The sequence below is a fragment of the Periophthalmus magnuspinnatus genome, chromosome 3 (assembly GCF_009829125.3).
Source record: "Periophthalmus magnuspinnatus isolate fPerMag1 chromosome 3, fPerMag1.2.pri, whole genome shotgun sequence".
Taxonomy (NCBI): Eukaryota; Metazoa; Chordata; class Actinopteri; order Gobiiformes; family Gobiidae; genus Periophthalmus; species Periophthalmus magnuspinnatus.
This window is the reverse complement of record NC_047128.1, coordinates 14,228,417-14,283,683: the sequence shown is the minus strand read 5'-3', so window position 1 is coordinate 14,283,683 and position 55,267 is coordinate 14,228,417. Positions and strand designations below refer to the sequence as shown.

The 55,267-nt window shown below is 39.9% G+C and overlaps 3 protein-coding genes across 3 annotated transcripts; 2 read left to right on the top strand and 1 right to left on the bottom strand.

Moving 5' to 3' along the window:
* The first annotated feature begins 21,488 nt into the window (after positions 1-21,488).
* On the top strand, positions 21,489-34,225 carry e2f8 (E2F transcription factor 8). Its single transcript, XM_033991824.2, has 13 exons — positions 21,489-21,537; positions 24,677-24,886; positions 25,373-25,526; positions 27,298-27,630; positions 28,169-28,330; positions 28,565-28,702; positions 29,363-29,554; positions 30,295-30,376; positions 30,695-30,971; positions 31,066-31,338; positions 31,740-31,860; positions 32,255-32,661; positions 32,862-34,225. Exons 2-13 carry the CDS (start codon positions 24,725-24,727, stop codon positions 33,021-33,023), a joined length of 2,463 nt encoding a protein of 820 aa, XP_033847715.1. The 5' UTR covers positions 21,489-21,537; positions 24,677-24,724; the 3' UTR covers positions 33,024-34,225.
* Positions 34,226-36,520: 2,295 nt separating this feature from the next.
* On the top strand, positions 36,521-40,077 carry csrp3 (cysteine and glycine-rich protein 3 (cardiac LIM protein)). Its single transcript, XM_033987618.2, has 6 exons — positions 36,521-36,563; positions 38,214-38,325; positions 38,726-38,891; positions 39,010-39,136; positions 39,397-39,490; positions 39,956-40,077. The coding sequence occupies exons 2-6, from the start codon at positions 38,214-38,216 to the stop codon at positions 40,018-40,020; spliced, it is 564 nt and encodes a 187-aa protein (XP_033843509.1). The 5' UTR covers positions 36,521-36,563; the 3' UTR covers positions 40,021-40,077.
* A 483-nt stretch (positions 40,078-40,560) lies between these two features.
* On the bottom strand, positions 40,561-54,531 carry zdhhc13 (zinc finger DHHC-type palmitoyltransferase 13). Its single transcript, XM_033991664.2, has 17 exons — positions 54,447-54,531; positions 51,644-51,825; positions 49,907-50,029; positions 49,220-49,297; positions 48,080-48,224; positions 47,782-47,846; positions 46,770-46,932; positions 46,276-46,401; positions 45,708-45,841; positions 45,129-45,229; positions 44,725-44,849; positions 44,309-44,371; positions 43,915-44,008; positions 43,597-43,680; positions 42,813-42,970; positions 42,461-42,558; positions 40,561-42,318 (listed from the first exon to the last, which is right to left on the bottom strand). The coding sequence occupies exons 1-17, from the start codon at positions 54,468-54,470 to the stop codon at positions 42,186-42,188; spliced, it is 1,896 nt and encodes a 631-aa protein (XP_033847555.1). The 5' UTR covers positions 54,471-54,531; the 3' UTR covers positions 40,561-42,185.
* Between the last annotated feature and the right edge of the window lie 736 nt (positions 54,532-55,267).

Sequence of the window (55,267 nt, the reverse complement as noted above, 5' to 3'; positions counted from 1 at the left end):
AGATTAACTAGACATTGCCCTACAGAGATATAGGAGAATGGGAGGGCATCTGACACAGAGATATAGGAGGATGTTTTCTTTCATTATTAAACGATGTTTTTTCAGTGTCAGACAGAAGCTCATATTTAAAAGATAAGGACATGAATGAACGAGTGAGGTCAACTACAGGACAAGAGATTATTGACTAAACCAGGACTAAACCAGGACTAAAGCAGGACTAAACCAGAGAATAAACCAGAGACTAAACCAGAGACTAAACCAGGACTAAACCAGGACTAAACCAGGTCTAAAGCAGGACTAAATCAGAGACTAAACCAGAGACTAAACCAGGACAAAACCAGGACTAAACCAGGACTAAACCAGGTCTAAAGCAGGACTAAACCAGGACTAAACCAGAGACTAAACCAGAGACTAAACCAGGACTAAACCAGGACTAAAACAGGACTAAAACAGGACTAAATCAGAGACTAAACCAGAGACTAAACCAGGACTAAACCAGGACTAAACCAGGACTAAAACAGGACTAAACCAGGACTAAACCAGGTCTGAAGCAGGACTAAATCGGGACTAAACCAGGACTAAACCAGAGACTAAACCACGACTAAACCAGGACTAAATAGGACTAAACCAGAAGAAACAGGACAAAACCAGGGACAAAACCAGGGACAAAACAAAGACTAAACCAATAATAAAACTGCCGATGTTGCTGTATTTGCACCCCATAAAATCAAATGGTTTCCAAATTTTCACAAGCGATAAACCTCTAATGAAATAAACAGGTTAAATTGGAAAATCAATATCATTTATGAGAGGTTTGAGAGCCCTGAGGGAGTCCAGTCCAGATTTGGTCATGTATGTGTTTTTGTCTGTAATCCCAAAACACTGTACCTGATTATTCACAGCGATGAGTTTAGACCAGAGCTAACAACAACTAGCATGCTAATCACATACTTCCTGATTCACTAACAATTAGCTGCTTATACAATATATGTGTACTGGGGCAAGGCACATTTGCTCAAAAACATGGAATAAATATTTGTAACTGAATTAAAAGTTAATTGTTTTCATTCATGTTCTAGAGTTTGATGATATCCTAATTTCATACGGAGGCTTCAGATTCACTGTTTTTGAAAGAAATCTCCTAATGTCAGATCCATAAATGTTGAACCTTCTCATTATTCGTTTGGGATTAGCTCCACAGACTTATATTATAGTCACATTAATCTTATGGCTTTAAGTCCTTTCACCTGACAACATCACATCTTTGGAGGTGAATAATGGCACCCTTTTCTGAAGCTATTACGAAAGAATAATTTTATTTTTGTTTATTTAAACTGACAGAGAAGATGTTGAACTTTCTGTCAGTTTTTCTTTCATGTGGATAGGCTCAGTAATTACCATTACGATTAATCATAAACCAGGTCAACACATCTGCAGTCTGACAGTTAAACAGCAAACTCCACCTGAGAATTCTGACCAGTCCCTAAGGATGTTGTTTTAATTCCACATATTAAATTTTATATTGCTTTGACCTCCTCCAATGACCTCTCGCTAACGCCTCGCTGTTGAATAAATGACCAATCACAGAGCACCTTGTCCCCGTCACTGGGCGGTTTATGATCCAATATCACAGGTCAGAGTTCACACAGTGGGTATTTGATAAAGTCCAGAGTGAAGAATTGGTTTAATATAAAATGTCTACAAAGACCCAGAGGCTACAACCCCATTTCAGATTTATTTTTGGTTTAGTCTTGGTTTGGTCCTGGTTCAGTTTTGTTTTAGTCCAGGTATAGTCCTAAAAACTGATCTTTTTTAAAATCATTTTTATTTACAGACATACAATGAAAAGCAGTTCAGTCCTTGATTAGTTCTGGTTTAGTGATGGTTCTTTTTCACAGTGTTATCTCTCAGTGGTGTTGTGTGAATACAAATTGGTTTATGGTTAATATCTCTGTACCCACTGGGCTTATTAAAATTTAACAAAAACTGGCTAAATCACTTTATTATTCAGTAACTGACCCATGTGTCTCTGGGTAAAACCTGCATTTGACCCATCCTTCAGTGCCTCTGTTATATTTAGAGTCATTCATGCATGTTTAAGCAATCCCTACTTGCTTATTTTTAAGATGCCATTTTGCCCGTTTTCAGTCCCACTGCTCTGGATGGAATTAAAATGTTTATAGGATTACATGATTATCAATTTATCAAATAATAAATAAATAACTAGAGGACATATGAAGGTGATGTCTTGCTAAAGGGCACAACGGGACGACTGCGTTTGAACCTGTAACCTCTTCATTTCTCAGAGGTATTTCACGCTCTCGTCTCTGTGAGGTAATCGGTGTAAATGGGTTTGATGAAGACACAATATTCATAATTAATTTTCCTCATTAGTGACGATCCCTCAGGACTGATCTCTCTGAAGGCTCCATGTTTGAATTAGTCATGAGAACCCCACAGGGAGTCTGGGGCTAGTCCTGGTCTAGTCCTGTTTCAGTCCTGGTTTAGATTTGATTTAGTCCTGCTTTAGTCCTGCTTTAGTCCTGATTTAGTCCTGATTTAGTCCTGATTTAGTCCTGGGTTAATCCTCATTTAGTCCTGGTTCAGTGCCTGTTCAGTCCTGGTTTAGTCCTGGTTTAGTCCTGGTTTAGATCTGGTTTAGTTCAGGTTTAGCCCCACTGGTTCAGTCCCTGTTCAATCTTGATTTAGTCCTGGTTTAGAATAGGGATGCACCAATACGATACTGATATTGAATATTGGATGTACTAAGGCTATTTACAAGCTGACTTTGGCCTTGAACGTCTCATAATCTTTGAAGCTGTTCAGTTAAGTTATTTGATGGCTAAATAACAGTTGCATAACACAGTTTAATCTTTTGTGCAAAAAGGTAACTGTGTTTGAAGGAAATAAGTTCCATTATCTCTCCCTGCGTTGATATCAGTTATTACTGGGTACCGGCAGATACGTGGAGTCAAAGTATCGATATTGATATCGGCACTGAAAAAGCTGGATCGGTGCACACCTAGTTTAGATCTGGTTTAGTCCTGTTTTGTTCTGGTTTAGACCTGGTTTGGTTTAGTCATGGTTTAGTGTAGTCCTGATTTAGCCCTATTTCAGATAGGGTTTAGCTAAGTTTTAGTCCTGGTTTAGACCTGGCTTAGTCTTGTTTTAGTCCTGCTTTAGTCCTGCTTTGGCCCTGTTTTAGTCCTGCTTTAGTCCTGCTTTAGTCCTGCTTTGGCCCTGCTTTATTTCTGCTTTATTCCTGGTTTAGTCCTGCTTTAGTCTTGTATTAGTCCTGCTTTAGTCCTGCTTTGGCCCTGCTTTATTTCTGCTTTATTCCTGGTTTAGTTCTGGTTTAGTCCTGGTTTAGTCCTGGTTTAGTCCTGGTTTAGTCCTGGTTTAGTCTTGCTTTAGTCCTGATTTAGTCCTGCTTTAGCCCTGCTTTAGTCCTGATTTAGTCCTGCTTTAGTCCTGGTTTCACGTCGTCATATACTTTCAAGGACAGAGAGGCACTAACAGGTTTATTCCCCTGGGACATTTTACACAAATACACCACAGCAGAATACATTAACATTTATTGTCTATGGGAATTTAAATAGAGATTTTTACACAAATGTTATAAGGTCATATCTGAAATGAATGGGTGGAGGGAAGTGCCTGGGGAGGGGGGTTCTGATTTAGTCTTGGTTTAGTCCATAATTTATAGTCCATGCTTTAGACCCAGTTTAGTACAAGTTCAGTCCTGACTGAGTCCCTTGTCTAGTCTGGGGTTTTGTCCCGGTTTTGTACTGGTTTAATCCTGGTTTAATTATGATTCAGTCCTGGTTTAGTCCTGGTTCAATCCTGGTTTAGTCTCCTTGATCATGATGGAATATAAATGCTTGTTATGATAAATGACCCGTGAGGCACTTCCTGGAAGCTACAGCAGGGGATTGTGGGAAACGCGGTCTCTGAGCTCAGCTGTTTCCATGGCGACCTGCTTCATGTCACGGCTATAAAAGGTAAACGAGCTGTGATTTCCTGTTCGCTGTTTGACAGATGGAGCAAAGGTGACAGTATAAATGCAATAATAGAACACAATGGGAATTTGAGTCATGAAATTACTTGAATTACTATGAATACATGTATGAATATATGTTTTTATTTGATTCAAGGTGATTTTCTATTCAAATGAAGTGTGAAAATGTATATTAAACCATTATAGGCAACAAATAATACTTTTAGAGAGAGAGAAAAAAGTACATTTTGAGTCAGTTATGATAGTAGACTAGTATTAGACAGGGTTTAGTATCGAATTAATTCCGGTTCAGGTCTGGTTTAGTCCCAGTTTAGTCTTGGTTTAGTCCTGGTTCAGTCCTGGTTTAGTCCATGTTCAGTCCTGGTTAAGTCCTGGTGTAGGCCTGGTTCATACTTGGTTTAGCCCTGGTTTAGCCCTGGTTTAGCCCTGGTCTAGTCCTGGTTTAGTCCTGGTTTATCCCTGTTTTAGTCCTGGTTTAGACCTGGTTTATCCCTGTTTTAGCCCTGGTTTATCCCTGCTTTAACCCTTATATTGGTCTGGTTAAGCCCTGGTATACTCCTGGTTTAGTCATGGTTCAGTCCTGGTTCAGTACTGGTCCAGTCCTGGTTCAGTCCGGGTTCAGTCCGGGTTCAGTCCTCATCCAGTTCTGGTTTAGTCCTGGTTTAGTCTGGGTTCAGCCGTGGTTCAGAAATAGTTCAGTCTTAGTTCAGCTCCCATTCAGAACTGGTTCAGACCTGGTTCAGACTCTTGGTTTACATAAAACTCCTTTGGTGTATTTTCAGTTGGACTCGGGTCATTAAGTCTGGTTATAATCCTGGACTGGCTCAGAGCTGGAAAACTGCACTCACAGGTTTAAAATAGACTTTACTCCAAACTCAAGGGTCAAACTCAGAGCAGCAGCAAGTAAAACATGTGTGTACTTCAGCTGCACATTTAACAGCACAAATCCACTCACCTAGTGTAGTGCCAGCTAAGTCAGTTCTTGTGTTAAAGAGGGGGTATTTTACTTCTTTGGGGTATTAACTGATAACTCATATACATATTTAGATCACTGTGTTATCTTTATGTGTTATCCCGCTAATTAAACTACTGCACATCGCATCAGGTTCGTGAAGATGTTGTATACCGTTTTGTGTCATGCTTTTGTATATTTATGTAAAATTGTCACCCAGGAGCATGGGTGATGTAGGCTTGTGGGAGAAGCATTGTACAACCTTGTACAGCTAACCATAGTTAGGGTTTGAATAGGGCCCAGGGGAGATCACTAGATTACTCAAACATGCATGGATGACATCTAAACCCTCTTCAGGCATGTTTTTAATGAGGGAACATTATAATAAAAAGTTAATTTTTGAGTAATACTTCCTCTTTAAACAAAACTCAGATTAAAGACTAGCTAGAGTAAAAGAGCTTCAGACAGAGCAGTGCCTCCTGTTAAAAGCTTGTATCAGAGACGTTTGTGGGCACTGCGGCTGTTGCAGGTGAAGTCTGGTTTCTTACAGCTGTGTCTGACGTCAAGTGAAGTTTTAATTAAAGAGAGAGAGACGAAACCACATGAACCCCTCCCTACACATCTGTCACGGTTTAGTCCTGGTTTAGTGCTGGTTTAGTCCTGGTTTAGTTCTGGTTCAGTCAGTAAAGTATATTCTTTACATTATAGACTAAAGAGTGTAAAGCCTAAAGCCTAAAAGAGATACTTCTGGGGAGAGGGAGTTAAGTGCTTAGACAGCTGCCCCTCCATTCACCTTTAGATAATCAGGAGACAGTTAGGCATGTCAGCACTAGTCACTTAATCCATATTTGTGATTCTTCAAGTTACACTGTCGTAGTAACTAAAGACACAGTCCTAAAGTGAATGGAGGATTGCACTGTAGTTTGGTCAGTAATCATGTATAAAGCCCTGCAGGCCTGGTCAGCTAAAGATCAATTAGTCAACTAAAAATAGGGTGTGGCAACAGCTCTTAAAACTATTGTATCTCTATGTATCTGACCCAAACTGCACTCACAAGACTACACCTGCAGGGGGAGTTCATGTAAATACTATTTATGCAGAAAAATGTACTAGGAAACAATATATTTATATGTAGAAATGCAAATTAAACTCATGATTCACTCACATATGCTCACGCCATACCCTTTACTTTCTCCTGTTGTTCCAGATAAATCCTTATCATCTAAATAAAATGATTAGTCGACTAATACACATTTTGATGGACCATAACTTGATTAATCGACTAAATGAATGTTCTCACTCAAAAGGAGGTTTCATTTCAGAGTGTATTTGGCTGTGTGGGAGTAACATGATCTCTTATGGGGGGTCTGTGTCTGTGGTAATTACAGACCAGAGTGGATTAATGAGAAGGCCTACAAGGCAAATATTTAAAAGAATATTGGATGTTACTATCCAGTATCATTTCAAAACATCACAAACTTTAGTCAAAAAGTTTAGAGTTTAGTCCTGGTATAGTACTGGTTCAGTCCTGGCTTAGCCTTGGTTTAGTTCTGGTTTAGGCCTTGTTTAGGCCTGGCTGAACTTCTCTTACCCAGATAGACTAACCCAGATATGAGCGTCTCTGGATAAGTGGTACAACAAAGTAGGTTTAATATTGGATTTTCTGAATGAAGCTGTATTACAGAATACGGGGCGGGGTTAGAGTCCGCCAACCAATCAGAATGATAGAAAAGGTATGAACTTGTTGTAACCGGTGGGGTTGGGAGGACCAAAGACGTGCAGACTCGGGGCAGATTTACAGTGTTTATTTACAAAAATTGTGAAATACAGTTCAAACACAATAATAAATCCAGCGGGGGACAGGAGCCAGAGTCCAGGGCAGGATCCGGGAGCGGAGCGCATGGTACGGCGCTGGAGCAAGGTGCAGAGGACGAGCCGGGGTCCAGGAGTGTGGGCCACAGAGGCAAAGACCAGTAGACCACAGCCAGGGAAAGGAGCAGGGTGCAGGGCGAGGTCCACAGGTGTAGTGTGCAGGAGACAAGGTGAAACAGTACCATACCAGGTCGGGGAAGCCAGGCGGGAGCGGAGCCGGCAGTGCGGGAGCTGGAGCAGTGCAGGAGACAGGATCTGATGATGATACGCAGACGATCTTGCCCCGAGTGTCTGGTCCTGGCTCCACTTATGCTCCGCAGCAGGTGGAGGTAATTGCGCTGATGCGTTCCAGGTGCGCGCAGGAGGAGCCAGGAACTCCGCCCCGCTCCAGGCTCAGACAGGTGAGGGGAGGGGAAAGCACACAGGGAGACAGAAATGACAGAACTACAAACTTAACACACGAGGAACTGTCAATCAAAATCATGAAATAAAAATAAAATAATAAAGACCAAGGCAAATGAAACACGTCTGCTTTATTTGAAGACGGCACTTAGCCACCAATCATGCCCATATGTTACACCACAAAGAAAGTAGAACCTATTTGAATGTCAAGTCATGAAACTATGACACCATCATACAGCGCCATGGACTGAATGAGCAGTTGTTTTATTTTTTTATTTTGCAAATTATAATATTGAGTATTTACATACTCAATATTATAATTTGCAAAATTAAAAAATTTAGTGTAATGCAGTATAGGGCTGTCAGAAGTATCGAAAATTGGATCCTAATCAATACTAAAAATAGCACTGAAACTAGATACTCGTTTGAGCAGGTATGGAAAAAAGTCCCGTTCACAGGAAAGAAATGGACCTTTCCCGAATAGCTTTACAATGATCTTGAGCTGTATCGGAACAAGTGTAAGACACACAGACTAATACACACCCAGGGACCACTATGGAATCTACCTGGACGGATGAGGGATTACACAGATATAAGGACACATGGGAATATAAAAGTACTACCATCTATTGTCTAAATTTTTTCATTATCATCGTGGTGATCGAAAACAACCTGCATAAGCTGAAGGTGTTTAAGTATCATTCCTCTTTATAAATCCATGTGCGCTTGTATAAAAGACGCTGTATTCATTTGTTCTCTCTCAGGCCCCTTGCATGTGTTTAAATGTATACAGTGTTCATATGGTTTGTACATGTTTCCATGAGACTAAATGTATAAACAAGATCAGATTTAGAAAAATGAAAGAGTGTTCTTGATTAGAGAGAAGAAATACACCCACTGAACATGTGTGGAGCAGAGAGGGTCAACTGGAGTCTAACCCACAACCTCCTGGTAAGAGGGAGGAGACAGGATAACCTCTCTGCCATAGTAACACAGTGAAGCCATGCCACTCAGAGAGCAGGAGTCTCACCCAGAACCTCCTTATTGAGAGAAGGAGACAGGATTACACCAGGTGCCCTGTCGGGTCACATTAGGGCTGAGTTCTGGTTTAATCCTGGTTCAGGTCTGTCCTCACGTGCCTCCGTCTGGACTTGGGTCACTCTGTAAGACTCTAATGTAATTAGCACAGAGATCAAGTTCAACTACATTACTATAAATGCTGATACTGTTAAAAATAGTGCTATGCTGTAGCCACAGCTGCCCTGGTGCAGATTGACAGACTATGGGTGAAATGTCTTGCCTAAGGATTCAACAACATTTTGCAATTCATTGCAGCCCCACTATGGCACCTAGTATTCCCAGTGGTCCCATACTATTGCAAAAGTTAGGCAATTTAATCAAAGTTTAGTCAAGACTCAGGTCTAAAGGTCAGTGATCAGCTTGGGCCTTTTTAATGGAGATGTCTACAGCCAGTCCTCCGTCAGTAAAACATGTGGAGCAGAAGCAAGACTTTGGACGAAGAAATTTGACTATTGTTTGTGTTAGATGGCACTAATTAAAAGTCTGTATGATTTATGTCCAGTTTATGTTCACACTGAAAGCCATTTGTATTGTGTTGTTGAGATTGCCCTACTAGGTTATACGCTGCTCCTTCTTCAAACACTACTACTTCAATGACAGTGAAAATGAGCACTGCTGCTAAAGAACAAACTACAGCTGACTTTTGCTTCACTGACATATGCACCATTAGATTACATCGCCATCAAGTGGCCACTGCAAGAAATGCATAGCACAGCATATCTATAATATGGCATAAAACTTGGCCTGTCACAGTAACACACTGTGAAGTGTGATATTTTACTGAAGTAAATATAGATGAGAAACGATAATATTTAAACTAATTAATGCCACGGACATATTGACCCTAAAGCAGAATTAACCCATAAAGTTTGTTTTAAATGTGCAATATGGTTAAAAAAGAGCACCAGTGAATAAATAGAAAACTGCAACACTTAGTTTAATTATTTGCATCTATAATGAGTCATAAAGGTTCGCATATTTTCTATCTAAACTGAAACTAAACCAGGTCTAAACCACTGACCAGGGCTAGGTAAAAACAACAAAACCCATATTAAGATAAATAAATAGTACTAACCCAGTTTCAAACCAGGTCTAAATCAGGACTAAATCAGGTCTAAACCAGGTCCAAGGTAGACCAGGACTAGGCCAGGATTAATCCAAGATTAAAGCAAGTGTAACTAGACCTATAAACTCAAACTAATCTTGGGCTAAACCAGGTCTAAAACAGGTGGTTTCGGATTAAGGCTGAACAATTTGGGAAAAATATCTACTGTATTTTCTGGACTATATGTCGCAGTTTTTTTTCATAGTTTGGCTGGGGGTGTGACTTATACTCAGATGCAACTTATATGTGAAATTATTAAAATATATAAATTCTTCATCTATTTCCGGAGGATAGTGACACCAAGGATGAAGAATTCAATGGATTTAGTGATGAGATCAAGAGTAAACTTGTTAGATTGTTATTTATGCTTTAGTCATCTGATTAACTGCTAAGATCTCATGTTAACATACCAGACACATATTCAGTTTGTTGTCTATGCTTCATGTAGCTGAATAAATATGTGCTATGTTACGGCTGATTATACATGTTACAGTTCAACCCTAGATGGCGCTGGTGTGTTTGCAATACCTATAAGAAAATTTACTTGACTCATTTTTTTTATACATTTCATATTTAATTTCCCCCTTATTTAATAAAGGATTTTTTTTTTTTTTTCATTTGGAACAATATTTTAAATGTTTACTTTATCATTATAAAGTCTAGTTTAAGGTTGTGAAAACTACTTCCTGTTTTCCAGTTCAGCCTTTTACGCTGATGCAAAGTCTTACCCGAAGGAGTACTATTTAAGAAACAACTGAAAAGTAAAATATAAAGTTTTCGGATCATCAGTTTGTTTAAAGTAGTATGTATATGTTCCATGCATGAGCAGTTTTGTGTGTAAATGTAATATGAGCCGGAGCTTATGTTATATTTGATGTGTTTGCTATTTCTACGCTGTGAACTGTGATGAGGAAATAAGACCACAGTAAACATCAGTGAAAAGATCTCTCGTGTCTCTCGTGTTTGTGGACAAGCATATGTTACATTAGCGTAGCGTATCTGATTAACTGTTAATATCTTATGTAAACATACCAGACACATATTCAGTTCGCTGTCTATGTGTTTCGTTAGCGTGCTGTACTGTTATTCAGCCTGTTGTTCTCAGTTTTATTGTTGTTATTATTATAACTTGCCTTTAAAGATAAAATGTCTGTTCTTGGTCTAAATTTCCCCAAAAATGCAACTTATCATCCAGTGCAATTTATATATGTTTTTTTCATTATCACGCATTATCACGCATTTTTTTGCTGGTACAACTTATACTCCGGAGCGACATATAGTCCGGAAAATACAGTACTTTTTTTTATGAGCTTTATGATTGCAATTAGATTTGTGATTTCTGTTTTAATGATAAGATTTTGTTCAAAATTCACATTTTAAACACGTCCAGAAGAACTGACAAAAAGACTGAAATCTGAACTGAACTAAACTAATACAAGAATCACATTTCAGAACATGTTTGTACAGATCTAAAGTACAGGGTTAGATGTTTTTATGCAGAATAAGACACATGGAGACACTGAGAGAGCATCTGACACACAGAGAGGGCATCCGATCTGTGGATAATCATAAACAGCCTTAGCAGGAGGTGTAACAGTGTGAGGTTGCTAATGCTAACAGCGTACCACCATTCGAGTAGTGTGAAATGAATTCTCTTATTACTTATATGTCCATATCTTTCGTCTGTAAGTAAATATTACATTAAATCTTTAACCCTTTCCTGTCTATGGGTCGTGTGGGCAGACAGTGAGGGGCTGCTGGGGTAACAGGATTATAACTGGATTTTAACAGGATTATAACCGGATTAAGAGCCTGGAGCACATACATGTCTCACATTTCACACCACACACGTGTAACTGGATCCTCTGTGTAAAAGGATTACATGTGTTTGGAGAAAGTGGCAGAGTGGTAAGCCTTTTGGACCCGCAGCTGAAAGGTTCCTGGTTCAAATCCCGAAACGTATGGGGCCTTTATGTGTGGAGTTTGTATGTTCTGCCTGCCTTTAGGTGGATATCCTCTAGTAGTAGCAGTAACAGTTGATGTAGCAGTAGTAGTAGTAACAGTAGTAACAGTGGTAGTAGTAAAAGTAACAGAACAGAAACAGTAGCAGTAATAATAGAAGGAGGAGGGGGAGGAGAAGTAGCAGTACTAGTATTAGGATCCGTAAAAGTATTTGTAATAGTAGAAGTAGTAGCAGTAATAGTAGTAGTAGTAGTAGTAGCAGTAGTAGTAGCAGAAGTAGCAGAAAGAGTAGTAGCAGCACTAGTAGCAGTGGTAGTAGTAGTAATAGTAATAGTATCAGCAATAGTGGTAGCACTAGTAGTAGTAGTAGTAGTAGAGTAGCAGCATTTTCATTAGTATCATAGCAGTGTTAGCAGTAGTAGAGATGGGGAGCATATTCTACGTGAAACCTAAAAATAGAATCTTTTGAAATGTCTTGTTTGACAGGAGGATGTGACAGAAACTGGAAGAAAAGAAACACATCTAAAAATAAATGATCTTTGACAAATGTTTGTGATAAAAACGACAAAAACATCTTCAAAGAGTCATACAGAGCAGTTCCCTTCCTCTCTCTGTAAATTTGTCCCACATTTTGAGATTCAAATACCAGGTAGGGCTGCAATATTAATCGCAATCAAATCAAAATCACAATTAACACATCACAAAAGCCGTTTTTGAAGTTCCGCCACAAATAACAAAATCAGATACTAATCAATACTAAAACTAGTATAGAAACTAGATACTCTAGATAACTACTCTAGATATATTTCCTGAATAGCTTTAGAATGATTTTGAGCTGTATCAGAACAAGTATAAGACACATAGACTAGTATACACCCATGGACCACTATGGAACTTATCTGGACGACTGAGGAAGTACATAGATATAAGGTCACATGGGAATATAAAAGAAAGTACTATTGTTTAATGTTGAAAATCACATTTTATTGTCTAAAGAAAAGAGCATTTTAGTTTTTTTTTTAAATCATCATCGTGGTATCGGAATGAGTATTGAGTATCAACTCAATCAAAATCAAGCTTGAAATTTTTGTGTGGTGACAAGACTAGTATAAAGTCATTTTAATTTATCAACAGATTTGTGTCAACAAGAGATAGTAGGCCTAGTAGTAGCAATAGTAATATCAGTAGTCATAGTAATAGTAGTTGTAGTAGTAGCAATAGTATCAGCAGTGATAGTAGCAGCATCTGTAGTATCTGGAGTATCAGCAGTAGTTGTATTAGTAGGAGGATAATAGAAATATACGTAGTGGGACGATGCAGAGGAAGAAAAATCACCGCTGTCAGCAACCATCCGTTACCATGACGACCGCCTCCGAGGAAACCCTAGAAACGGCTGCCACGGCGACGGGAGGAGGATGAAGTGATGAAACGCTCAGACCTTAAGACCTGGTTTAATCTTGGTTTAGTCCTGGTTTAGTCCTGTTTGGTCCTGGTTTAATGGTTTGCTGCGGAACAGATCTGTCTGGGCACAAAGTGTCTCCATTGATCAATGGGACAAGATCTCGCAAAACAAAATGACCACACTTCCCTTGTGCTTACATCTGGGTTGGGCAAAAAAGGGTTAAGTACTGGTGAGTTAATAATTTCTTGAGCAGATGTACCTCCAAAAAGCAGAGATACAATGACAAAATATTACAGAAATATGAATTAAAGCAAATTTTAAAATGGTGACGCCAAAATTGTGAATTGAACCCTACACATCTTGTCTTGTCTCGATCTCGTGGACACAATCCCATGTCTCATCTCGTCTTGATGAAATTGTTCCTCGTCCATAGATGGTATAAAGAAGTGGACTAAGGGAAAGTGATGTCACCCACAGCATTCAGCTCCAGTCAAATGAAACTCATCAGGGCTAGCAGTTATAGATGCGAATTGGAGTCGAGTTTCTTATTTGTAATTATGACCTTATGTATCATAGCAACCAAAGAGCCAATCAGGAGTGATGGTGCTGAAGGTAACACCTCTTCCCATCCACACCGCTGGTTTACTTAGCAACGCTGTCAATCAAACCTGTTGCTAACACTAATGGGAGCAACCTTGGTGAAAGAGGACATCTCATTTGTCCATTATTAATGTTCATATCTTGATTTACAGACACAATAGAGAAATAAAAACACCAGGATCACGTAGAGCAGGTTAATATGAACATTTTAAGACCAAAATGTCGAGGATGACAGAAGTAGTTACAGAGAGAGAGGTGACAATTTGTCAAAAGAAAGTGAATTGGGGCCAGAGTCAATGGACTCAGAAGCGCACCCATGCTCACTATCTATTTGGAGCATGGCCACTAGCAGGTTAGCTATGTCCATTTATATATACAGTGTATGGTCTTGCCCCACCCTTACTGTTGTACCATCCTGCTTGAGGGTCTGAAGTGGACCCTCTGGAATAGTACCTCGCAAAGTGGTCTGGCTCTATAATATTTCCAGTGCATAATGCATCTAACATGAGCCAAACCTAATTCATCACATGAAAACACTAAAACACATCTGCTAAAATGCAGAAAAAGTCAGCGATAAACCGGAAGTAGCTTTGTGTTTCCTCTAGCTTTAGCTTAAGCCACGTCTCACAGTGCCACTAAACAATTACTGAAGTCTTTTTGTGAATTGCTGAGATCAGCCTCATGATTAAAAGTATAATTCAGATTTATATCTGATTTAAGAGTATGGACACACAGACTTAACCGTGCCTACGTGCCATGATCAGTGACTCTGTGTTGTGTGTATGTTGGTGGTGGTCGAAGCCGATGGTGCAGATTTGTGTCTCCTATGCGTCTGACCGCTCCTCAGTAAAAGCTCAGATCATGTCTCTGAGAATCAAACCCTTTAATATTTAACGAGTTCCTGCTCTTCGCCATCGACCTGCAGTGCTGCGAGGCGTCTGGGGAGAGGGAAGCACTGACATCACTTTCTCTCATCCGTAAGGGTCACATAAAAAACCAAGAGACACACAGTTACACATATGTGCTATAGTACTAGTAGCACATATGACAGGCTTTCATGTTTTTCTAATTCTGACTTGGTTTGGTGGCCAGTACCTGTGGTCAATTTTTAGCATAGGTTTACATCAGTCAAGAAGAAAATACAAAAATACAGGATATAATACTGAGTGTTGCCATGATACAAAACTTGATTTTGATGCCACAATGATAATAAAAAACACTCTTTCTTTAGACAGTAGAATGTTATTTTCAACATTAAACGGTAGTATTTTCTTTTATATTCCCGTGTGGCCTTATATCTGTGTAATCCTTCAGTGGTCCAGGTAGGTTCCATAGTGGTCCATGGGTGTATACTAGTCTATGTGTCTTATACCTCTGTTCTGATACAGCTCAAGATCATCCTAAAGCGATTGACGTATCTGACAAACAGGGAGGGCATCTGACACACAAGGACATAAAAGGATGGGAGGACATCTGGCACACAGGGATATGACTTCCTTGCATTGATTTCTTCACCCGCAGTATTTGTCACTCACATTCTATTTTCGGCTCTCACACCTGAGTTTGTGAACTGTAGCTGACGTCAAAAAATCATTTAAATTCACAAAACTGTCACAAAATGATCCTCTGCTCCTCTGACCTGCTCCTCTGACCTGCTCCTCTGACCTGCTCCTCTGACCTGCTCCTCTGCTGCTGCTCTGACCTGCTCCTCTGACCTGCTCCTCTGACCTGCTCCTCTGCTCCTCTCCTCCTCTACCTCTGCCGTAGGTTGTGTGGGAGAGAGGCTGAATTTAAATCAGGTTAAATCTGCTCCATTCACAGAGTTCATGTATAATGCATTTATTCATGTTGTGTTTATTCTCATTCAAATCACCTGGACTACACTACAACACAATGGCCCTTTCTGTTTAGAGACTGTGGGCTAGAGCTGACTAGAGAGCCAGACAAAGAGGGGTTAAGCAATGAGTATTATTTAGTATTAAACTATAACATACATACACATCATTCAAATGTTTGGACACACTTTTTCACTAATGTTTCTTCTTTATTTCCATGATTATTTCCATTGTAGATTCTCAATGAAGGCATCAAAACTACGAATGACACGTATGGAATGTAGTAATGAAAACATAAACTCACAATAACTCAAATCTTTGCTAACGTCACTACTTTAGACACTTGGCATTTCTTGACCCTGACGTGGCACAGCTGTGAAGTGAAAGCCATTTGAGAGAAGGCCAAGGGTTTGCAGCACTGTCGACAAAGCAAAACTTTGAGGAATTTAATATAATATTTAGTTGAGTTATTTCACTTTTTTTTCTTCACTACATAATTCCATGTATCTTACTTCGTGTTTTTGATGTCTTCAGTTTGTATTTAAAATGTAGAAAGTAGTAAAAATAAAGAAAAAAAAACAAAACATTGAATAAGAAGGTGTGTCCAAACTGGTCGTTTAGGTCATAATGATTTTCCATTTTGTTGAGTTACACCATAATATTGATTTAAAGAGGCCTAGTAGCAGAAACAGAGAAAGACCTCCTCATTGTGGCACTGTGACTAAACGAAAATGTAAATAATTGCAAGTAAGTACAGTTCAGCGGGTGGAGATAGGGAGTAGGTGAAAACTGAACATTTGTGAATGTAAAACAATACAGACACTACACTAAATATAAATATGTGATAAATGACAGTCTGTGGTTTTGGATGAACAGTGTCATTCACCTGCTGTGTGCAGTGAAGCAGAGCTGACCATCTGGACCAGGACTAAACCAGGACTGAACCAGGACTAAACCAGGACTAAACCAGGACTAGACCAGGATTAAACCAGGACTAGACAAGGTTCAGGAATTTTAATCAAATGGAAACTCAGTCATGTCTAATGTCAGTGATCAGCTTGGGTCTTTTTAATGAAGAGGTTTTGTGTTAAATGGGACTTACAATAAGTCTGTCATAAGCATGTTTGAGAAAACCGAAAGATGATGATTGAAAGATGTTGTATTAGATTTCAATGTGAAAAAAATTTAAAGAAAATTAGGGGGAATCAACATGATAGATTTAGACAGGTTTACACCCAATTTAGTCCTGATTTAGTTCTAATTTGGTTTTAGTTAAGTCCTGGTTCAGTCCAGGTTTAGACCTGACTTAGTCCTGGTTTAATCCTGGTTTAGTCTTGGTTTAGTCCTGGATTACCATGTGCCCTCCAAAAGTCCCCATAAACCAGCAGGCCCAGACATTCTCTCAAGAGACAATCTACAACGCTCTATCAGTGACTATAGCTCAGTATGAAGTCTACAGCACCACAGGAGAACTAGCAGAATGAAGGACAAATACACTCAGGAGGGTCAACCTTGAAAACTTCTTGCTGTGGGACGAGGTTTCTAACCATTGTGTTATCAAAGTTTGGCTCCTCTGAGTCCGCTAGATGAATTCTCACCATGTTTTGATTTCACAAACTCATCAGAATCCATTTTCATCTTCCTGCTGCGTTGAATCTCAAATTTATGGCTCCTATTGGCTCTATCTGGATCAAAGTTGAAGCTCCCAAACAAACCAAAACAAATATGGTGACGTCAATGGACTGACTACTGACTAGTTTTGCAGATATACAGAGATATGCAGAATATTTCATTTATTTTATTTTTTTATGTGCTGAGGGAAAGATGTCTGTGCTTTTTTAAACTCTAAATGGGGTTATCAAAGCCAGCAGAGTCCAGAACATAGAACACCATGTACCATTATACCATATACCATTATTATATAGTGGTTACATATAAAAAACGTCCCAAAGCAGCAGGAGAAATAACTCCAAACTCTCAAAGGGCCTGAACCTGATTTTCATTTCTTCGGGTTCAGATAAATGGTCTTCATATTATGATAAACTGCACAATGAAAAAGTAGATGAAACACATAACCTGTGTATTTTACAAATCAATGTTTAGGGGAATCTGCTAGGCATGTCACAATAACACATTTTGAAGTGCCATATATTTTTGAAGAAAATATAGACAATAAACCATAATATACAAAGTAATTTATAACACTGACAAAACAGTGGCATAAAACATTCTAATTGTTAAAATTATATTCTTTAAGATGGGACAGTTACATAATTATTAAACTAGTACTACAGACATATTAAGTAATTTAATAGAATTTTTAACATGGCAAATTTTTTGTGAATGCGAATGAGGGGGACAGGAGTGGTCGCACTGCAGGGCCAATTGAAATATCTCAATTAAAATAGTTAAATTAGATAAAAAATTGTGTTGTTTTTTTTGTGAAAAGGCTTCCTTACAACTTACAACTACTACCTTATTTGTTACCATAGAATTGTCAACAAACAGGTGACTCGAGGGCAGACTGAGGGAACTGCACAGTTACACTCAAAAGGATGTTCTGAATGTTTGTTAGTATGTCTGTCTGTTGCGTGTGTTTTAATGGTTGTGCATGTTGTAAATATATTTCATTAATGTACGATGTCCCTGTCAAATAAACACATAAATACGGTGAACCTTAACTGACCTTCTTCTGCTCGTCCAGCCCGTGCACGGCCCTCTTCCTCTTCTGAGCTCCCGACATCTCTCCCAGACTCACAATAAATCCACCGACAATCAGGACTCTAATCCAACAAAACCAGGCCCGGTCCAGAAAAGTCCACCATGGTCCAGTCCAGAGACCCACGTCCCCGGGTCCAGCATCAGGACTGAGGACTGAGGACCTGAAAGAGAACAGGGCACCCACAGGAGAGAGCGGGGAGTGTCCTCCAGGGGGTGCTGCAGAAGAGGAGTGAAGGCATGACGCTGGGGTGTGCTTTTAATAAAAAAGATGCTGTCCAAAAAAGAGAAGAAAGACAGGATTTAGACCTGGTTCAGTCCAAGAATTTAGCCCTGGTTTAGACCTGGCTTAGACCTTGTTTGTCCTGGTTTAGACCTGGTTTAGTCCTAGAGTTTAGTCCTTAAGTCTTTGTTTAGTCTTGGTTTACTCCTGGTAAGGTCCTAGAGTTTAGTAGAGTTCAGTGCTGGTTCAGACATGGTTTTATCCTGGTTTAGACCCAGCTCGACTGATTAGTCCTGGGATAGACCTGGGCTAGACCTGGTTTAAACCTGGTTTAGACCAGGCTTAGTCCACAAATTTAGTCATGTTTTAGACCTAGTTTAGTACTGGTTTATTCCACAGTTTGTCCTGATTTAGACCTGGGATTAATTAGATCTGGTATGGTCCCTGTTTTTAAAATGTTATTTAAATCCAAACATGAAAACCCTTAAAAACAATCAACAAATTAAATAAAAATATTAAAAGTAAAACACATTTTGGTTCATTTTTCATTTCAGTTTGAAATTAGAAAATCATTTGTGAACATATATCACTGATGGTCCCCCCTGCAGAGCCAGAGACTGGGACCAGATTGAGGACTATGGATTAATCAATACTTTTTATTGATCAGTCCACAAAAATACAGCAGGTTATAAATTTACAAGGGGAAATGTGACAGGTGGGAGAGAGCAGCGCCTTTCCACTACAATAAAAACACCATTATATAGATCCAGTGGGTTAAGCAATAATACACAGAAACTAGAATTATTTAGTCCTAGTTTAGTCCTGGTTCAGATCATGTTTAGTACTGGTTTAGAGTTAGTAGTCTTGGTTTAGTCCTGGTTTAATTTCATGTTTAGTCTTAGTTTGGTCATGTTTTTGCTGGGATTTAGACCTGTTTAATTCCTGGTTTAGTTCCAGTTTAGTCCCTGGATTTGTTCCGGTTTAGTCTTGGTCTAGTCCTGGTTCAGAATCGGTTCAGACCTGCTTTAGTCCTGGTTCAGTCCTGGTCTAGTCCTGGTTCACACTTGGTTCAGACCTGCTTTAGTCCTGGTTCAGTCCTGGTCTAGTCCTGGTTCAGACTTGGTTTAGACCTGCTTTAGTCCTGGTTCAAACCTGGTCTAGTCCTGGTTCAGACTTGGTTCAGACCTGCTTTAGTCCTGGTTCAGCCCTGGTTCAGTCCTGGTTCAGTCCTGGTCCATTTATTCCCAATACATTTTACGTAATTTTAGCACATAAAACGTTCACTGTCACTTGGGCGACTCATTCGGGACATAGTGATCCCGCTGTCCAGAGTTAGCTCTGGTTTAGTCCTGGTTTAGTCCTGGTTTAGTCCCAGTGCTGGGTTAGTTCTTGGTTAAGCTAGAGCCGGTTTAGTCCCGTTTAAGAATGGACTCGTTGCCCCCGGATTGAGCATCTTTTTTGGGTCCGTACCTTGTTCTCTGTCCCGTTAAAATTACCGAATACCCGTATCCAAATTTTCACCAATAATCACGTTTTATACTCGGTAAAACAAAAGGCTAAGCAAAGGTTAATTAGTCACATGGAGTCATTAATAACCATAGACTGTATATATAAACATGGACTCAACCAACTGGACTGAACCAGGACAAAACTGGACAATATCAGGACAGACTCATCCAGGTTTACAACAAAACTAAACCAGGACTGCACATGGACTAGGACACATCAAAATAAGGACCAAACCGAGACTAAACCAGGTCTAAACCAGGTCTAAACCAAGATCAAAATCGCAGACTCACCTCCCCAGGCTCCTCGCGCTGTTACATCCCTGTCTGCCTCCTCGCGCTCTCTACGTGCTTGTCTCGTGCACCTCAGACTCAGCATCGAGACGCACTCAGGGACCCCGGAAAAAAAAACCTACATCAGGACTGAACCAGACCTGAGCCAGTACAAAACCAAGACTGAGCCAAAGCGAATCCAGGACTAAACCAGGACTGAGCCAGCGCTAAAACATGACTAATAAACCAGCATTAATCTTCGGCTTGTTATGTCCCATTTCAGTTTAGCACTACAGGGATACAGAAGGATCGAAAGGCATCTGACACAAATAAAGTCTGTCTAGTCTAGATTATAAAGTTTTGATTTTAATATTTTCCAGATCGAAATGAGACCTTGCAATAAACCTCAAATGCACAATAGGGCGTAGAAACTGTTATCTATTATTACATGTTCCAAAATCTGAAAATTGTTTGATGTGCAAGGTCCATGAATGCGCCATGATGCTGCTGGTCCTCGTGCTCATCAATCAAGGCGCGCGTGGGGTTCTTTAGACTGCCCTTTGCTCCATCTGTGGGCCAATTGTGGTCACTACAACTGCCTTCAATTAAACTACCGGACAGTAATTACTGATCAGATCTGGAGTCTGGAGGAGATGGAATGAAAAAATGAATGAAAAAATGCTCCTAATTTCTCATTCTGTATCTGTAGACCTTTATGTAGCTATTTTGTACTTTCTTCATGATAAAACATAAAAACATAATAAAAACTCATATACTAATAAATAAATAAAAACTCATACAATAAATAATAATAATAATAACAACAACAACAACAACAACAATAATAATAATAATAATAATAATAATAATAATAATAATAATAATAATAATAATAATAATAATAATAATCTCATACAATACATAAACAAAAACTCAATAAAAACGTATTCTGATAAGTTTTATTGTCGTCAAAATTCACACCTTTTGGAGCTTGTTTAGGTGGTGAGGTGCAAGTGCAACATAAAACAATGAATAGTAAATAGTAGTAGAATAGTAAATACAAATATTGATCAAATAAAAATGCATTAAAATCAGGTAAATTTAAAAATAGACTTATTAATTATAAAATCAAAATATACCGTATGGGCAGAACAACAGTGCAAAGGTAGATTTAGTTATTTTTGATTTTTCTGTACAATATTTGGCTCCCCTCTCACCTTTAGTCTAAAAACAGCGCACATGTTAGATTCCTTCCTAGTTCCCCCGCCCTCTGTGCCCAGACCGCCCCTCGGACCTAACGCCTTGTCCGGGCCCCTCCTCCTCCGCGGCCGGAGCAGAAATGAATGAATTCCGCCAAACTTTTACCATCACACAAACTTCTGGCTGTGTCTAACGCGGGAATACACGATTATAACACGATTTATTTAACAATTTGGAGGTTTTTAACCATTCTAAACCCGCTTTGCACCGGAACACATCGACCCGGGGACTTTGGACTGATTTTCGCTGCATTTTAGAGGCATTTGTTTCACGTGGAAATACAAGTTTTGTCACGTTTCAAGGCGGATAACATTGTGATTACGAATTGGGGTAAGTCTAACGGCTAATATTACTATATTTCTACAACAAATCGTTAAAATCTGTGATTAATCCTACTTTATGTCATATGTTTAGAGGATGGCTTACAGCTACAATCACGTTTCTTCAATTATTTCAATATTTGTAAGCTGTATTTCAGATTTATCTTATAAAGGTGGTGATTTTTACAGATAGAAGCAATCGGCAGTGTTCAACAGTTCGTTTTTATTCCATCTGTGTCTATTTTGAGCAAAACGTGAGCTCAGTTTTAGTCTATAAACTTTATAAACCTGCTATTACGAAATTATAGGTTTCTTATCGTAGTATATATCTCTATATTTTGGTTCTCATGATCCTTTTACCTTAAAATGTGTTCGTTGTGGATCTTATATCTTACATAACTCAATTACCACTCGTTACTGACACGTTTCTTCAATTATTTGGATGTTTGTGTGTATGTTTTAGACTTCTGTGATAAAACCCTAATGTATTTTATTGAAATTAAACTTCGGTGATTTTTAACAATTAATTTTCGTTCTTATGAGGATTTTGGCCAATATCCAATCTAAATATAGTCTGGGAGCTTAAAAACGTTATATTTTCAGTCTTTACAAAGTCATTAAGCTTTGTAGCTTACTCGAAAAGGTTTTGTATGTATGTTACCGCAGTATTTATCCATATATAGAGTTTTCGTATCGTTTTCGTTTCTTAAATACGATAAATATAGATTTCTTGATGTAGTTCCGCGCCAAGGATTTCAAAAGTGTTTACCAGCGCGGGACTCTGAACTTACTTCCGGGGCGCCAGCTCTAAACGCGCTTTGATTGGTCGAGCCTTGCGCAAATGGGCGGGGCTAATATCTACCTTGAGCTCTGATTGGCCGAAAAAGCGGATATAGGCGGGATTATTTAGACAGTTGAGCGCGCTGATTCGATGGAATTTACGTCTGCTACCGCCAAGATTAGTCACAGTAATAACAGTGTATTTAATTAGATTATTAAAAATATATATACATGTAATTTTTAACAGGTTTTATTTAGTTAATTTTACAAAATATAAGCAGTTAATTTCATTTTATTTGAAGCTGTTTGGTAAAAACATACAATAGTTTAGTTGGGTGGGGTGTAGTTGTGGTGTCACATTTTGAGTCTTTACTGCTCTTGATTTTAAATTAATGTTCAATTTTAGTTGAATTGAAAGTTTGGTATTCCTGTTGTATAGTGGTCTTTTTAAGTTGATCCTATATTAGTCAAAAAAGAGGATTAATCAAGGCATTACTTAAATTGCCAGTCTTCCTGATGATAGGTGAGTGGTCTATCCAAGCCTGTTTTGTTTAACTATTTTTAGAACATTTTTTTAGCCCTCCTAAAGTTTTTAAGCATATATTGGTGGTTTTCATTGCATTTTGTCATGAAATATCTAAAAGGAAAATTCCCAAACGTTGAACCTGATAATTTCGATTAGTGACCAGATTCAAGAGCCCCTTTTATTACAACAGAAATCTGCATTAAAACAATATAAATTTTAGCTTCTCCATCCCAATTAAGTATTACTGGCCTGTAGAGTGTTGTGTTTAGGCTTATCAAGATAATCACTATATGGACTTATCGTTCAATACATTAACGCTGGAACAATTTATTTGGGGGTCAGTATTTATCGTGTGTCCTTTTTCTTTGTGGTAGTTTTTTGGTTGTCTATATGATAAGATTTGAGCTGTAAAAGGTTGAATTAATAACTTCTATGACTCATTACAGATGCAAACTAAGTACTAAAGTGTATCATTCTGCTGTTTATTTACTGCAGCTCACAATTTCTTAACAGTATTGTAGATATTTTGTAGTTAGAATTTTGCTTCTAACTACAAAATATGGTTAGAGTTTGTGGTATAAATCCGCTCTTGGGTTTTTGTGTCAGTGGCATGTGTTAAAAATGTGTTACCAAGATTTTAGGCTGGTGAAGGTACCATCTGCACATGAATGGGTCTGATGAGGTTGAAAGTGAACTGTCTCCCTAGTGTCTGACCTCTGACCTCAGGGTGTGGTTCAGTTTCTCTGTTGTGGGGGGAGAGTGAAGGAGGAGAAGGGCCCCTATAGTTTCTGATCAGAGTTTCACATTACAAAAAAAATACCATAATTAGATCAAGATCAGAAAATGAATGTTGGCTAATAAAAAATCAAGAGGGCAGTTAAGGGAATATGATTGTTAAGAAATTAATTCCAGGATATTAATCAATAAAAAAAACAGTATCGGACCTAGATACTCATTTGAGCAGGTATCAATTCTAAAAAAAAAAGCACATTCACAAGACAGAAATTAACATGTCTTTAAAATGATCTTGAGCTGTATCAGAACAAGTATAATATAATAATAATAATATATATAAGACCACATAGACTAGTATACACCCATGGACCACTATGGAACCTACCTGGACGACTGAGAGATTACACAGATGTAAGGCCACATCGGAATATAAAATATTCAAATTTTTAAATAAAGAGTGTTTTTATTGCCATTGTGGTATCAGAAACGATTTTGAACATCAAGTCTATTCCTCAAAGAGCCTGAAATTTTAGTATTATGACACTAATTTGTACTAGATACTCATTTGAACAGATAATACAATTGAAAAAGTCATATAAATAGGACACAATTACAATTTTTTTCTGAAATGGCTTTAGAATCATCTTGGTCTTGAGCTATATCAAAACTAGTAGAACGTCTGATAATGGAAATTTCCAAACTTCAGACCACAAAAGTTGAACAAACTATAAATATTAATCTTATCGGTTAAAGTCCTTTCAACTGGCAAAAATAGTAAGGCAAGGCAAGTTTATTTGTATAGCACAATTCGTACACAAAGTAATTCAAAGTGCACGTCTTTGGGGTTGAATAATGGCACCACTTTCTGAAGCTAAAAATCATTTCACTTTTGTTTATTTATACTAACAGACAAGAGGTTGAAAATTGTGCTGGTTTTTGTTTCATGTGAATAGGCCCAGTAATTACAGAGATATTAACCGTAAACCAGGTCAACATATCTGCAATCTGACAGCAAATTCTACCTGAGAATTCTGACCTATCTCCAGCTCAGGTTAAACTATAGGGACTTTACAATGTTCTGATATATTCTCTGTCTTGTCTTTTGCAGGATGAAGCTCTGCTAGTTCTGTAGACTTCAGAATAGTGAGTTTAAACCATGGGACCACTGACCACTCCTAAGAAAGGGGTCGAGGGCCACTGTGTCGACCCCTGGACCCCCACCTCCAACCTGAAGATTTTGATCAGTGCTGCCAGCCCCGAGATACGCAACCGCGAGAAGGAGCGCACCCTTGAGGAGGCTGAAGGATACTGCAAACAGGTACACAGAGGCACAGGGATTAGGCAATACTCGCAGTATAGAAATTTTCATATCGTACACTAGCTAAGGAATAGACTCGATACACAATGCCAATTACGATACCATGATGGTAATAAAAAACTCTTAGACATTTAACATTAAATTGTACCACTTTGTTTTCTATTCCCATGTGGCTTTATATCTGTGTAATCCCTCAGTGGTCCAGGTAGGTTCCATAGTGGTCCATGGGTGTATACTAGTCTATGTGTCTTATACTTGTTCTAATACAGCTTAAGATCATTCTAAAGCTATTCAGGAAAGGTTCGTCTCTGTCCTGTGAACATGACTTTTTTAATATCGATACCTGCTCAAATGAGTATCTAGTTTTCATACTAGTTTTAGTAACAAATAGTATCTTTAAGTTTTGGTCAAGCTCATTTAGTGGTAAAGTGATCTTAAAGTGGTGTGCGTATCATATTGACTTGTATATTGTTCATGTTGTTGCAGGATGCAGAGGAGGCAGAGGAGGGTGAGAGGATGACTAGTAGAAAGGACAAAAGTCTGGGGCTGCTCTGTCACAAGTTTCTGGAGAGATTTCCAGATTTCCCTGATCCAGAAAAAGATCATGACATCAGCCTGGATGACATGGCCTCAGAGCTCAGTGAGTGATTTCCTTGTTAAATAGTTCAATAATTGTGTAATAGTGTTCGGACAGTAGAGTGGAGTGTCCCTCTCTCAGCTGGAGCAGAGTCAGTATTATATTTCATTCTCTGTTGTTTTCAACAGAAATGTCCTATTTCATAGGACATTTCTGTTGTGACAAGGTCCATTTTACCAATGTATTTCTCTAACCAGACAGTAGAATATTAATATTTGAATACTATAAAATGTATGCAGGAAAAGTAACTCCAGTAACAATATAACGTAGTCAAAACCTAAAAATGTGAAATTAAAAGTAGCTTAGTGGTAGAGCGTTTGCCCAAAAACCCGAAGGCTGACAGTTTTGTCACAGTGTATCTGGGAAAAACACTCAACTCACTTTGACAGTGTGAATGTGGTGTTTGAGTGGTTTGTGGTTTTGAAGGCTGAAAGCACAGATTTGCAGTCACACGCTTCAGTTGACCCCAGGGCAGAAGTAGCTTAAAAACACCAAGTGTGGTGAGATGAGTGAATAACCTAACAGCAGATTTAAGCCACTAAAACTATTCTAAAAGTATTATATGGTTAAAGTCATGAACTGCAATAAATAAACAACAGAACCTTAGTAATTAGTTTGCATCTGTAATGAGTCATGGAAGTGATTCATTTAACTTTCAACAGCTCAAATCTTATAATATAGACAAAATATAAACAAAAATTTCCCAGTTGTGCAAAGAAAAGGTTCACACAATAAATACTGACCCCAAAAATATATATAATATAATATATTGTTACATGTGTCATTTATTGAACAATAAGTCAATATAGTGATTATCCTGGTACACCTAATTACACATGTAATGCACAGAACATGTTGGTTTCTGTTCTGTCGCATGAAGAACAGGCGCAGAGGTACTGATATCGTTCTGTAGATCTTTATTGTCGGTTACAGACGGCTTAAAGGCAGCGTCCAGCAACATTCAAAACTGAGTCTAAAGCAGAGTTTAACAAAGTGAGATTGCGCTGTGTGACTCCTGTATTAAAGGAGGCTACAGAGAAGAAATGTGGCCTTAACCAAAATGACCAGAATGTAGCTGCTATCCTCTCTTAGTGTGATATATGGCCACCGCTGTATGGGAAACAGAACATTTTTGTACCTTTGTAAGAAAGTAAGCAATGTATTATATTTGTATATTGTTCACAAACACATCACCAGATTGTGTAAAAGAGATTATTTAATAAAGTTGAAATATAAAATGATCTTTTTTACTCTTACAGTTTTAAAAAGGTTCTACAATCACAACTGAACCTGTGTGTCCAGAGCCTTTAACCTGCAAATAGAGGACAGATACAAGTGTATCTCATTCTCAGTATATGGACAGGCCTTATGTGAATGCTCAGAACCTCCAGAATTCACTCACTACACTGCAGAGGCTGCACTAGCACTGATTCATGATTGGCTGCAGGTGCTGGGATTTAGGTAGTGACCATTCAGATCATAGAGAGACATTTTAGGTTTAAACCAACAGGATTTTAGCACTAAAACCGGCAACCGAAGTGAGAGACTCATGTGAGGCTCATTCTGCTTTCGTCTTGAAGTAAAACACCAGGCTATAACATAAATAGTATATAATAGTATAATTAAGAATAAATAAGCATTATAATTGTTATCATTGTATTTGATTTGAACATGTTTACTTTGCATCTGGAGGCACAGATTGGTCATGTTTATAGAATTTTAAATCAAAATCTTAGATATAGTTCCATTTAAAGTTTATGCTTGTTGTCCTTAGACGTGGAGCGAAGGCGGATCTACGACATCATGAATGTTCTGGAGAGCCTTCACATGGTTAGCCGCTCTGCTAAGAACCGCTACACATGGCACGGACGTACCAAGCTCGCACAGACCCTGTACGTACTGAGGCAGGCGGGAGAGGAGCAGGGATACGGCATCCAGATGCAGCAGATCCGACAGAGGAGCCACGAGGAGGAGGGAGGAGAGGCGGAGGATAAGGAGAACAGGCAGGAGCAGAGCCAAGACACAGCCCAGGACAGAGGGTCGAAGGTTGGGCAGCAGAGCAAAGAGCTGTGTTTTGTGGAGCTGCCGGGGGTTGAATTTAAAGCAGGTAAGGCTGATATCAAGCTGGGACTGAACCAGTAATGAACCAGGACTAAACCAGAACTGGATCAGGACTTGACTAGGACTTGACCAAGATAAACTGGGACTAATTTGAGCCTAAAATTGGACTAAACCAGAACTTTGAAACAAAACCAGTACTAAACTGTTACTAAACCAGGGTTATAACAGAACTGGACTGAGACTGGTCAAACATAAACCCAGGCATGAACTGGGACTGGGACAAGACTGAGAACTGTGATGGATCAGAACAAGGACCAGGATTCAGGGCTAGACCAGAACTAAATAGTGAACTCACTCAAGGAAAGTATTGCTAAAGCAGCATTTAAAAAGTACATTGTATTCGATCTGGTATGGGGCTCTTTGACTAAAAATATATATTTTTAAATCAGTTGGTTTAGTTGTAGTTTCTAATTCTGATGTGTGGTCTTGGACAAGTGAGACACAGGTCAAATGCAGACGACATGTATGCCACAAGCACAGTACAGTCTAACCCTAAGATCCCATGATCCTCGTTGTTTCCTCAGCATCTGTGAACAGTCGAAAGGACAAGTCTCTTCGTGTCATGAGTCAGAAGTTTGTGATGCTTTTCCTGGTGGCACGCCCCCGTGTCGTCAGTCTGGACGTTGCAGCTCAGATCCTGATCGGAGAAGACCAGGGAGAGGCCCAGGACAAGAACAAGTTCAAAAGTGAGTGCACAAATACTGTTCTAAACCTCCCTGTGTGTCAGATGCCCTCCCTGTGTCTCCATGGGGTCTGTATGTTCTGAAATGTCCTTGTGTGTCAGATGCCCTCCCTGTGTCTCCATGGGGTCTGTATGTTCTGAAATGTCCTTGTGTGTCAGACACCCTCCCACAAACATGTTCTGAAATGCATGTGATTCTTGAATACATTTTTTTAAATGAACTTTTTTATTATTACAGCTAAAGTGCGGCGCTTGTACGACATCGCTAACGTGCTGCGTAGTCTGAAGCTGATTGAGAAAGTTCATGTGACGGAGGAGCGTGGGAGAAAGCCTGCCTTTGAGTGGGTGGGGCCAGAGGAGTTCCAGCAGGTCAAAGGTGAATAGTACACTGTGGGGTATTTATACCTAAACAAGGGGATGGTAGTGACAGAAATGAACATTTTCATCAGAGGTTACTTTAACATTAATTATTTAAAATTCCCAAGGCAGTCTGTCATTTTGATGGGTTAAAAATAGATTAAGACTTAATAGATTAAGACTTTAAATGCCACAGCACTGAAATTTGGCATTTACCGCGGTCTTCGTGAACGTATTGAGATGAAACTGAACTAAAACCAGGCTTTCCCCTTCCCTTGGCCATGCATTCAAAGCCAATTCCCCTGTGGTTCACAAATGATGCATATATAGAGCATAATGCGGACAGAAAAACACAAAGAACAGAGAGGAGTGTGACAGTGAAGGCAAAGAGAAGAAGAAAAATCAAGCAGCAACTTATACTTTTTCTGGCCCCAATATTCATAGCGTACACGGAGGAGGCAAACAATTGTGAGACACAAGTGTTTGACTCCTCTGTGTACACTATGAATATTGCAACTTCTCTAGAAAAGAATTTAACTGTATAGAAAGGGTATGATTTGTGTTTTGGCTCCTAAGTCGATTGTCCAATATAAAATCCAAATCAGCTTCTAACTTTGGGTTACCAGATCCTTAAATCTGTTAAATGCTCCTGATCTTTAAACTCGCCATTGTGTTTCAGATGTGGAGGTGAAACCGGAAAAGCCTAAAGTCCTCACATCTCGGTCATCGAAAGAAAACTGCTCCAAAAGCCTCTTCTCAACCAAACGCGGCTTCACCAGACATCAGTCCCTCATCAAACTGGCCCAAAGCATCCAGGAGGACAGGAGGAGGGTCAGCAGCGCCCCCAGCAGCCCCGCCAAGGACACTGCAGGTCAGGGGGCAGGGGTGGGTGATAGTGACGAAAATGAAAATCTATTGTTTTGGGGGTATATGATGTCAGTGATGATATTTTGTCAATCCAACAGAAATGTGTTAAAACCTGTCTTTTAAATGTCGTAGTTTAGGTTAAGTTACCAGACAAATGTGAAACCCAATAAAGTGCAGAAATCCCCTTCACTTAAAAGGTTTAGGACAGGTTTGACTATTCATTTTACTAAAACACACTGAAGATAATTATATTTAAGTTTTAACAATTACTTTGTTAAAATCATATTTAAAGAAATGGGAACAATAAACAAAAAATGTCACTTTTGTCTTGAGGGCTATTACTCACCTCAAAGTTCCCTGACACAAGATCTGATGACTTTACCTGTTTGAGCTTTCTGTCGTTATCATATTGTATTATATTTTCCTGCTCAGTGTACTTAAATTGGAACTATTGGAATAGAACTTAATGTAATTTTCAACATATTTTTTTTACTTTTCTTCACAAATTGCTTCTTTATTGGTGTAAAACTATAATTTATATTTATAACAGATTTTGTTTCACCAGATTAAGTTAAAAGTCATATTCACTTCAAAACATAACATCAGGGGTTTGTTTTTTCCCAAGAAGCTCTTTTTCTCTGCATATCTTTAAAAAAGCACATTATCAGTATTTCATTAATCTGCCCGTCTCTCCTCAGTAATAATAAAACCATAATATCTCCTGTGTCTCTCCTCTTGCTGCAGGTGACTCTAGAGTGGATTTCCCAAGCAAAATGGCTCAACTCGCGGCCATCTGTAAAATCCAACTGGACCACGAATCTTCAGGGTCAGTTTATTACTTTAAACGTTTTTACATTTTCAGTTTCTTACTTTCTTTGAGAGTTTTTGCCATTGTCCTTCTCATCATCAGTTGTAATATTTTACTGCAGCCTTAGACTTTGTGCATAACTTTGCTTGTAACACAGGGAATCCAAAGATCAACTAGTGATGACTTTATTTACCTCTTGAAAGCAATATAACATTTTAGATGAATCGAAATGAAAGCAAAATTACAATCAAACAATAAAATGGTGTTATAGTAATGGCTGTATCGCTCAGCCCTACACATGCTTCTCATGTTGACTTCTTGTTCCTCTTGTTTCAGATCCAAATCATCAGAATCTGCCCAAGCCTCATTACCTTTGACCCCCGTGACACCTCTGACCCCCCTCATCCCTGTCCTGTTACCGCGGCAGGAGGCGGCAAGGACTTATGCAGTATATGTCCCGCCCCCTTCACTGCGAGCCGTGACGCGCCCTCAGCCGACGAGTCTCGCTGTACGATCAATGACTTTCGACAGTCCCACCGCCGTTAAACGCCACGGAGCAGATCAACCAGAGGCGAGTCCATCCAAAACCAAGAGAACTGACCACGGCTTTAAGGTAAACCCACCCTCGTCTGCATCCTCTGCTCCATCTGACCCCCTCCTCTGTACCATATATTCACTGTCCCTCCTCTGCACCTTTCTTTCTGTAGGACGTGTCTCCTAAGTTGGGTGAAATTCTCCAAGCTCGTCTGAAATCTCGTGTTCATTTGACCAATCGGCCGTCTCCTCGTGCTCTCCACTTGGATCCCGAGTTCCTGAGCCCGGCCAATCAGGTGCAAGAAAACAGCCCAGCAGCAGCCAATCACGTGTCAGAACAGAGCACGATGGACATGTTCTTGGAGAGAGAGGAGAGGAGCGTGGAGAGTGACGGATTAACGCCGATCCGAGCTGTTCCGCTGACACCCGGGACCATCCACACAGAGGTAAAGTTTAGTTGTAGGATCAAAGGAGGAGTTTGTAGTTAAAACCTCTACAAACATGTTCTGAAATGCACGGTGGCACAGTGGTTAGAGTGATCACTACTTACCCAAAGGTCAGCAGTTCGATCCAAGCTTCATCTAGTACTGCTGGTGTGTTTTTAGGCAAGACGCTTGTGTGATGTGTGAGTGTTGGTGGTGGTGTGAGGGGCCGATGGCGCAGAATGGCAGCCTCTCTTCTATCGCACTGACCCGGGGCAGCTGTGGCTAAAACATCAACTATCACCGAGTGTGGAGTGAATGAATAATGCATGAAAATGAAAAGCGACTGTATAAGAATAATGCATTATTGTAATATTAACACATCAGGTTATGAGCTGATTTGAGATTGTGTTGTTTTGTTTAAGACTCTGGTCCCGGCCGGTTATCTCATCCCTCTGTCTCAGTCTGTCATCGGCTTCAAGGATCTGCAGAGCTCCAAAGATACGCCAGCCACTCCCACATACCTGTACCATACGCCCACTGCAGGTAAGTCTCACCTGTACCGCACACACGCACACCTGTAGCACACCCGTAGCACACCCGTAGCACACCTGTAGCACACCTGTAGCACACTTGACCACTCCCACATGCCTGTACCATATGCCCACTCCAGGTAAGACTCAGCTGTACCGCACACACACACTCTCACACACACGCACACACACACCTATATCACTCCCACATATCTACCATACTCCCATTACAGGTACAGAAAGGATACATCAATACTACTATTCTTATCGATACTTCTTATTGGTCTGGTCTTTTAATGGCACTCTGCAGAAATATTTAAAATTACATCAAATATTAAAAGTTTTAGATTTAATAACCAGGTTACAATTTATCACTGTAATGTAATGTATAATCTTTTTGTCTCTAGGCACCAGACCAATGCTGTACCAAGAGATGACACCTACGAGCGTGCACATGACCCCTACGAACGTGCACGTGACCCCCACGAGCGTGCACATGACCCCTACGAACGTGCACGTGACCCCCACGAGCGTGCACATGAGCCGGGCCTCTCCTCTGTGCACGCCCCGCACCCAGAGCCCCAGCCCCGCCATCCTCAACTTCACTCTGCAAAACCTCGGGTTGATCTCCGGACACAACCAGGTCCAGACCCCGGTACAGACCCCGACCCGGCCTCAGGTGGGCTGCAGTCCTCCGTTTCCTCTCTCTCTCCCGCAAAGAGGAGGAGGAATGGTCTTTATCAAACCAGTGTCTCCTCTTCACGCACAGGGGACAGGAAGCGGACAACAGGTGGCGCTCATCAGTCTGCAGCAGGTGAGGACGTTGTTTAAGCAGCAGTAGATTATGGGGCTAGGGTTTGTTTTGCCCTTGAGAAAGACACTTCACTCACACAGTTCTGTCTATCGGTAATTTCATTAAAAACGTTTCTTGCTTAAATTGTCTAAAGGTCCTAAATTATGCACAGTTGATTCTTGTCCCTTGATCTAACCTCGTATCTCCTTTGTCTTTTTCAGCCAGGACCGGTGACACCATCTTCCTCGTCGCCCGGTTTCTTCCACACACCTGTTTCCATGACGCCACTCTCCTCCGTCACCAGGGCGACCGGCGTCTCTCACAGTAACCGCACCGTGTTTGTGGCTCAGCGAAAACTCGACATCTGTGCCGAAGATTTATGAACCAGACAAATTGTAGCCAACTTTAGATCAATTTAATTCAAGAGACATTTTCAGAAATCAACTGTGAAATTTATAAAAAATAAACGCTAAAATGCAGAGGAGTGACTGGTGAAGAAGAGAAGTGTTTTGTCGTAGTGTGTTCAAAGGTAAAACCAAACAAAAACAAAATCTTCAAAAAATCGTTTAGTGATGGCTAAAGCGACTTGAAGTATGAAGTGAGTATGACAGGTTTTTATGACTCAAGTTTGGACTTAATTCAGAGGGAGTACCATAGACTGTATATAAATGGACATAGCTAACCTGCTAGCTGCTGCATTCCAAATAGGATGTGCTCATAGGAGTGCTTCCGGCTCCATCGACTGTGGCTCCAATTCATTTTATATTGAAAAGTTGTCACCACTCTCTCTATAACTGCTGCTGTTAGGCTCGTCATTTTGGCCATTATTGTGTCCATAAATTGAAAGATGAACATTGATAACAGGCAAATTAGGTGCCTTCTTTCCCTGAGGTTGCTCCCACTACCGTTAGCAACAATTGGCTCTTTGGTTGCTATGATACTGTTGGTCGGAATTCCAAATATGGATCATAGATATTCACCCCTGTAACTGCGAGCCTCGACTGAAGCTGAACGCTACAGGTGACGTCACACTAATTTAGTCCACTTCTTTATACAGTCTGTGGGTTATACCTGTTGTAAATATAAATTATAGTTTTACTCCAATTTGTGAATAAAAGTTGAAAAACTTAAAGGACGTACGTACAGGAAGTGGAGAGTTCCAAACGCACTGGTGACATCTCACTGGGAGAAATCTGTCCAAAGGTTTAGCACATTTTACATGCATTAAACACACATTTTCTTATACTTTGAACATGATTTCAACTAAATAAAGGTGCAACATTTGTATTTGTCAAATATTAATCACTGTGTACATTAGACGAGTGTACACAGTGAACAACATGATGGATAACAGTTATGAAATTCCCAGTGTGATGTTATGATTTCCAGTAAGGAAGCACAATTTTAAACCTGAAGGCGGCTGGCCCTTCATTAGAAAAGTTACATAGTAGAGCTTTAAACAAGGTGGGCAAAGTGTCTTGACCTACTCTGCACTGGTCACTGGAGTTCGTATCAAACCGCAGACCTCCTGGTTATAAGGCGATGGCTCTACCACTTGAGCGATGGCTGTTCCGATGTTTCAAATACATTTTATACATTTTTAAATGCTCCAATTTTACTACTTGTATTTTCTTAGTATTTCTAATCAGAGAAAAAAGGTTCTTGACAAGAATTTATAATTTAGACATTTTAATTTGATTTTATTATGTTTTTAGTTTTATCTTTTCACTTCATATATCTTTTTTTTTACAAGATTTTTTTGTTTCTTGGGTGATCTGGAGTTGCACATGTACATGTTTTTAAAATGTGAATAATTGTGACAAGAATCAAATTCTGAGTAATTTATGAAAAAATGGCAAAACAGTAAAATGTAAATATCTGAATAAATGGTTTTGTAAAAATCTAGTTTCGTTTTTGTTTTTTGGATTTTGCTTGGTTACAGTAAGGCAGGAGCAGAGATGGGTAGAGTAGCCAGAAATGTATTTGAGTAAATGTACTGTTACTTCAAAATATTACTCAAGTAGAAGTATACACTCACTTAAAGGATTATTAGGAACACCTGTTCAATTTCTCCTTAATGCAATTATCTAATCAACCAATCACATGGCAGTTGCTTCAATGCATTTAGGGGTGTGGTCCTGGTCAAGACAATCTCCTGAACTCCAAACTGAATGTCAGAATGGGAAAGAAAGGTGATTTAAGCTATTTTGAGCGTGGCATGGTTGTTGGTGCCAGACGGTATTCACAATCTGCTCAGTTACTGGGATTTTCACGCACAACCATTTCTAGGGTTTACAAAGAATGGTGTGAAAAGGGAAAAACATCCAGTATGCGGCAGTCCTGTGGGCGAAAATGCCTTGTTGATGCTAGAAGTCAGAGGAGAATGGGCCGAGTGATTCAAGCTGATAGAAGAGCAACGTTGACTGAAATAACCACTCGTTACAACCGAGGAATGCAGCAAAGCATTTGTGAAGCCACAACACGCACAACCTTGAGGCGGATGGGCTACAACAGCAGAAGACCCCACCGGGTACCACTCATCTCCACTACAAATAGAAAAAAGAGGCTACAATTTGCACGAGCTCACCAAAATTGAACAGTTGAAGACTGGAAAAATGTTGCCTGGTCTGATGAGTCTCGATTTCTGTTGAGACATTCAAATGGTAGAGTCAGAATTTGGCGTAAACAGAATGAGAACATGGATCCATCATGCCTTGTTACCACTGTGCAGGCTGGTGGTGGTGGTGTAATGGTGTGGGGGATGTTTTCTTGGTACACTTTAGATCCCTTAGTGCCAGTTGGGTATCGTTTAAATGCCACGGGCTACCTGAACATTGTTTCTGACCATGTCCATCTCTTCATGACCACCATGTACCCATCCTCTGATGGCTACTTCCAGCAGGATAATGCACCATGTTATAAAGCTCAAATAATTTCAAATTGGTTTCTTGAACATGACAATGAGTTCACTGAACTACAATGGCCCCCACAGTCACCAGATCTCAACCTGATAGAGCATCTTTGGGATGTGGTGGAACGGGAGCTTCGTGCCCTGGATGTGCATCCCACAAATCTCCATCAACTGCAAGATGCTCCTATCAATATGGGCCAACATTTCTAAAGAATGCTTTCAGCACCTTGTTGAATCAATGCCACGTAGAATTAAGGCAGTTCTGAAGGCGAAAGGGGGTCAAACACCGTATTAGTATGGTGTTCCTAATAATCCTTCAGGTGATTGTAAAGTGGTGGTCCAAGAAACTACTCAAGTAAGAGTAAAAAAGTTTTTGGGGAAAACTGCCAGTACTACTTAAGTAAGAGTAACTGTCGGGACAAAAAGACATTTTGAAGGTATTTTCAAAGCACAGACACAAAAGTGAGGACACTGACATGTGAATAGGCTCAGTAATTACAGAGATATTAAAGGGCCTGTCTCTGTTTTTTACCCACGTGTTTGAACAAAATGTGTTCCACTACAGATATTTTGACCTCAAGAGCTGATTTTACAACATAAGTCCACTGTGTACTATCTGCATTTAATTATAAACTATTTTATTGTCTGAGAACCAGAAAGTGCATATTAGCATGCTCGTTATTAGTTTTACAGTCACTGCAAAATTGTTCTGGTCTCTGAAAGTTGTGAAAAGTGCATATAACCTCAGCATGGTGAATAATTCGGGTGCTCTGATTGCATAAGGTAAATGAGGAATAACTTGGACCATTGAAATCACCACCGGGGGCAGCCCTCACTGCTGCCCCCGGTGGTGATAACAACCTGGTGCATGTGGGGTTATAATGGGAATGCCTTCTCTTTGTCAGGGGATATTTTGGGCGATGCGTTCACTGCCTGCTGATGGAGCCGTACTTAAGAGCTTCGCCCTGCCCTCAAACGCCACACGGACAAAGAACCCATCCAGCCACACAAGGTCAGGACAATTTATGTTCTTTATAACAGGAATTTTTAAGAAAAACTACATACAATTTGGTGTGATTTTAAATTTTTATTTTGGGATTATTTTGGGAGATTTAGAATGGGCCCAGAGATGTTTATTGTTTATAGCTATGGGATAAACCAGGACCAAACCAGGATTTAGCCAGGATTAAACCAGGTCTAAACAGATCTAAAACAGAACTAAACCAGGTCTAAAACAGAACTAAACAAGATCTAAAACAGGACCAAACCAGGACTAAACCTAAACCAGAGATGCACTCACGCTTGTCCTGGTTTGATTCTAGCTTGTGCCCAGTTCATATAAACATTGTTTGGACCAGATCTAGTCTTAGTTTAGTTCTGGGTTTAGTCCCAATTTTGATATAGCAAGTGAGTACTCAGACAGATCTAAAACAGAACTAAAACAGGACTAAACCAAGACTAAAACAAGATTAAACTCGGACTTAACCAGAAGTCAGCTAAAGATTTTATTAAAACAGATTTAAACGGAATATAACTAATTAAACTCGATGTAACAAAGCTCTAACCCAGGGCTGTACCAGGATTAAACCAAGACTAAAACAAGATTTATCCAAGACTATAGCTTTATTCAGATGAAGGACCCTAAAGTTTCTGCTGTTTGACTCTATATTACCTTGTTTGACTCATGTACATTACCTTGTCACTCAGGGTTCATAAAATGTAATGGTAATCCTCTGTATTATGTTACCTAGCTAAAACTGTATGTGATCCTTGCTGATGTGGTATTTCCCTGTATAACTCTTTGTGGGAGTGAGGGTCTATTTCTGCTGATGAGGTCACAGGACAAACATGGACAAAGGGTCACTCTAGACCACAGCCCCAAATCTAATGTTCATCAGACTTACCCTGATCTGAATCTGGAGGAAGGTGGCTTCAAGGTGTCTAATGTAAAATTAACATGAATTTCCTCACAGCAAGAAGTTTTCGGGATCTTTCTGTTCTTCTTGTGTCTGGGTGGGTTTCCTCTGGGCACTCTGGTTTCCCCCCAATGACTCTAAACATGCACAACAGGTCAAATCCTCCAGTTAAAGTCGTCCTGACCGAGACTAACTCAAGATCTGGAGATGGGTCACATTGCACCTGACAGGTTTAACCCACAGACACTGACAGATGGGTCAAATGTAAGTTTAAACCAGAGACACTAAAGGTTCGGTCAGGACTAAACCAGAATCAGGACTTAAGAACAAAATGAGGTCTAATACCAGCTTCAGTTCCAAGAGACATGTCAGTGTAATCCCTCATTCAGAACCAACAGGAGTGGTCCATGTATCAAAGAGTTCAAAGTCCAGATCTTTGAAAACTCAAACACCATCACCCAAAGTTTTATGTATATTTTACTATTAAACAACATTCTATAGTCACAGCTGCCCTGGGACAGACTGATGGTGGGGGCGTGGCTGACTATGGGCCGTGGTTACAGCTGACAAATGAGACGAAACCAGGTCTAAAACAGAAGTAAACCAGATCTAATGTAAAACAGAGCTAAAACCAGGACTAAACCCAGACTCACTCAGGACCAAACTAGGTCTAAAACAGGATTACAGTTGACAGTTGACTAACATGGCCTTTTGGTGTGGCTAACGTGGCATGTGGCCTGTTGCAGATGCCGCAGTGGGGTGGCGGAGCTCAGTGTGCTGCGTGTCAGAAGACGGTTTATCACGCTGAAGAAATCCAGTGTAATGGGAGGAGCTTCCACAAGACCTGCTTCATCTGCTGTAAGGACTAAACCAGGACTAAACCAGGATTAAACCAGGATTAAACCAGGACTAAATCAGGACTAAACCAGGACTAAACCAGGACTAACCCAGGACTAATCCAGGACTAATCCAGGACTGGACAGATGCAATAGTTTGTTAAAAGGTTGTCTGAAGTTTGTCCTTTCATGCTCCAAAAATAGAAACTCATCAACTGATAAACGACGGCTGTGGAAAACCAGGCCCAGAGAGACTGGACCAGGGCTAACTCAGGACTAAAGCAGGTCTAAATGTAGTTTACTTTAGGGACTTTTGGAACAACTGCAAAGAATTATAGTCTAATAAATCATAACCACAGTAGAGGATGCAGAGGAGAGGGTCAGAGGAGCAGAGGATTCACTTTTGATTTATTTTTCTTCAGTGTCTTGCAGAAAAGCTCTGGACAGTCATACAGTTGCAGCTCATGAGTCGGAGGTTTACTGTAAATCCTGCTACGGCAAGAAATATGGTCCAAAAGGCTATGGCTACGGACAGGGAGCTGGTGCTTTGAGCTCCGACCCCCAAAACCATGAGTCATCCCAACAACAGTGAGTTTAAATGAGGATCTGGGGGCAACTGACACACAGGAATATATGTGGGAGGGCATCTGTCACACGGAGATACAAGATTTTGGAAGGGCATTTGACACACTCTTTTCTCTCTCAGGTCCAAACCGAAGCCTTCCTCCTCGGGTGGTAACTCAAAGTTCAGTCAGAAGTTTGGAAGTTCTGATCGTTGTTCTCGCTGCTCCAAAGCCGTGTACGCCGCAGAGAAGGTCATGGGAGGAGGGAAGGTATGTTGTGTCTATGGGAGATTGAGCCACAAATGTTGAACCTTCTGATTATTTGTTAGGGATTGTATTGTGAAGTTGCATTAGTCCAGTATTCAGTAATTAAACATATTTTAGTCTATACATATGATCAATTTTCAATCTCACACTGAAGGATGGGTCATATGCAGAGGATGAATTTAACCACGCATCAAAAAATAAAATAATCTTTAGATTTTTAAAAATGTATATTTTTGTGAGAAATAAACACATCTGTATTTCAGCCGTGGCACAAGACGTGTTTCCGCTGCGCTCTGTGTGGGAAAAGTCTGGAGTCCACCACAGTCACTGATAAAGATGGAGAGATCTACTGTAAAGGTCTGAACCAGGACTAAACCAGGACTAAACCAGGACTAAACCAGGACTAAACCAGGACTAAACCAGGACTAAACCAGGACTGAACCAGGACTAAACCAGGACAAAACCAGGACTGAACCAGGACTAAAACAGGACTAAACCAGGACTAAAACAGGACTGAACCAGGACAAAACCAGGTCTAAACCAGGACTGAACCAGGACTAAACCAGGACTAAACCAGGACAGAACCAGGACTCAACCAAGACTGAACCAGGACTAAACCAGGAATAAACCAGGACAAAACAGGGAAAAAACCAGGACTAAACCAGGACTGAACCAGGACTAAAACAGGACTGAACCAGGACAAAACCAGGACTGAACCAGGACTGAACCAGGACTGAACCAGGCTAAAACCAGGACAAAACCAGGACTCAACCAGGACTAAACCAGTACTGAACCAGGTCTAAACCATTTTTTTTCTTCCAGTGTGCTACGCCAAAAACTTTGGACCTAAAGGTTTTGGTTTGGGGAACGAGGCGATGCTGGAGTAAAGAGACTGAATTACCCCAAATTTGTTTAAATTTAATTAATTAAAACAGTTAAGAATGTATTATTTTCATCCTGGTTTTAAATAAAAAAAATATCAACTAAAATAAATGAGTCAAGATGCAAATGTTGTCTATGGGATTCAAAGAAACCGGGAGCCCAAACCACCAACAAACCAAGACTAAAACAGGTCTAACCCAGGACTGGACCAGGAAAACCAGGAAAACCAGGATTAAACATGGACTGAATGAAGACTCAACACTAAACCATGTCTATCCTCAGACTTAACCAGTCTCATCAATGGTCCAAACCAGAACTAAAAAGAACTGGACTAAACCAGGTCAAAACACACATGTTCTAAAATCAGGTCTAAAACAGGACTAAACCACTACTTATGAAGGTCTAACCCAGGACTTGAGAAGATCTTAACCAGACCAGAAGCAAGGACGAAACTACAACTATCCCTGGATTACGTGGAGACTTAATGAGGTCTAACCCAGAATTAAACCTCGTAGGACCTTTCCAGAACCAAACCAGGACTTGAGTAAAAGACAGGCACGTTGTTGATTTATTGAACCGTTAGAGGTCATTTTAACAAAAACATGCAACTTTTACAAAACCATACATGTACAAATATCCCTTTTTCCACTATGACACATTGTCCTGACTGTGCCATAGAAAAACATGAAACACAGGCATCATCTTTAGCCTTAATTTAACTGCTCAGGTCCAGCTCCTGCACCTTCTGCTGGCAACAAAGAGGTTTTGTGTGCTCAGAAATCAGGGCAGTTTCCCTCTTAATATATTCATTTATGAACTACACAATTCTAATAACTTTTGTATTTAGATTTTTACTGCACTGCATGCTGTCGGCCCCTGGATAGTTGTACATCACACTATCGAACAGCAGATTTTTTTTTTTTTTTCATTTGTACCAAAATGACTATGTGACACTGCCAAATCCTATGTGTAAGAATAAAATTGCAGACTAAACTATACAAAAGTGGGGCTATGCTAGTTGTTTTGAATACGGGGGTAGATCCATAGACTGTATATATAAATGGACATAGACAATCCAATAGCCGCCACGTTCCAAACAGGAAGTGACCATGGGAATGATATGGTTCTATTGATTGGCTCCAATCCACTTTCTATTGAAAAACTGTCACCCCTCTCTTTGTAACTGCCATTTTAGTCTTATAAGGGCTGTATTAACCTGGATCTATATTTTTATTTGGCTATTTTGTCCGTAAATCAAGGTACCAACGTTAGTAAAAGACAAATCAGGCACCATCTTTTGCCGAGGTCGCACTTGCATAATCAACAAATTTGATTAATTTGATTCTGATTTAGCAGAATCAAATTAATCAAAGCGCCCACTCCCTACTAAATCAGAAGTGTGGGCGGGAAGGGGCGTTACCAGCCTCGCTTCAGATTGGCTCTTTGGTTGCTATGATACTCAGAACTCCAAATATGGAACTCAGCTCCAAATTTGCCCCTATAACTGCTAGTCTCAATGAGCTTCATTTGACTGGAGCCGAACGCTATGGGTGACGTCGCACTCACTTAGTCCACTTCTTTATACAGTCTATGGGCAGATCGTGTTGACTAAAGGAAATTAAAGATTACCCAAACATGCATGAGTAACTCTAAATACAACTTCAGAGGAGATGGAAATTATTATAACCTGGCTCTTAAAAGTTGATTTAGCAAAATATGTCTCCATTAAAAGACGTTTCAGGTAATTTTGGATATTATTAAAAAGAAAAAAATGTCAGTGGTTACAATTTAAGGCAGCAGCTCTTTCACAGAATTTACACAGGAATTGAACCTTCAAACTACAAAAATAAATAATACAGCTCTGTGCTTTGGTCCTTAGTTGTGTGACTAGTCAGATTTGGTGGACGCATCTCAAAAGACGCTGTCTGATTGGTCAAACAGTTGTGCGGTAGTGGTTTAAATCCTGAAGGAGCTTTGATCGGTTGAAGAAGTGAGCAGGTCTTGAGAACAGGACTGCGATAGGTCGATGGGTGTGGGTCTTCAAAACGGAGCCTGGGATTGGTCCAAATAAGTGGTAGAGACATTTCATTGGTCAGAATGGAAATTTGTCTATAGCAGCTCTGTGATTGGTCCATCAGTGGGCGTGTCCCTAAAGCTGCCCTCCCATTGGTTAGACCATGTTGTTGGGTCCAAACAGACTCTGGTCCAGTGAAGTCTGCTGAGTCCAGTCGACAATTGACGGCTTGAAAAGTCCACAACATCTGAGCTGGAAGAAGTTGACCAGGTTTCTCACCACACCCAGACTGAAGAGAGAAGAGAGGGTTAAACCAGGACTAAACTAGTACTAAACTTGGGTTAAAACAGCACATAACCAGGACTAAAGCAGGACTAAAGCAGGACTAAAGCAGGACTAAAGCAAGATTAAAGAACATGGTCTAAACTCACTTGTACGGGTTCTGCCTCAGGGACATGTTTTGTCGTAGTTTTCTCTGATGAGCTCCGAGACTCTTGATTTCAGATGTGGTCAAACCCAAGAACGAGATCTTGACAAAACACAAGGACAAAAGGCTTTGTAAATATAATATGAATATGTTTTAATAGTGGAACTTTTATTGCAAAATGCATCTAGTTAAACATGCATGAATCACTCCAAACCTTTTACATAATGTCTCCTTTAATATATTCTAGACTATTTCATCCCCACTGACCACCAGAGGGCAGTGCATGCATGAAGGGAATCATTCAGTACTGCTGTCAGTAGGGATTCATAGAAATGCAATTACATTCATAGCTTTACCTGATAGAGCTGTACGAGCAGAGTGATGGAGCTCCAGCAGCTGTGGTAGAAAGAGAGCAGGAGCACCGAGAGCACCCAGGGGGAGGAGAAGACGCACCCAGAGACCAGCGACCACGGCTGGGCCTCAGAGGGCAGGGAGGGGCAGTGGGACCGCCAGACTGTCAGGAGATATACAGGTATAGGGTTATATACAACATAGGTGGTGATCCCGTGGGTGCCGAGGGGCCAGAGCACCCACGCAAATGTCAGAGCACCCACGTGAAACTCTCTGCGCTGTCAGTCATTTCAGCCACTGTGGGTCTGATCAATAGACTACAGTCAATGGTTTGATCTGAGGACTGGGGGACCTGCATTTCCCCTCATGTGACACTCGTTAGACCCTTGACTGTGATCAGAAACAAAACTTAACAGCCTAAAGATTTAAATGAGTTACTTACACATGAGACACAGCGGTCTAATTGGGACATTATAGCAAGGAATAAGATGAGGATGTGAGGAAGTCAGAATGGACAACGCAATGGCAAACTCCAGCGTAACTGTAAAATTTAGTGGACCCGCCGGTCAGTGAATGCCCCACGTGGACCCATAGCTACCATATCATTATTTAAGCATTAATCGACAAACACTGACATGTTTGCTCTGAATCAACATGGAATATTATATTTGTCCAAAGCCAAGAAAATACAATTGTTTATCACAGGGCATTTGAATGTCGTTTAAGATGTTATGAGTATAAATAAAAATTAAAAAAAAAGACAAACAGAAGTAGTCTTTAAACACTCACAGAGCACAGCGCCATAGAACATCCACCCTCCCATCAGAGACATAGAGAGGAGGAAGAGAATGAACAGGGGATGGTTCCTCGCACCTGGAACAAAAACAACACCTTTTAAAATCAACATTAGTGAGAAGACTGAAATCTGAACTCTAAACTAATACAAGAATCCATGTATTTCAGAACATGTTTGTAGAGTTCTAAACCACAGGGTTAACGGGTTTTACACAGAATAAGACCCAATGGAGGCACAGGGAGGGCGTCTGACACACAGGGGCAGTTAGTATGATGTATATTTGAGTATATGTGAGTATATTTGAGTTTTACCGATGCAGGAGTTGGTCCAGATGGAGTGATGGTCGTGTTTTGCCACACATGAGTCACAGATGAAACAGTGGTATGTCCGCACTGGCTTCTTTATCTGAGGGACAGACACAAAGATATTTAAAGAATTTATACTTTTTAAATCCTCCATCTGGGTTCATGTACATTTTTGGCTTTTTGCCATTTTGAAGCTCTACATTCTTGCGATGAGTTTATGTCCAACTTGTATTGTCTTTGGGATACATTTATGAACTATTTAGACTTCTGGTTTGGAATAGAAGAAAATAAAAGGCAAAAGTTAAACATACTTTAAGTAAATATACTGCTGTGTTTTGTCATTGAATGCCTAAATGTATGCAAATATCTTGAAACCCTGGTCCATGAAGCTGTGCCTCACCATACAGGAAGTGCAAAACACTCTTGGGTCCAAACAGCCCGCTTCAGCCAAAACCAACACGTTCTGAAACACAAATGTAAGACCACAAAGAAACAGTGAGGGTGCATTTAAATACATTTGATATTTATAAAAGGATCCAGCATCAGGCAATACTGTGACATCACTGTGTAAATGTCACCATGGACCTGAAGATTAGGACCAAAATGTGTTGTTATGTGGTGGAACTACATGTACCATGATCCTTTGCTCAAAAAGTGAGTACAGTGAGGTGATATTAGAGGTGCAAAAATAAACAAACATCTGTATTTGACTAACTGCAAGATTAGAAAGAAAATAGTGTAATATGGGCCTTTTGATTAAGATTTAAATTTCTACATTATAATAATTACAGTATTTTATTTTAATTAAAGTCTCACCATCTTCTTCTGCTCCTCTGTGGCTCTGATCACTCCTGGGTCTGTTCTGCAGCAGCGAAAGTAAAAATACAAGAGACATGTGAAGTTTAGAGTGAACAGGATCTGAACCAGGGCCCCTGGAGTCTGTGCCAGCAAGGGTTAAGGAACATGTCAGATGCCCTCCCAGGCTCCTATATCACTGTATGTGCGATGCCCTCCCACCCTTTTATATCCCTGCGTGTCAGTTGCCCTCCCAAATTTAACGTAAGCAACCAAACAACCAAACAGTCCCTACTAGTTGCCTATTGTTATGTTTCAGAGCAAGACACTTAAATCACTACTTTGTCTGTCTATAACAGATCTATACAAGACTAATGTAACATCATGAGTATGACTGAAGTGTATACATATATGTAAAAGGATATCAGGGAGGAACCAGAGGAACCATGTGACCAGCATCCAGAACACAGAGGCCACGAGCGCCGCGGATGGGAGCACTGTCTGGAACACTGGGCTGCGCATGTGTCTGAAAGATAAGGCTTTTGGTTAGTCATTAATGTCGACTTTTGAATAAACATACACATGAAAGCTGCAACTAACAATTATTTTAGTAGTCGACTAGTCAGCGATTATTTCTATTGTACAATGAGGCTTTTAAAGAGGGAATATTATGCAAAATAGACTGTTTGGAGATTTTACCATGTTGTAACATTCCCTCATCAAAAATATGCCAGAGGAGGCTTTAAATGTCATCCATGACATGGTGACTGAAAGCTTCTAGGTGAAGAAAATGTATACATAAAGTGTTATGTGAAAATTTAAAATAGTTCTTTTTTGACATTTTGATTACAATAATGCCCTGGTATTTGTTTTTCTGTGTGTGTTTTAGAGTCTGTATAGTCCAGACTCTAAAACACACACTCAAACCATGACTCAAAACACGACTATGATTATTTTTAACTAGTCACGACTAGTTGATTAATTGTTTATAGTGATTCTCTCACCGTGAGGCGAGGTTGCTGGCTCCGATGATGCAGGCCAACAGAATTCCCTTCAGGAGCCACGATTCCGAGTTTAGATCCAAAATGGCGCCAATACTTCCGAACAGGGCTGTGCAGATGACAAACTGCACAAATGTCTGACAAGAAGAAAAAAAAAAACAGGTGAGAAAAATAGTCATTTTTTGAATTGTGTTTGTGATTAGATTTGTGATGGGTTTTTTTTTTTTTTAAGTAGGATTCTGTTCAAAGTGCACTGTAAACACTTCAGGTACGTTCACACTTGAGAGAAGACAGATATGAACAGATAAACAAACAAGAATCCCATGTATTTCAGAACATGGTTGTACAGGTCTAAACTACAGATACAACAAGATTTTTCTATAAAACACAGGACATTTTGTCTTTGCAGAGGACAGTTTATTACCTAAAAATAATCTAAAAATGTCATAATTTGTCCCAACTCAAACTGCAACATCATTTCAATTTCACTATTGTACAACCCCATTCTCAGGTTACCTTTCAATAGAATCCTTTGTTCTGTACTTTATTTCTGGCTTATCAGTTTGTGTACCTTGTGACTGTGAGCCAGGCGTAGGCAGCGGGAGCTGGAGTGTGCCCTCTCCTGTTTGATGAGGTTTAACATGTGAATGAGCAGAGGGCTGTGCACCTGATGAGCCAGATCCAGCGGAGTGTGGCCCTGAACACAAATTATAACACCATTAATTGTGTAAAGCCACTTCTACATAATGAAAAGCACAACCTCAAAGCTCTTCCTCCCCCTCCTTGTCTCCTCCTTTCATCGTCCTCCTATTCTTTCTTTTGGTTAAAAAGTTAAAAACTGCGACTCTATATTGTTGAATAAACCCATGACCTTCTTCTTCTCCTCCCCCTCCCCTCTCCTCTCCCTCCTTAACCTCCCCTCTCCTCTCCGTCCTTCTCTCTCCTATACTTCTCTCTCCTCTGCTCCTCTCTCCCCTCTCCTCTTCCTCCCCCTCCTCGTCTCCTCCTCTTATCTCTTCAACCTCTCTCTCCCCTTCTCTCCTTCCTCCTCCTGCTCTTCCTCACATTGCTGTTCTGTGCGTCCACGCTCGCTCCCGCCTCCAGCAGGATGTGAGCAGCGTCGACGTTTCCGGCTAAAACAGCGCAGTGCAGCGGCGTGTTTCTGCTCGAGGAGTCCACAGCCGTGACACTGGCGTCATGACGAACCAGGAAGTGAGTCGGCTCAGGCCTGGAACACAAATACACAAGTACGAAATAACATATTACAAACAGGGACATAGGACTGAATGATTTGGGAAAAATATCGAGGTGATTTTGTTGACAAGCATTCTGATTGTGATTATATTTGAGATTTGTTTTAATAATAAGATTCTGTTCAACGTTCACATTTTAAACTGAAATCTGAAATAAGAAACTAATACAAGAATCACATTTCAAGAGATTATGTTGTCTGTGGAGGAAATGATGGTACGGTGTTGTGATTTGCTGAATGTCCCCATTCAAATTGTGATTTTGATTTGATTGTGATTCATCTTGCAGCCCTACAGGTAGAAAAATGTTGCTACTTTATTTTGTATGTTAAATGTTAAATCCATTTATATTTCTTGCTTTGTTTTATATTGTAATGTGATTAATTCTGATTCAAAAGGCCGTTTTAGCAAGGGCAGCTACTCCCCCTTTGCACTGTAGTCATTCCTAAATACTACTACAGCAGACATGGGCAAACTATGGCCCGGGGGCCACACACGGCCCTTTGGGCTTATTAATCCAGCCTGCCGAACGAGACAACATTATATTATACTAGTAAGGGCAAACCTTGTTCAAAGTTTTTCTGATGTGTTTTTTAACTAAAATGTAATAATTTAATGATTAAATAAATTAATGCATTTGGAAAACAATTTGTACAATGAGCCTTCCATATTCATGCTTTGCAGGACAAATCTCTAAAGTAATATACACATATATATCCTGGCCCGGCCCCTCTGTCAAATTTTAGAACTCATTGTGGCCCGTGTGTGAAAAAGTTTGCCCACCCCTGTACTACAGGATTATTCCCAAAATTATACATTAGTCTTACCCAATGATTTTCTGAGCAGCCAACATCAGTGGTGTCTGTCCATTGCAGTCAGGGGTATCTACCTCCTGGAACAAACAGAAAGATGTCAGATGGTGCAGAGGAGCAAAGGTACAGTGGAGCAGACGAGCAGAGGTGCAGTGGAGCAATGGTGCAGAGAAGCAGAGGTGCAGAGGAGCAGAGGTGCAGAGGAGCAGAGGTGCAGAGGAGCAGAGGTGCAGAGGAGCAGAGAAGCAACGGTGCAGAGGAGCAGAGGTGCAGAGGTGCAGAGGAGCAGAGGTGCAGAGGAGCAGAGGTGTACCTGTCCCTTAGCCATGAGGTAGGCTGCGATGGCCATATGTTGAAATAGTATGGCGAGGTGTAGAGCTCTATACCCTTCTCCGTCGGCGATGGAAGGATCGGCTCCATATCTCATGAGCTGAATCACCATCTGCAAGTGCCCCTGTCTGCAAAGGCCACCACATTTTACTACAGAGTTTATACCTTACATTTGGTTTACTTCTGGTTTAGTCTTGGTTTTAGTTCTAGTTCAGTCCTGGTTCAGTGCTAGTTTATTCCCGGTCCTAGTACTGGTCTGGTTCAGTCCGGGTTCAGTTCCTTCTTGCATATCCCAAACATACGTCACGTAATTTTCATATATTATTTTAATACTACTCTAGGTTTGCATTGTACCGTCTGTATTTGTTTAACACTGAGCTACTTTATGGCCTTAGAACTTGCAAACCAAGTTTAGTCTCTGGTCTAGTCTCTGGTCTAGTCTCTGGTCTAGTCTCTGGTCTAGTCTCTGGTCTAGTCTCTGGTCTAGTCTCTGGTCTAGTCTCTGGTCTAGTCTCTGGTCTAGTCTCTGGTCTAGTCTCTGGTCTAGTCTCTGGTCTAGTCTCTGGTCTAGTCTCTGGTCTAGTCTCTGGTCTAGTCTCTGGTCTAGTCTCTGGTCTAGTCTCTGGTCTAGTCTCTGGTCTAGTCTCTGGTCTAGTCTCTGGTCTAGTCTCTGGTCTAGTCTCTGGTCTAGTCTCTGGTCTAGTCTCTGGTCTAGTCTCTGGTCTAGTCTCTGGTCTAGTCTCTGGTCTAGTCTCTGGTCTAGTCTCTGGTCTAGTCTCTGGTCTAGTCTCTGGTCTAGTCTCTGGTCTAGTCTCTGGTCTAGTCTCTGGTCTAGTCTCTGGTCTAGTCTCTGTTTCTAGTCTCTGTTTCTAGTCTCTGTTTCTAGTCTCTGTTTCTAGTCTCTGTTTCTAGTCTCTGTTTCTAGTCTCTGTTTCTAGTCTCTGTTTCTAGTCTCTGTTTCTAGTCTCTGGTCTAGTCTCTGGTCTAGTCTCTGGTCTAGTCTCTGGTCTAGTCTCTGGTCTAGTCTCTGGTCTAGTCTCTGGTCTAGTCTCTGGTCTAGTCTCTGGTCTAGTCTCTGGTCTAGTCTCTGGTCTAGTCTCTGGTCTAGTTCCTTGTGTCTAACCTTATGGCCCAGTGCAGAGGAGTAGAGTTGAGGTCTCCTCCGAGCTGATCCACTATTGCTCCTTTGGAGATGTAATACCTGAAGACAACATTTATTTTTATTGTTACAGTTATTGTTTTTCCAAACACATAAACTCACATCAACCAACCCCTCATTCACTCACTGATATGTTTTAATATAAAGGAAATGTGTGTAGCCTGTGCACTTGTGGTTTAAAAAAAAAAAAAAAGGTAAAAAAAAGGTAAAAAAAAAAAAGGTACCACAATCACAACTGAACCTCTGTGTCCAGAGCTGTAACCTGCAGATAGAGACACCTACAAGTGTATCTCATTCTCAGTTTATGGACAGGCGTCATGTGAAAGCTCAAAGCCTCCAGAATTCACCCACTGAGCTGCAGAGGCTGCACTAGCACTGATTCATGATTGGCTGCAGGTGCTGGGATTTAGGTAGTGACCATTCAGATCAGAGAGAGGCATTTTAGGTTTAAACCAACTGGATTTCAGTATTGAAACTGGCAACACAAATGTGAGGCTCATTCTGCTTTCTGACTGAATAATCATCTTGAACCAGAACACCAAATTCTAATATAAACAACTTGGCCACCATGTCCAATGTTTTTGCACTTAACAATAAATCTGTTTTAAAACCATTATCAGAAAAAGGTATATTTGGGTCAGAGATTCTCACTTGACGAGCTCCAGTCTGTTGTTGATGGCGGCCCAGTGCAGTAATGTCACATTCTCTTTGTCCGGCTGCCTCACGTCATAACCAGCTTCAATCAGCTCCTTACAGCGATCCAACGCCCCAAACCTGAGGAGACAGAGCAGAGACATGAATGTAAGAGGGACGAGAGGGTCAGAGGGAGCAGAGGATCCCATGCAGATTATTTTACAATAGGTACCAGGGTCATTTAGAATTGGTATCAAAATTTTAACTTTGAAAAGTAGCCAGGCCTAGTAACTACTGGACCAATTCAAAATGTCCAAATAAAAAGGTAGGGCCAAGTTTTCAGTAGAAAAGAAAAGATTCATGTCCACACCTCTCTCCCTCTTCTGCCCTCTTTTCTCATCCCTCTTTCTCTCCTCCCTTATTTGTTTGTATCTCATCTCTCTCCTCCTTTCTGTCTCTCCCTCCCTCTCTTCCTCTCCTCTTCTCTCCATCTCTCTCTCTCCTACTTCTCTCGATGTTGTGCGGGGCCTAACTCTATGGGAGAGTCACTGTTTTTGAAAGAAACCTCCAAACTTATGATCCACAGATGTTGAACCTTCTCCTTTTTGTTTGGGATTGGCTCCACAAACTTGTCATATTAATCTTATGGGTTAAATTCCTTTCAGCTGACAACAATCAGGTCTTTGGGGTTGAATAATGGCACCACTTTCTGAAGCTACTGTGAAAAAATCATTTCACTTACACTTTTCATACAAATAAACTTGCTTTGTCACTTTTGTTTATTTATTCTGACAGAGAAGATGTTGTGCCTGTTTCTGTTTCATGTGGATAGGCCTAGTAATTACACAGATATTAACCACAAACCAGGTCAACACATCTGGAGTCTGACGGTTACACAGCAAATTACACCTAAGTTTTGATTTGTCTCCAGCTCAGTTCAAACTACAGAGATTCATCCTGAGGTCACGTGAACACAGCCTATTCTCCCCACTGTTTACATTTTAATGAGTAATAAACTGTTTGCAGATCTCAGACAGCAGGAAGGACGAGGGTGAGGCTGGTTTTTCAAGAAAATTCACCTTTGGTCCAAATCACACATTTACAGAATAAGGAGCAGCGCTGTTGTTTATCAGATAAACTGACTCACCTCATTCAATATTCTGCTGGACTCAGTTTGGGATTGGTTTTGTCACATGATTTGAGTCCAATTCTTAGGTCTAATTTAGGCTGATTTAAATCCTGGTTTAGTCCAGGTTCAGTCATGGTTTAGTAACCAGTCTCGGTCCAGTCCCGGTCCAGTCCCGGTCCAGTCCCGGTCCAGTCCCGGTCCAGTCCCGGTCCAGTCCCGGTCCAGTCCCGGTCCAGTCCCGGTCCAGTCCCTTCTTGCATATCCCAAACACACATCAGGTAATTTTCATACATTATTTTAATACTACTCTAGGTTTGCATTGTATTGTCTGTATTTGTTTAACACTGAGCTACTTTATGGCCTCACAACTTGCAAACCTGGTTTAGTCTCTGGTTTAGTCTCTGGTTTAGTCTCTGGTTTAGTCTCTGGTTTAGTCTCTGGTTTAGTCTCTGGTTTAGTCTCTGGTTTAGTCTCTGGTTTAGTCTCTGGTTTAGTCTCTGGTTTAGTCTCTGGTTTAGTCTCTGGTTTAGTCTCTGGTTTAGTCTCTGGTTTAGTCTCTGGTTTAGTCTCTGGTTTAGTCTCTGGTTTAGTCTCTGGTTTAGTCTCTGGTTCAGTCCTGGACTCACTGTGTTGCCTTGATGATGTCCCAGCTGCCGCTCTCATCCAGGTGGGATCTTTTCTTGGGCTGTTCCATGGTGCTCTCAGGGGCCAATCCAAACATCATTCCACCAGAAAAGGCACTCGATCTGGGGCTGTGGCTGTGGCAGTGAGGCCCATGTCCGTGGTGGCAGCCCTCCCCCGAGTGACTCTAAAACAGCAACGCAATTAGTTTATAATTAGGGCTGGAAGATTCATCACAATCAAAATCGCAATCTGAATGGACACAATTAGCAGATAACAAAGACTGCTATTTTTGAAGAACAAGCTGAAATGTGATTCTTGCATTATGAAATCAAAATCAACCTAATCAATACCAATAGCACATTGAGCTGTAAAATACAATAATAATAGAAAAGCTCAAACATAAGTCTTAATGCAGGTCAAAGGTGTTCCTCATACGTGTCCTCTGTGTCCTGCAGCATCACAGCAGCCCTCTAAGCAGGCTCTTCTAAGCCTCTCTCTCACTATGGTCTGTTGTTTTGATCGGTGATGAGACAGTACAATCACTGCAAGTATCTCCTCTGGATCATCTTCTGCTTAGAAAGCCTGTTGCATTGTTGTTGAAAGTCTGTAGCATTTCAGAGCGAGCTATCTCCAAGCAGGGTTGCCATGGATATGGGTAAAACGAATCACTCAAATCACACAATCCAATAGTCCTTAACCTCTGTCCTTTGAACTGCACAAGCTGCACTTCTTAGTTGGTCAAAATCTTCAAGTGCTGAGTTAAAAATGTAACATACATTTTTTTTTAGTTTATAAACTGCTCAGGGTGCCAGCCAGTGAGCCACAAAGCAGCCAATAAAAAACACGGATTAGTTTGTCATTTTTTGTCAGTTCTTCTGTATGTATTTAAAATGTGAACTTTGTCAGAAAAATCTTAATTACATTTTTTCACCAAATCATTCAACCTTAGTTATAAGTAGAGTGGTCAATTGATTATTTCTATTGTACATTGAGATTTGGTTGAAATATGGAGACTAGATTCTTTTGACAATATTTTTCAAATAGTGTATTACTGTTGAAAATCAGAAAATGTTTATTCTTTTTTTGACTGTATCTTATCTATCTCCTCCATCTGATTTTGATTTCAAAATGCCACTGTATTTGCTCTAAAAAGGTTTTCGTGTGTGTTTTAGAGTTTGTAGAGATAATTATTATGATTATCAAAACACAACTACAATTATCCAAGTAATCATTGCAGTATTACAACACAGGCTGCTGTGTTTAGGGTTAGGGTCTCTGGGCAAGACACTATCCCAGACTAAGGTCTGTCATGATAACACATTTGAAGCATAGTGTATTGCTACGTAAATATATTGTGATAAATAATATTGAATCTACTTTATGCCACTGACAACAATTGTTAAACAGACAGTATCATTAAAAGATAAAAAAAAATATAGAAAAATGAAGCAATAATGCATAGAAGTTACTTTTTCATCCCTCTCTTTCAACTCGTTAAGCTTTTCATACTAAAACAAAAATACCCCAAATCTCCCTACTATGACAGAGACACTGTATGCATGATAAATTTTGAGGTACACAATACTTTTCCAACTTCCATGTATAGAACAATAACTTGATATAGTAATTATCGTGACAGGCCTACCCACACTAATATTGCAATAGGCAGGGCATCTGATATAGAAATCCCTAAATCACCATGACAACAGAAATCAGAGTTAGGAATTTAAAGTTTCCCAAAAACTGGAGAAGGAAATAAGTATGTCAAAGTGGGTATGCACCAGTGGCGGTGAAAACGTGGGTATATCTTTGTGTCTTGACAATGACGTTTTGAATACAGGAAAATGAAGAATACTCAAACAAGCATGAATCACTCTAATGAGAAGGAAACAACTACAACATGACTAAAAGCTCAAAAAAGTCAATTTTGCAGAATAGGTCTGCTATAGGTTTTTTCCTTATAAATAGTGCTAAATAAATTTAAAGTTGATTGGCACATTGTTTAATATTTAACAGCCTTTAGTGTTTAACCAAACAACGACATTTCCATTCACACCTTTAGAATAAGAAACGTGTAGGTGTGAGTCTAGTTTCACTTTTGGCCGTGAAGGAAACGCTTTGTACATCTTCATACTTTGAATATTTTAACCGCTTTATAAAAAACCTCATGCTTTTATTATTTCCTGAGCAATAAATAGCATCACTTTTTATTATATGCGCCAGACAGAGACAGGATTTAAATGAGCGATTTCAAATTACACCCTGAATCACCTTATAATTACATTATTTTAGATTATAACCTGTTTAACCAGATTGCATTTCATTTGGAGGAGAGTTTAAAACATATGGCAAGCCTACATTTAGACATTTAGACCAACATATAGATCAAAATGCCATATTTAGACAAACTATTTTGGCTATCCATTCATATTTTAGCTTTAGGATCAAAATAATAGGAATTAAAGTGATTTATCAACATTGAAAAGACGAGGTTCGCTTCCTGGTTTAGTGAATGACAGCTGTTGTAGTCGTGTCATTTTATTTATTTCAATGCAAATACTTCGTTTTGAAGCATATATTAAGTTAGATTTGATCATAATAGTGTAAACATAATAAAATAGTAGTTAAACGGCAGCTGTGTTGGTTAGACTCGTCTCCGGAGGTAGCGGCTAATGCTAAAGCTAAGCTAAAAACAAGCCGGAGGATAGAGGGGGAAAAGATGGAGATGTAATCGGGTTTAGGGAGAGGGACAGCGGGGTAAAAGAGCCCGAAAAGCCGCGGAAAGAGCCTGGGAAAAACACTCACGGAGCCGTCAGAAGTCCAGTCCATGGTGGGTAAAGCTCCGTAAGACGTGTGGGTGTGAAGAGCCGAGAGTCGAGAGGACCCGAACACTTCCGTAAACTGCCGAAGAACTTCAGAATAAAAACTAAATCATGTGCACGTGATATTTGATCAAATTTAAACATACGTTATTATCATAAATATAATTATATATTTCTATTTTTATTCGATCTATTTTTTTAACTATTGAATATTCACACATAAAATAAAATAAAATACAATCACACATTTCATTGGTTTTCTCAATCTCACAAAATAAACCCCACGTTGGACAATCTTTAGTAGTTTTTCACCCATTAATTTTACTTGCGGCCCCCTGTTAGTTTAATATTATTAAATTCTACTTTTATTGAGTTTTGATTTTAGATATGTTCCAGTAAGAAGCAGCATGTGGCGCCAGAACCTAGTCTATTTTATGTCCTGACCGCTATTCAAAACAATGGATCGATTAAAAAAACAACAACAAACAAACAAAACAAAAAAAAAACACACAAAAAAAACAAAAACTGAGGACGATCAAAAATGTACTCAATTATTATTATTATTATTATTATTATTATTATTATTATTATTATTATTATTATTATTATTATTATTATTATTATTATTATTATTATTATTATTATTATTATTAAGTAATATTGCAGTTGTGAATAATAATAAAGTAGGGGTTAAGTGTTACTCAAATATGACCTCAAGTGAAAATTTGGTGAAAAAATTTTAGTATTATAATACATGATAAAAATGCAGTAAATGTATACAGCGTCTTTCAAGACAACCAAAGA

Excerpts from the sequence above, each read along its gene's own strand:
- e2f8 (XM_033991824.2), top strand. The coding sequence starts at position 24,725 with ATGGGACCACTGACCACTCCTAAGAAAGGGGTCGAGGGCCACTGTGTC. Across the intron at positions 28,703-29,362 it reads GGAGTTCCAGCAGGTCAAAG|ATGTGGAGGTGAAACCGGAA; the intron begins GTGAATAGTACA and ends ATTGTGTTTCAG. Across the intron at positions 30,377-30,694 it reads CTGGACCACGAATCTTCAGG|ATCCAAATCATCAGAATCTG; the intron begins GTCAGTTTATTA and ends CTCTTGTTTCAG.
- zdhhc13 (XM_033991664.2), bottom strand. The coding sequence starts at position 54,470 with ATGGACTGGACTTCTGACGGCTCC. Across the intron at positions 51,826-54,446 it reads ACTGGACTTCTGACGGCTCC|AGTCACTCGGGGGAGGGCTG; the intron begins GTGAGTGTTTTT and ends TTGCTGTTTTAG. Across the intron at positions 42,971-43,596 it reads GTTCTATGGCGCTGTGCTCT|TCTGGCGGTCCCACTGCCCC; the intron begins GTGAGTGTTTAA and ends ATCTCCTGACAG.
- csrp3 (XM_033987618.2), top strand. The coding sequence starts at position 38,214 with ATGCCGCAGTGGGGTGGCGGAGCTCAGTGTGCTGCGTGTCAGAAGACG. Across the intron at positions 38,892-39,009 it reads CATGAGTCATCCCAACAACA|GTCCAAACCGAAGCCTTCCT; the intron begins GTGAGTTTAAAT and ends TTTCTCTCTCAG. Across the intron at positions 39,137-39,396 it reads AGGTCATGGGAGGAGGGAAG|CCGTGGCACAAGACGTGTTT; the intron begins GTATGTTGTGTC and ends TCTGTATTTCAG.